Consider the following 72089-nt stretch of genomic DNA (forward strand, 5'->3'; position numbering starts at 1 on the left):
ACTTGATTGCATGTGACCGAGCGAGCCAACTGGCTGGCTGAATCAACATGTGATATCATAACATACTAAATGCGGAAGATAAACTAATGCATGCTAATATACTGAAAGTCTGAATGATAAAAGTCAAAGTGTGGAAACACTAATACAATTCTGAAATATATTTGTAGCCAACATGGCTTAATATGAAAAGCCTGGGATTTTGTCTAGCTGTTACTCTAGTCTATGAAGCCTCTAATGAAGTAATGAAAACACTTACTGTCTGACAATACTGAAGACTATAAGGTAATGATAATGCCCTGAAAGAACTAGGGATCACCAAATAGCTGATACGAGAATCCTAGCGCTCTGAATCATTAACCTGTAAATCATTACCTGCATCGTGAGATACAGGACCCTGGCAAAGGGACGTCAATACATTTGAATTACACTGGTATGTAAAGCAACTGAAAGAAAAAAATTATAAATGCTGAAACTGAAACTAAGCTGATAACTGAGAATTGATAATTGATAATTGATACTGAAATGATAACTATTGAAACAGAAACTGAAATGATAACTAATAATTGATAGCTGAAAATTAAAATGATAACTGATAACTAAAATGATAACTAATAGCTGAAATGATAGCTGATAACTGAACTGAACAAAGGAAGTAAGGCTGTGAATACTCCCTCTTCTGAATGACGAATAACCTATTTATCTGAATATTAAACTACGGCCTCAGGCCCAATATATGTATATGTGCACAACTGCGGCCTCAGGCCCAAGTATACGTATACATAACTGCGGCCTCAGGCCCAAAGATGCATAAAACATAAACTGCGGCCTCAGGCCCAAACATGTATAAAGCATTAACTGCGGCCTCAGGCCCAAATATAGGTGTTCAACATTAAGGGATTTAAAATCAGGAACTGAGAATCATACTATAATACATGATAGTGAAATACTGAATCACACTGAGTTACATGATACTGGAATACTGGATCACACTGAGTTACATAATACACAAATACTGAATAGTACTAGGCTGAGACATGCATTCTTGAACTGATTATGAAAACTGAAACTTCAACTGTTTATGGCATACTGAGTAATCTATACTAAGACTCGGGGGCATCAAACCCAAGTCTATATTGAATACGCACTGAGCTCACAACGTTCAAAATAAAAGTCATGAACGAGTTATGAAGCTAAAGAATATAACTTCTATAACTATTCAAGGAACTAGACTAAACTATATTTCTGAGGCAATTAGTAATGTGGTAAAAGAAACATAGTGTAGGGAGAATCATTAACATTCCCAAACATAGAGAGTTAGCCTCACATACCTCAATTTCACCCCTTAGTGCTACTACAATGATCCACAATACTAAGAACCTTCAATCTACAATAGCAATATCTAATGGAACCAATATTAGTAACAAATTCCATAACTTAAGCCATTTAGGTATATTATCAAACACCTTGTAGGCATAAATCTATAAATCTCATCACCATATAGTTAGTTCATCTAATTACCACCATTCATCAACAATTTATCCCACCTTCATGATTAACTAATTTATAACTTCCAACATCACATATATGACCATCCATCCACACCCAACCAATAAAATTCCATCAAATATTCATCTTTCAATCTTTACTATAGTTATGTAATTAAATTGGGAACTTATGGCTTCCAATAACCATAACAAGAGTTCTATTACTTATTCATACTCATATCCCCTTAATAAATCCATACATGTAAGTCTAAGGGTGTAGGATTACCTTTTTGGAAGAAATCTTGTAAAACCCTCCTTTGAGTTCTTGAAGAAATTTCTTGAAGATCTAAGCCCAAGATAATGGGTATTGCTTACCTTGAAGGTGGGAGGGGTTGGAGGTCTTGCGAGAGTGTAGGAAAACCCTAAAAGTCGTCCAAAAGAAATGGGGGAAAATGAATCCCGAAATTGTATTTATAAGCCTAGATTTCGGACGCAATCGTGGATGCTTTGCATCCGAGCAGTCCTCCGCTCAGGAGCTCGGATGCTACGCGGATTCTATGGCAGTACTTCACTGCCAGCCCCTCTTTTCGAGCTTCGCATCCGCGCAGTCCTCCGCCAGCCTTCGGTAATAACTTCTTGTACGAAAGTCCAAATGACAAACAGTTTGAAGCATTAGAAACTAGACTCGAAGATCTTTCATTTGATAGGTTGTGCATCACATAACACCTTATTTGTAGTTATGCTCGTCCAAAGTGTGGTCTTGTGCTGACCCATTTGGAATTTTAGTCTTTCATGTAGTTTTCAAACTTGGCTTAGACTTAGGTCTCTCCTTGGACCCCAAATCACTTATGATATACCTTGTACACTTTTATCATATACAATTGATAACCATCATATAAATAGTCCTCATTCGCACACAGCTGATTCATATTTACGGAGTGTTACATTACCCGTACTCATCCCGATAGGGCTTTAAATGTCTAAAAGATCACATTAATACTCATCTAACATATCCACAACTAATCTGGATTTACGAGGTGTTACATTATCTCCCCTTTGGGATCATTCATCCTCAAATGATTATTCTGGTTGTATCTTAAGCTAACTCCGGACCTTAAATTGGTCTGGTGGGAACATGAACTTTCATTAACACTTCCATACTAAACTGAATGAATAAACAATTACTGAACTAATGAGATACTGAACTGGATAGGTACTAGAGTGAATGACTACTAAACTGGCTAAACACTGAAAGACATGGAGATTGTATTATAAGGTCTGAATGAGAAGGTTAGATACCTTCGACATTTCTCCAAAATACCTACAGCTAACAAAGTATAACACTAGCTCCACAGGGCATAATAATACACATAATATGATACATATATGAATACTTGTTTGTTATGTGTACGTGAATTTTTAACAAACGTGGATATATGAATACTGAACTGGCACGAATAATCGAGTGTTGAACTGACGTGAATATCTGATCACTGAAATTACATCAATATCTGAGTATTAAGATTGCATGAATATCTTAGTACTAGAATGACATGAGTATTTGAGTATTGAACTGACTTGAATGTTCTAACATGATATCTGAATACTGGAAACACAAATGTCGTGACATGAGATTTGAATAGTGGAAACTTGAATGTTATAACATGACATGTGAAATACTGGTGTACAACCGCCAATTTTGGTAAAACCTCTAACTCGTAAGCTACTTGCCCGATCCTTCATAGGATCTTATATGGCCCGATGTATCTGTTACTGAGCTTTCCTTTCTACCCAAATCTTATAACACCTTTCATAGGCAAAACTTTCAAAAACACCCAATCATCAGCTTGAAACTCTAGGTCTCTATGTTGCATGTTCGAATAGGACTTTTGGCAACTCTGAGCTGTCTACAAATGCTCTTGAATCAACTTGATTTTCTCCATAGACTGATTGACCAAATCTGGTCCCAACAACTCTGTTTTGCCAACTTCGAACCAACTAATTGGAAATCTACACCTTCGCCCATAAAAACATGCTTTCAAAATGAGCGAAATAATCCTATTATAAGGTCCATATTTACCATCTCCCCTAAAGTATGTGTGTGTTCTGAGATAAACATTTGGTTTTCTGCTGCTCGACTTTCACTTGCTGACAATTCAAACATTTGGCCACAAAGTCTGCAACTTTCTTTTCATGTCGTTCCACTACTAAATCTCCTTAAGATCATGATACATCTTTGGGAAACCTAGGTGGATAGAATAATTGGAATTATGGGCTTATACCATTTTCCTCCCTCGCTAAATCTATCATTGTTGGAATACACAATCTATCCTAGTACCTCAAAGTATCATCATCTCCCCTTTGTTAAAAAGTCATCATCTTATGCATGTGAATCCCGTATTTCAACTACTACAAGTAGGGATCATCAAACCGTTTCCCCTTCATTTCGGCTACTAAGGAGGAACATGTCCTGTTCTAGACAACAACTCCACTATTTTGGTGTCCGAAAGTCAAAATCCTACCTTGGCTAAGCAGTGAACTTCTTTCAACATAGTTCTCTTGTCTACCTCATTCATGAGCTATACTTCCCACACTTGATTATCTTCTTAAGTACTACCTAAAAACACTTATAGTATTGTTGTGAGCTAAGTCACTGACCACTACTCGAAATAATAGAGTCTCGTGCAATGGCACTCCCCTCGTAATACATAAATGGGTATGATTTTATAGTGTTTCTGCCCCATGCTAACTATGTGGGTTTCAAAAATTTACTGATGATTTTCACACCTCTCCCTTAAAACAAAGGTTAGGATCTTGTACTTGCGGATCATTCTCTTTTGTTGAGATCTGAACAACTTTTCTTATCTTCTACAAAAAAAATTCACTTTATTTCAATGACGACTCATCTTTTAACTTACTCCTAAGAAATTTTTCTTACTAGGAAAAACTAAATTACTTATATAAGGGAAAGCTAATGTATTCACAACTATCATACACAATCTTAATAATTTAACTCTACTTACACTGTCAATCTTGGGAAAACCTATTTTCGATAATTATTAAAGGCTATTCTTTTGTTGTTGATCTCTTACTGCTAGTTGATTTTTTTTCCACTGTCACTGCACTTCGGGTTTAACTTAAACTCTTTGGGTTCTAACACATATTTGATCTTTCAAACTCTCACCCACTCACTAGAGTTAACCTGGCTAAATGAATCAAATCTTACCTCTACTAGCTCTGCTGAAATTGCTAATCCACTATATTTACTCAAAAATTATTTACTATTCTTTTAGTAACCACCTGCTAGCATCATGTTTTCTTGCTGTACTTTGAATAACTAAAATGAAGAATAAGGTTATTCCTAACTTCCCTCACCATTCGAACCTATTCAACGGTTGCACACTATTTTTCTTTTGTACTATGTACATGGATCACACTTAGGAAAATTTCATCTGTATTAAATAAAATTGGAATATCTAATTTCTATACACTTCAAAATCATGCCAAACTATAAACGTTTGGGGAAAACACTTAGTCACATACCTAAGGGGAACTGTCATATCTTTTATCTCACAATAATACCTACTTCTTATAGTAACTTACGAAGGTGGTACTTTCTAGTTCTAGTATAAATAAATCTGACAACTTAAAATAATTCCCTGAAATACAATATCGGCTGTTGTTGATTCTCACTACATACATCATGTCTTATTAGTCATATGCATGCGTCGTATGAAAAAAAATCTCTGGTAATATCAAACATTTCAGACTACTAGGAATTTTGCCCTTAGTCTTCTTTTCGTACAAAACTATAATGACCAATTCTAGGCCATTCGCGGTTAAATTCTTAACCCGCTACACTGTAGGGTGTGACATCTAAATTATCATCATCCAACTTTTGGCTCAATTGCTAAAAATTTAAAATAAAATTTGTTTTGTTGTAAAAAAAACATACGGATACACTACCACACACAAACATGTCCTTCAGAGTATATCATTATCGATAAATCACTTCCTGCGCCATCCGGTGAGTCTTGGTCTTAATCCTGACCTAAAATATACGAAGATTTTGCTACAATCAATGTTACTTACATTTTCTTTTAGCACCCATAGGCATCATTGTATACTTACCAGTTACCAGAATTTTGATACACCGAAAATTGGAGATCTGGTAACTGATAATTGGCATACTGAAGAACCATAAACTTGCTAACTGAAAGACTGTATAACTGGTAACTGAGGTAAACTGATAACCATAAGACATGATAACTGCTTTTGTACTTTCTAATAAGGTTATGCTCTAATCTGTACTACTATACGTTGCATCCCACTTTAAACATCCTCTAAAGTCTTATATTTACCAACCTGTACTCCATATTTATACCCCAATAGGAAATTATCCTCTCTAGGACCTTAGGTTTCTCTTGCGCATCGCTTAGGTATCCAATACATTTGGAATACGATAGGAAGAGAAGGTTAACTATTGATCTAAGCTTCATGGCACGATCTAGAGCAGAATGAAATGAGACAATCCTGGATGTCTTGGTAGTTAACCATTTATATGAGTGGCCGGCACACACATATAAAGGAAACTCTACTAGACACAGCTTCATAGACTCCCTAGGACTCTTGAACCTAGTGCTCTGATACCAAGCTTTGTCATGCCCTGAACATGGGCCTGGACGTAACACGACACTCGGTGCCTGACTACATATGACCGAGCGAACCAACTGGCTGGCTGAATCAACATGTGATATCATAACATACTAAATGCGGAAGATAAACTAATTCATGCTAATATACTGAAAGTCTGAATGATAAAAGTCAAAGTGTGGAAACAGTAATACAATTCTAAAATATATTTGTAGCCAACAAGGCTTAATATGAAAATCCTGCGACTCTGTCTAGCTGTTACTCTAGTCTATGAAGCCTCTAATGAAGTTCTGAAAACACTTACTGTCTAATATTACTGAAGACTATAAGGTAATGATAATGCCCCGAAAGAATTAGGGATCACCAAATGGCTGGTATGAGAATCCTAGCGCTCTGAATCATCAACATGTAAATCATTACCCTCATCATGAGATGCAAGCACAAGGCAAAAGGGACGTCAATGCATTTGAATTGCATTGGTATGTAAAGCAACTGAAAGAAAAAAATTATCAATGCTGAAACTGAAACTAAGCTGATAACTGAGAATTGATAATTGATACTGAAATGATAACTATTGAAACAGAAACTGAAATGATATCTAAAAACTGACAACTGTAACTAAAATGATAACTGATAGCTTATAACTGAAATGAACAAAGGAAGTAAGGATGTGAATACTCCCTCTTCTGAAAGATGAACAACCTATTTATCTGAATTTTAAACTGCAGCCTCAGACCCAATATATATATATATATATATATGTGTGTGTGTGTGTGTGTGTGTGTATGTGTATGTGTGTGTGTGTGTGCACACGCGCGCGCACAACTGCGGCCTCGAGCCCAAGTATACGTATACATAACTGCGGCCTCGGTCCCAAAGATGCATAAAGCATAAACTGGGGCCTCAGGCCCAAACATGCATAAAGCATTAACTTCGGCCTCAGGCCCAAATATAGGTGTTCAACATTCAGGGATTTAAAATCAGGAACTGAAAATCATACTACAATACATGACAGTGAAATACTGAATTACACTGAGTTACATGATACTAGAATACTGGATCACACTGAGTTACATAATACTAGAATACTGAATAGGACTAGGCTGAGACATGTATTCTTGAACTGATTATGAACACTGAAACTTCAACTGTTTATGGCATACTGAGTAATCTATACTAAGACTTGGGGGCATCAAACCCAAGTCTATATTAAATATGCACTGAGCTCACAACGTTCAGAATGAAAGTCATGAACGAGTTATGAAGCTAAAGAATAGAAGTTCTACAACAATTCAAGGAACTAGGCTGAACTATATTTCTGAGGCAATTAGTAACGTGGTAAAAGAAACATAGTGTAGGGAGAATCATTAACATTTCCAAACATAGAGAGTTAACCTCACATACCTCAATTTCACCCCTTAGTACTACTACTACAATGATCCACAATACTAAGAACCTTCAATCTACAATAGCAATATCCAATGGAACCAATATTAGTAAAAAATTCCATAACTTAAGTCATTTAGGCATATTATCAAACACCTTGTAGGCATAAATTTCTACATCTCATCACCATATAATTAGTTCATCTAATTACCACCATTCCGCAACAATTTATCCCACCATCATGATTAACCAATTTATAACTTTCAACATCACATATATGACCATCCATCCACACCGAACCAATAAAATTCCATCAAATATTCATCTTTCAATCTTTACTATAGTTATGTAATTAAATTGGGAACTTATGGCTTCCAATCACGATAACGAGAGTTCTATTACTTATTCATACTCATATTCCCTTAATAAATCCATACATGTAAGTCTAAGGGTTTAGGATTACCTTTTTGGAAGAAATCTTGTAAAACCCTCCTTTGAGTTCTTGAAGAAATTTCTTAAAGATCTAAGTATTTTATGTGTAGATTTCATCAATACTAGTGTAAAAATAATGGAATTCACACCAAGATAATGGGTATTTCTTACCTTGAAGATGGGAGGGGTTGGAGGTCTTGAGAGAGTGGAGGAAACCCCTAAAAGTCGTCCAAAAAAATAGGGGAAAATGAATCCCGAAATTGTGTTTATATGCCCAGATTTCGGACGCGAACGTGGATGCTTCGCATCCGAGCAGTCCTCCGCTCAAGGGCTCGGATGCTATGGCAACACTTCACTGCCAGCCCCTCTTTTCGGACGTGGCCTCGGATGCTTCGCATCTGCGCAGTCCTCCACCAACCTTGGGTAATTTGGTCATAACTTCTTGTAGGAAAGTCCAAATGATAAACAGTTTGAAGTGTTAGAAACTAAACTCGAAGATATTTCATTTGATATGTTGTGAATCACATAACACTTACATATCTGTAGTTATGCTTGTCCAAAATGTGGTCTTGTGCTGACCCATTTGGAATTTTAGTCTTTCATGTAGTTTTCAAACTTGGCTTAGACTTAGGTCTCTCCTTGGACCCCAAATCACTTATGATATACCTCGTACACTTTTATCATATACAATTGATAACCATCATATAAATAGTCTTTGTCCGCACACAGCTGATTCATATTTATGGAGTGTTACATTACTCATACTCATCCCGATAGGGCTTCACATGTCTAAAAGATCACATTAATACTCATCTAACATATCCACAACTAATCCGGATTTACAGGGTATTTTAGTGAGGTTGGTCGTTTCTTAGCCCAGTCGTGTTCTAGCTTGCACAGTCGCTTGTTCTTCATTATTTGAGCGTATCCGAGATCTGCAGTATGATGATCCTTATTTGCTTGTCCTTAGAGGCACAAGACGACATAGAGGTGCCAAGTAGGTTATAGTCAGAGATGACGGAGTTTTGAGGATGCAGGGTCTTGTTTGTGTGCCTAATGTAGATGGACTTCGTGAATTGATTTTAGAGGAGGCCCATAGTTCCCGGTATTCTATTCATCCGGGGGCCGCTAAGATGTATCAAGACTTGCAGCAACATTATTGGTGGAGGAGGATGAAGAAGGATATTATTGCGTATATAGCTCGGTGTTTGAATTGTCAGCAGGTAAAGTACGAGCATTAGAGACCTGGTGGTTTGTTTTAGAAGATTGAGATTACTAAGTGGAAGTGGGAGCGTATCACTATGGATTTCGTTGTTGGACTTCCACGGACTCAGAGGAAGTTTAATGCAGTATGAGTTATTGTGGATAGGCTGACCAAGTCATCACATTTCATTCCTGTGGTAGTTTCCTATTCTTCTAAGCGGTTGGCAGAGATTTATATTCGAGAGATTGTTCGTCTTTATGGTGTGCCCGTGTCTATCATTTCTGATCGGGGTACACAGTTTACCTTGCATTTATGGAGGGCAGTGCAACGTGAGTTGGGTACGCGGGTCAATTTGAGCACAATATTTCATCCTCAAACAGATGGGCAGTCCGCGCGTACCATTAAGATTTTGGAGGATATGATCCGGGCATGTGTTATTGACTTTGGAGGTTCTTGGGATCAGTTCTTGCCATTGGTAGAGTTTGCCTACAACAACAGTTACCAGTCGAGCATCCAGATGGCTCCCTACGAGGCATTATATGGTAGGTGGTGTTGGTCGCTGGTTGGGTGGTTTGAGCCGGAGAGAGGCTCGGTTGTTGGGTACAGATTTAGTCAGGATGCCTTGGAAAGGGTTAAGATCATTCAAGATAGGCTTCGTACGGCTCAGTCCAGGCAGAAAAGTTATGCCGACCGTAAGGTTCATGATGTGGCATTCATGGTCGGAGAGCGAGTGTTACTTCGGGTGTCGCCAATGAAGGGCGTAATGAGATTTAGTAAGAAGGGAAAGCTAAGGCCTAGGTTCATTGGTCCTTTTGAGATCCTTGATAGAGTGGGAGAGGTGGCTTATAGACTTGCATTACTGCCGAGTTTATTAGCTGTGCACCCAGTGTTTCATGTGTCCATGCTTCGGAAGTATCACGACGATCCATCCCACGTGTTAGACTTTAGCACTGTCTAGTTGGACAAAGACTTTACCTATGAGGAGGAGCCGGTGGCTATTCTAGGCCGGCAGGTTCATCAGTTGATATCGAAGAGTTATCCTTCTGTTCGTGTTCAGTATAGAGTTCAGCCTGCCGAGGCAGCTACCTGGGAGTCCGAGTCCGATATGTGGAGTCGATATCCCCATCTTTTCCATGACTCAGATACTTTTCTATGTCTGTTCGAGGACGAACGATTGTTTTAAAGGTGAAGAATGTGATGACCCAAAAGGTTTTAAAAGTCAATTCTGTGTTACGAGGCCTTAAAAATCCCCCGGAAAGCCCTTATGTGAAAAAATTGAGAAAATGCTAATTTTGCCTTTAAAATTGAATTTAAGTTGACTTCGGTTAATATTTTGGGTAAACGGACTCAGACCTATGATTTGACGGTCCTGGAGGGTCTGTAGAAAAATATGAAACTTGGGTGTATGCCCGAAATTGAATTCCGAGGTCCCAAACCCGAGAAATGAATTTTTGAAAGAAATTGTTTAACTGAAATTATAAGAGTTTTTGGAATTTAAAGGTGTTTGAATTTGAGGGTATCGGGCCCATATTTTGGTTCCGGAGCCCGGTACAGGTTTAGCATGATATTTAAGCTGTGCCTGTAAAATTTGGCAAGAAACGGAATTCACATGACGTAATCGGACCCTCGATTGTGAAAATGGAACTTTAAGAGTTCTTGAAATTTTTCTTTGATTTTGATGCTAACTAGTAGTTCTAGGTGTTATTTGGAGATTTGATCGCACGAGTAAGTTTGTATGATGTTTTTAGGTTAGTGTGCATGTTTGGTTTAGAGCCCCGAGGGCTCGGGTGAGTTTCGGATGGGGTTCGGGGTGTTTTGAGACTTAGAGATTCTGCTGTCTTAGCTATTGTAGGTGCACATGGGGTTTCTTCTTCGCGTTCGCGAAGGAACTTTCGCGAATGCGCAGAGTAAAGTTTGTCTGAAGGAAATTCCTTCTACGCGAACGCGAGGCACAGGTCGCGAACACGGAGCGTTGGGGGCGTTACCCTTCGCGAACACGACCTGGCTATCACGAACGCGAAGGCTATTATGGTAGGGACCTGGAGAAGGGGTGAAATACTCATCGCGAACGTGTCACTTGGATCGCAAATGTGGAGGCTGGGGGGAGAATGCCTTCACGAATGCGGTGGGTATCTCGCGAACGTGAAGGCTTTTGGCCGCCGCATCTCGCGAACGCGACAGACTTCTCGCTAACGCAAAGAAGGTTTGTCCAGCGATTTTAAAACAGAGGAAGAACGGGATTAAACCCAAAATTTCATATCTCCTTCCCTATAATCAGACCTTAGGCGATTTTTGAAGGGGGATTCATCACCACCATAGGTATGTGTTCTTAGACTCATTTCTTTCATTTTTCATCAACACCTATTAGATGTCTAGGCCTAAATCTTGTTCCTTAAGGGTAGAAATTAGGGATTTTAAGACAATTGAGGATTTTACAAATTTGGAGATTTAGACCTCGATTTGGGGTCGGATTCCGAAACTAATTACATATTTGGGCTCGTAGGTGAATAGGTATTCGGGTTTTGGTTTGAACCTCGAGTTTTGACCAAGCGGGCCCGAGGTCGATTTTTGGATTTTGGGGAAAATGATGGTAAAGCTATAATTAAGCATTGGGTATGAGTTCTTTCACATTTATTGATGTTAATAAGTTAATATTGTCTAGATACAATTGAATTGGAAGTGGAATCAAAAGGGAAAGCGATAGTTGAGACTTGATTCGTGGCTGTGGAATCGAGGTAAGTGTTTGGTCTAACCTTAGCTTGAGGGAATAGGTGTTGTGCCTTATTTGCTATTTGCTAGTGTAGTGTACGACATATAGGTGTAGTGACGAGTATCTATATGTTGGTGTCAAGCATGCCCGTGAGTCTTAAATTGTAATCGTTGTGATTTTTTATAAGTACTATAAATGCCTAAATTGTTGATTATCCATGTTGAGTAAGACCTATGATCATTTTTCGTAGTATTTGTCTATTGTTGAGCATTGGCTCCGGTTGAGGTTCATTTGTGAAGTTAATTGTTAGAACAAGATTGGTTATAGCTGATTCCCTTTCCAGGACGTATTTAATTCCTATTGTTGATTCCCTTTTCGGGATGTATTTATTCTTATTGTTGATTTCCTTGCCGGGATGTTGACTGTTACCATTGTTTGGGTGAGGAAAGAGTGATAAAGCACGAAGGGTGATGCCGTGAACATTCATACTTATGCATATGGTGAGGAAAGAGTGATAAAACATGAAGGGTGATGCCGTGCACATTTACATTCATACTTATGCATATGGTAAGGAAAGAGTGATAAAGCACGAAGGGTGATGTCGTGCACATTTACATTGATATTGATGCATATGGTGAGGAAGAGAGATAAAGCACGAAGGGTGATGCCGTGCACATTTCTAATATTTATATGATGAGGAAGAGAGATAAAGCACGAAGGGTGATGCCGTGTACATTTTCATTATTGATTGCATGGTGAGGATTGAGAGTAAAAGCACGAAGGGTGATGTCGTGCATTTATTGCCAGTTTGTTATGATTTCTTGTTGTTATCGGTTCAAGTGCCTTAATTGTTTCATTCTATTATTTCTTTGATTCTTTATGTTGGTATCTGTAATACCCCCAATATTTTAAATGGGGACATATGCGATATTTAGTAAATAATTTAAGTTTGAAGGAAAAAAAAACAACTAACTAAATAAAAAAAGGAATTTAAAATAAAGGGCCAAGCCCATTAGTGCAATTGAATAACAAAAGGGTTAGAGAGCTTTCAAAAGCTTTCTGAAGCAAAGACGCAGAAAGCAATGGCAACAAAAAAAAGAACAAATAAAGAAAAAGGGGGGAAAGAGAAGAAGAAGAAGAAGAAGAAGAAGAAGAAGAAGAAGAAGAAGAAGAAGAAGAAAGCTTTGGGAAAAGGCCTTAAGAAGAATTGGGAGTTGAAATTGAAAGTATTAAAGCTCTCCTTCGACTCAAGAGGTTAACCTTCTTCCCCTCATCTGTTGAATTATTTCACCGCATCTATGCAATTTTATGTAGTACAAAAGAATTCAATATCAACTTTCTCTTATATAAAAAGAAATATACAATTACTATAGAGATAATGAGGCTATAAAGGTTTAGTTTAAGCACTGATAGGTCTAATTTTAGAGGAATAAATTATACTAAATAGTTTGAAATTGATAGAATTATGGACTAGTTCTATGATTAAATATAAGTCCACAAACTAAGACTAAAACATGAACCCCGATGATTGGGTATTCTAAATTAGTGATGGATTTAGCCTAAATGAGGCAATTAACATGAGATCGATATTATGTAATTATAGATTGATTGGAGGAATTTGTATGAGATGCTTGAGGTGAAGCAGTTGGTATTTCGGCACAAGTACTGTGAGTAGTAACCTTACCTCAATTTGTATTTCTACAGCTAGCATGATTTACATATGATTTTAATATGAGCATGTTACCGACTGATTTGAATCTGCATGTGGGACAAGTCCTTTACTCGATATGATACTACTATATTTATTTTAGATGATTACAGTTATTCTGAATATTCTCATTGTTACTGAATACATTTTACTATTACTTGAGATAAGATTTACCGTTATTGAAACGAAATTACATGATTTGATAAAAACCGAAATGCCCTATATTGTTTTAAAATATTTTCTACGAGTATATACGGATTATAAAGACAAGTATAAATGGGAGTAGACATTGAAGGATCCCGTAGCTAACGGCGGGTTCGTTAGACCTGGTGCACCTTGTAATTACAGATTACCATTATAGCCCTCGCTAGTGAGAAGGTAGAACTAGCATACCGTTACCGACTTCCCTCGAGTAGGGACTACCGTTATATTTGACTTCTTGCGAAGAAGTCCATTGTTATACCGATTACATGATCCGTTTATTGAAACCTCCCAAATGTGAATATTGATATTATACAGTGGTTACCGAGCTTATTACTGAACTGTTAATTGTATTATACTACAAGAAAAACATGATGAGACTGAAAATTATTTATTGTTTCTGAAAGGGCATTTTGATGTTATTTCTGACTTGTCCCCCAATAAAAACGGTTTTGGATAAGTGTTATTGCTCACTGAGCTAGCGACTCATTCTCCGCTAATTTTTTTTTACAGAGACAACAGTTGACGCATGCGAGGATTTCGTTAATTAGAGCGCACAGGTTGATAGTTCTTGGTGAGCCTCGCTCTTGTTTGCGTGGGCGGAGATTTTATTTATTGTTATGGTCTATTATTTGAATTCTTAGAGTCGCTCCATAGTCATTCTTTTAGTGTCATGAGTATTATTTATTTATTATAGTCTTATGCTGAGTATCATTCTTTATTATCAAAGTTGGAGATAAATTAGTATTTCTAGTGGTTAGTTGGTGATTTAGTTATGGTGGAGACTTGTATTAGTTAATGGGCAAGTTGTCAATTGTTTGGTATGATATTAGGATGTTTGGTTGTTGATTTGAGACAGGAAATTTTTTTGCATGGTCCAAAAACAGGGGAAACTCTGCCCGATTTTCTGTAAAATTACCGATGAGGCTTACTTGGGAGCACTTGCTCCTAAGCATCGATCACAATCCTAAATTGGGTCATGACAAAGTTGGTATCAGAGCTTAGTCTTTAAGTCCCGAGTCATGGAGCAATGTTTAGTAGAGTCTTGTTCATGGGTATGTAGACGCCCATACTTATGATCTCGAGGATACTGAACATTTAGGAATGTTTTCCCTTCTTTCATTCTTTGATCGTGCGTTGAGATAACTTGAGATTGACTTTGGAATATTTCTTTTGCAGATGGCCAGGACACGCACACCCTCATCTGTTGGACGTGGTGCTGGACGTGGTACTACCCGGGGTGGAGGTCAAGTTGGGGTTCATCAAACTAGATGACACACTGCTCCTCAATCTCAAGTTGGGAACATGGGTTAAACCCAAGCTGTTATGCCAGATCAAGTGCAAGAGCAGGGAGTTCAGAACGCTCCACCACCAGTGCCAACTGTTGTACCTACTGTTGCCTTACCTGCAGATGCAGTGGCAAGGTTATTGAATGTGCTAGAGGTATTGGTGCCTACTCAGGGTGGAAGTTCAGCTCCTCAGGCTACTTTACAAACACAAGCACCTACAAAGACTCAGCCTTTTGGGAATAAGGAAGTATCCCTACATGAGTTCCTGAAATTGAAATCACCAAAATTCATAGGTTCCGATAACTCAGCAGATCCTCAAGGTTTCTTGGATGGGACACTCAAGGCATTACGTGCTCTTGGATGTTCTAGTGAGAGAGTCGTGGAACTCGCAGCATACAAACTAGAGGATATGGCCAACATATGGTATGAAACAGTATTGCTAGGAAGGCCAGCATGAGCACCACCAGTGACATGGGACGAGTTCACTAAGTTGTTAAAGAATCATTTTCTTCCAGACAGTCTGATGCAACAATATGCTAGAGACTTTGAGAGATTGGTTCAGACTCCAGATATGGATGTGCCAACATATAACACTAAGTTCTGTAAGCTGGCTATATATTCTCCTCACTTAGTGCCTACCGAAGAAGCTTGAGTTCAGAGGTTTGTTGATGGATTGGTTGGTCGTCTATACACTGCAGTAGCCCCACAGATGAAGACTTTATCCTACTCTGATGTAGTCGACCTTGCTAGAAAGATTGAAAACAAAGGATGTGAGGAGCGTGCAGCTAGTGATTTACATAAGAAGGCCAAGACAGGAGGGGCTTTCAGTGGTGGTTTTAGTGAAAATAGAAGAGCAGGAAATTAGGGACAACAACAACAACAACAAGGTTCTCAGACAGGGACACACATGTCTTCACAGTTCACATACAGACCACGTTATAGACAAGGTAATAGGGGACCATCATCTTCTAGACATCATAATTCTGGGCAGATATATGCCACCACTCCAGTCTGCCAGACTTGTGGTATATCACATTTGGCCCAATGTTGTGTTCTAACTGGAGAGTGCTTTCGATATGGCCAGTTGGGACATCACTTAAGGGATTTCCCTCAGCCTACGAGAAATTTCAACCAGGCTTCTATTCAATCAACTGCACCGACTCAGACTACTCGTAATACTTCAGGTGCTATAGGTACAGGAAATAGAGGTTGAGGTGCTAGAGACTGTGCTACTGTGAACCAAGGACAAGGCAATGTTAGTATAGGTCAGGCAAGAGTTTTTGCATTTACTAGACAGGATGCTCAGGCCTCGAATGTAGTGGTTACAGGTATTCTTTCTGTCTTTTCATTTGATGCACTTGCGTTGATTGATCCGGGATCTACTCACTCCTATGTGTCCTCGTACTTTGCTTTGAAATTTAGTAGACAACCCGAGCTATTGAATGATCCTTTTCTAGTTGCTACTCCTGTTGGAGAGTCTCTATTAGCTGAATACGTGTATCGTGCTTGTCAGATTCGGGTTGAGGGTAGAGATACTCTAGATGACCTTATTGTACTCGATATGATTGACTTTGACATGTTGATGGGAATGGATTGGTTATCTTCTTACTATGCTATAGTCGATTGTCATGCAAAGATAGTTAAGTTTGAGATACCAAATGAACCCAGTTTTATTCTAAGAGGGAGTCAGGTTCCAGAGACTTGCAAAATTGTATCTTTTATGAAGGCACAACGACTTCTAAAGAAAGGTTGTTTGGGTCTATTAGCTATTGTAAATGATACAAGAAAGGAAACAGTTAGTATAGAGAATGTACCAGTAGTGAGAGAACTTTCTAATGTATTTCCTGAGGATTTACCAGGATTGCCTCCAATACGAGAAATAGACTTTGGTATTGATTTGCTACCTGACACACAACCCATATCGATACCCCCATATCGAATGGCACCAGCAGAGTTGAGAGAGATAAAGCAGCAGTTACAAGATTTGTTAGATAAGGGTTTTATTAGACCTAGTGCATCACCATGGGGTGCACCAGTACTATTCGTAAATAAGAAAAACGGATCCCTGAGATTGTACATTGACTACAGGCAGTTGAACAAGATAACAATACGCAATAAATATCCTTTGCCTCGTATAGATGACATGTTTGATCAGTTACAAGGAGCTGCCCATTTTTCAAAGATTGACATTCGTTCTGGTTATCATCAACTTAGAATCAAAGATGAAAATATTTCTAAGACTGCTTTTAGAACTCGATACGGGCACTATGAGTTCCTTGTGATGCCTTTCGGACTGACAAATGCTCCAGCTGCATTCATGGATTTAATGAATAGGGTGTTCAAGCCATTTCTGGATAGATTTGTAATAGTATTTATTGATGATATCCTGATATATTCTCGTAGCCAAGGAGAACATGAGAATCATCTCAGGACTGTGTTGCAGACATTGCGAGAACATTGGCTTTATGCTAAGTTCTCGAAGTGTGAATTCTGGCTAAACTCAGTATCATTTCTGGGACATGTTGTATCTAAAGATGGAATTATGGTAGATCCTAAGAAGATCGAAGCTGTGCAGAAATGGCCCAGACCTACTTCTCCTATAGAGATTCGCAACTTTTTAGGCTTAGCAGGCTATTACAGGCATTTTGTGCAGGATTTCTCCGGAATAGCAACGCCACTGACAAAGCTAACACAGAAAAATGCAAAGTTTCAGTGGACAGAGGAATGTGAGCAAAGCTTTCAGAAACTCAAAACGTGTCTGACAACTGCACCAATATTAGCCTTACCATTAGGTTCTGAAGGATTTATAGTATTCTGTGACGCTTCGAGGGTGGAATTAGGATGTGTTCTCATGCAAAATGGTCATGTTATAGCTTATGCTTCGAGATAATTGAAAAAGCACGAGAAAATATCCTACACATGATTTGGAGATGGCTGCAGTGGTATTTGCTCTAAAAATTTAGGGGCACTATCTATACGGCGAAACTTGTGAGATTTATACCGACCATAAAAGTCTGAAGTATATCTTTCAGCGGAGAGATCTAAATCTTCGGCAGCGTCGGTGGATGGAACTACTGAAAGACTATGATTGTTCTATTTTATATCATCCTGGAAAAGCCAATGTGGTGGCTGATGCATTGAGCAGAAAATCTATGGGGAGTTTGGCATATTTAGCCCCTGCAAAGAGACTTTTGGCCAAAGATATTCAGAGACTAGAAGATACAGGTATCAGATTTAGTGTCGGAAATTCAGAGGCATTGTTGGCTTGTGTTCAGGATAAGTCTTCATTAGTTAAGCGTACTAAGGCCACCCAATACGAGGATGAACGATTATGCAAATACATGGATGAGGCCTTAGCTGGTAAAAGCAAGGATATGATTGTTGGAAGTGATGATGTTCTTCGAATGGGTGATAGGCTATGTGTAGCAGACGTAGATGGGTTGAGACATGCTATTCTTAAAGAAGCTCTATCCTGGATCCATAAAAATGTACCATGACCTGAAGCAAAATTTTTGGTGGGAAGGTATGAAGAAAGATGTTGCTAACTTTGTTTCTAGTTGTTTGATTTGTCAGCAGGTCAAGGCTGAGTATCAGCGACCCGCAGGACTACTACAACAAATTGAGATTCCAAAGTGGAAATGGGAAAGAATTACTATGGATTTTGTCATCGGGCTACCACGGACCCTTAGAGGTTATGACTCGGTATGAGTGATTGTAGATCGACTGACGAAATCAGCACACTTTTTGCCGGTGAAGACTACAAATGGTGGAGTCAGGTATGCACAGATATTTATGAACGAAATTGTCCGACTTCATGGAGTTCTAATATCCATCATCTCTGATAGAGGATCATAATTTACCTCACGTTTTTGGAAAATTTTCAAGAATTATTGGGTACACGAGTAGATCTTAGTACTACATTTCATCCACAGACAGACAGACAGGCAGTCTGAACGTACTATACAGATCTTGGAGGATATGTTGAGAGCTTGCATTCTTGAGTTTGGAGGTAGTTGCGATGCTTATATACCTTTAGCTGAATTTGCTTACAACAATAGCTTCCAGTCCAGTATTCAAATGGCACCATACGAAGCATTGTATGATAGAAGATGTCGCTCTCCTATCGGATGGTTTGAAGCTGGTGAGACTAACTTATTGGGACCCGACTTAGTACAAGAAGCTATGGACAAAGTCCAGTTGATCAGACAGAGATTGCTTACAGCTCAAAGTAGACAAAAGTCTTATGCTGATAAGAGAAGAAGAGATTTAGTGTTCACAATTGGAGGCAAAGTGTTCGTACGAGTCTCTCCCATGAAAGGTGTGATGCAATTTGGGAAAAGAGGCAAGTTGAGCCCCAGGTTTATAGGACCGTATGAGATACTAGACCGAGTGGGAGCTGTGGCTTATCGTTTGGCACTTCCTCTTGAGTTGTCCTTTATTCATCCAGTGTTTCATGCCTCAATGCTAAGGAAATGTGTATCAGACTCATCTCAGGTGATTGAAGCACCGACTATACTGCTCGATGAGAAGTTATCTTACGAGGAGGAGCCAATGGCTATTGTTGATAGACAAATAAGAAAACTACGGTCAAAAGAAATCGTGTTCGTGAAAGTCTTATGGAGAAATCATACAGTTGAAGAAGCTACTTAGGAACTAGAAAAAGATATGCAAGCGAAGTACCCCCATTTGTTTCAGTCTATAGGTACGTACTTGAGTTAAATTCGGGGACCGAATTTCATAAGGTGTGGAGGATGTAATACCCCCAATATTTTAAATGAGGACATATGGGATATTTAGTAAATAATTTAAGTTTGAAGAAAAAAAACAGCTAACTAAATAAAAAAAGGAATTTAAAATAAAGGGCCAAGCCCATTAGTGCAATTGAATAACAAAAGGGTTAGAAAGCTTTTGAAAGCTTTCTGAAGCAAAGACGCAGAAAGCAACGACAACAAAAAAAAAAGAACAGATAAAGAAAAAGGGGGAAAAGAAGAAGAAGAAGAAGAAGAAAGCTTTGGACAAAGGCCTTAAGAAGAATTGAGAGTTGAAATTGAAAGTATTAAAGCTCTCCTTCGACTCAAGAGGTTAACCTTCTTCCCCTCATCTGTTGAATTATTTCACCGCATCTATGCAATTTTATATAGTACAAAAGAATTCAATATCAACTTTCTCTTATATAAAAAGAAATATACAATTACTATGGAGATAATGAGGCTATAAAGGTTTAGTTTAAGCACTGATAGGTCTAATTTTAGAGGAATAAATTATACTAAATAGTTTGAAATTGATAGAATTATTGACTAGTTCTATGATTAAATATAAATCCACAAACTAAGACTAAAACATGAACCCCGATGATTGGGTATTCTAAATTAGTGATGGATTTAGCCTAAATGAGGCAATTAACATGAGCTCGATATTATGTAATTATAGATTAATTGGAGGAATTTGTATGAGTTGTTTGAGGTGAAGCAGTTGGTATTTCGACACGAGTACTATGAGTAGTAACCTTACCTCAATTTGTATTTCTACAACTAGCATGATTTACATATGATTTTAATATGAGCATGTTACCGACTGATTTGAATCTGCATGTGGGACAAGTCCTTTACTCGATATGATACTACTATATTTATTTTAGATGATTACAGTTATTCTGAATATTCTCATTGTTACTGAATATATTTTACTATTACTTGAGATAAGATTTACCATTATTGAAACGAAATTACATGATTTGATAAAAACCGAAATGCCCTATATTGTTTTAAAATATTTTCTACGAGTATATACGGATTACATAGACAAGTATAAATGGGAGTAGACATTGAAGGATCCCGTAGCTAACGGCGGGTTCGTTAGACCTGGTGCACCTTGTAATTACAGATTACCGTTATAGCTCTCGCTAGTGGGAAGGTAGAACTAGCATACCGTTACCGACTTCCCTCGAGTAGGGACTACCGTTATATTTGACTTCTTGCGAAGAAGTCCATTGTTATACTGATTACATGATCCGTTCATTGAAACCTCCCAAATGTGAATATTGATATTATACAGTGGTTACCGAGCTTATTACTGAACTGTTAATTGTATTATACTACAAGAAAAACATGATGAGACTGAAAATTATTTATTGTTTCTGAAAGGGCATTTTGATGTTATTTCTGACTTGTCCCCCAATAAAAACGGTTGTGGATAAGTGTTATTGCTCACTGAGCTAGCGACTCATTCTCCGCTAATTTTTTTTTACAGAGACAACAGTTGACGCATGCGAGGATTTCGTTAATTAGAGCGCACAGGTTGATAGTTCTTGGTGAGCCTCGCTCTTGTTTGCGTGGGCGGAGATTTTATTTATTGTTATGGTCTATTCTTTGAATTCTTAGAGTAGCTCCATAGTCATTCTTTTAGTGTCATGAGTATTATTTATTATTATAGTCTTATGCTGAGTATCATTCTTTATTATCAAAGTTGGAGATAAATTAGTATTTCTAGTGGTTAGTTGGTGATTTAGTTATGGTGGAGACTTGTATTAGTTAATGGGCAAGTTGTCAATTGTTTGGTATGATATTAGGATGTTTGGTTGTTGATTTGAGACAGAAATTTTTTTTGCATGGTCCAAAAACAGGGGAAACTCTGCCCGATTTTCTGTAAAATTACCGATGAGGCTTACTTGGGAGCACTTGCTCCTAAGCGCCGGTCACAATCCTAAATTGGGTCGTGACAGTATCCCCTATAGCATGCTACCCATCCCCGTTATTTTTGATTCACTTCTATTATTGTTATTCTGTTAGATATTGTTTAACTGCAGGTTATGTTATTTGTTGTGTCCTAACCTCATCACTACTTCGCCGAGGTTAGGCTCGAGACTTACTCAGTACATGGGGTTGCTGTAGTGATACTATACTCTGCACTTTTTTATGCAGATCCTGGTACTGGAGCATACGGACTATAGTAGAGGTTGCTGCCTTCAGTCCAGCACCCGAGGTAGTCCTGTAGGCGTCCGCAGGCCTTGGCATCCCCTTCTATTCTGTTTCTTTCTGTTCTTTTCTTTTTCAGAGATAGACATGTATTTTCTTTGTTCTGACCCTATTTGTAGTATTCGTAGATAGTCCATGAGATTGTGACACCAGTTCTGGGTGGAGTATTATTATGGATTTCGTATTGGTATTAGCTAAACTGTTAAATTATGTTCTTCCGCATTTCTAATTCCGTTGTATGCTTACATTAATTTGGTAAATTGTTAAAGATAAAGGCAAAAAGGTAGAATAATCAATAACATTGGTTTGCCTAGCGAGCTCAATGTTAGGCGCCATCACTGTCCCGACGGTGAGTAATTGAGGTCGTGACATATTCCATTGTAGTTCATCCCAAATCAATAAGAATTCTTTTTTTCTACTTTATGAAATACTCTTTTCTTCTTTTATTGTTTTATAACAATAGTATCTTTTTTTTCGGGAAGAATTACATAATAGATCACTCCATAAGGTGACATTGCAGTATTTTATCCCAATTACAAGTTTGCAAATGTGTATCCAAATATCAATAAACTCATATCCGAATTTTTTTTCTTTTCTTTTGATTCTCTAGATCTTCCGGCGTGAATGATCCTTGAGTTTCCATTCTCCTTTTTTCCTCAAGTTTATACATATCTATCCCATCTACAAAAATGCAAAAACAGACGCGAGAAACCTAAAATCTCTTCTTCTTCAATGCTAATCTTGTTAAACTTTAAATATAATTTTATGAGAAATTTGGAGTGGGTACTGTTTAAACTTATTAGAAATAGTCTAAGTAGGTTGTATACAAAGTTTGAAGTCATTTGATGGAGTTTTAAACTAGTTTTGAACAAGAATTGCAAGTGAAATCGTATAAGAAGTTCGTCAGAGATGTTTATACACTTTTATATGACATTGTACACTTTTATACAAAGAAATACATTATGTATATAGTTGTATAAAAGTGTATAAAGATGTATAAGCACTGTAAAAAAACGTTAGTGATACCTATGTATACACGTGTAGAAGAAGAAGAATATGTGAGAAATTTACCAAATACATGTAAATAATGTATTATTGTATATGAGAGTTGTTTATACACTATTATATACTATTTATACAATTTTATACATTATTATACAGATGAATCCTATCACTGGACCTTCACATTTTCTTCTTCTTTCTTGGGGATCTTTTGAAATTTAACTCAAATCTAGTTTAAATCTACTCCAAATCACTTCAAATTTAAGTTTTGAACTCCTCTTGATGATTCCAATGTAAAAAAAAAAAAAATCAATTGGAACAACACCCAATCCAAACAACTAATAAATTAAAAAACGCAATTTCTGAAATCGAAGCTTTGAAACACCTTTAATGGTGACTTATGTTTTCCAAGTTTTTAATCAACCACTGGAATTAGAATTACACATGGAATGAGGATAAGACCGAGACCATGTCAATGCCTTCTTTCTAGTTTGATGATCCAACAACCTACCAAGTGAACCTCTTTAGTGCAAACACAATTCTTTCCACTCCATTGAAGGAAGTGATCTTCATATGACTCCAAAAAACTAATTGTTTTATGTATTATTTTTTCTTCTTCATCTAAATAAATTGTGATTATCGGCTTTAAATCTGGAGGAGCATTGATGGAGAATAATAATGATGGAAAAAGTTTGGGATGCAAAGTTGGGACACGAGGAGAAGAAGAACAGAGAAAAGAAAAAAGAAATTAAAAGGAATGGGCTAATGGATGAAAAATAATTTTCACATTATATACAATCTTGATCACACTGGGTAAAGACTTCAAACGCGAACTATTTTTTAATGAGTTATTGAGCCAAGTGATAAGGAGTGTAATTCTCCCGTTCTTTCCGGGTTATTTTTGGAATAAATTCTAAAGAATCCGCTACAGCTAGTATGACAATAATTTTTCTGAAGAAACTCCTAGATCTCCGTATAACAATCTCATGGCCTGTATATGGTCCCGTTTAGAATGCCGTTAATAGTAGAAGATAGTAAAGAACCAATAAAGCTGGGAGAAATAACAGAATGACGGCTCCCATGTGTCACGAGAACAATACTCTTTATCATTAGCTAGTCACTCGCTATTTACTTTCTACTACTATTCTTTTTTCTTTTTTATTTCTCGTGACTCCGCTTCGTCGACACTTATATTAAGGTTAAACTAAATTTGAATTCAGGCAAAAACATTTCTGGAAGGTAATTAATTAAAAACAAAAAAATATTTACCACCACCATCTATACTTCAAATTAAAAGTCCCATATCGAGGCCCGACTCATCCTTGTTGGTTAGTTTCTACTATTCCACTACTGCACTTCACTGGCTGGGTAGTAGATGATGTCCTATATATAAAGTAAAACTCATCACTTTATTGAAATTATCACTTTTTTGTATCACATACTGCTAAAACTATTTTAAGGGTGAATGAAGTAATAAACTGATATAGTATTTCTTGAAAAAACATGTGTGTTTCTTAAATCATTATGTTCCAAATAAAAGAGACAGAAGAAAGAGCTCGTAGAATTATTAGAAACAAAACTAGTCCAGCATTTAATACGCATTCCAGTATTTCAATCTATTATAACTAATACTACAGAATAATTTGTAAAAATGAGGTTATTTGATTATATTATTAGTAACAAAATAATCATAGCATATAATTGAAGAAATTAAAAAAGATAATTCCCCCATAATTAATAAATCCTAGGTAGCACTCCGCAAAGACAGCCGCCTCCTCTCTAGCCTCCAATTCAGACTATTCGTACAACATCTTCTACCTGTTACTTTTTGTTTTCCAGCTTGCTTTTGATTCCTTCAACTATTTCCTAAAGACTACTTTGTTTTCATTTTTTTTATGACAAATTCTTTTTCTTTTATTTATTCCTCTTATTTTGAGAAAAAAAGAAAAAAGTTATTGTACTGTAAAGAAACAAAGCTGATAATGACAAGAGTAGTTACACTCAAAAGTTAGACGCCTTAATTAGGTTCCTATTCAAAGCTATCACGGTGCATAATTTATGTGGGGGACATGCACTAGCTAACCTTTCTAATTTTTTGGTGAATAACACTGTTAACCATAAAATGAATGAGTGCAGGATAAAATGAGGAGTGAGTGAAAGTAATACTAAATCTTAACAATTTGATTAAGAGCAAAGTATACTGTAACTAGAGGAGTCTTGGGAAAAGTAAATAATTCAAAAGGAGTCTCAGGAAAAGTAAAAAAATTCAAAAAGGAGTCATAATAAAAGTAAATAAATTAAATTAAAATTAAAATTGAGAGAAAAGAGAGAGATAGAGAGAGTTCGAATAGGATACTTAAATTAGAGCACTCTAGGACTTTTCCTTTTGCTTATTTTACGGGATTTAGACCAACCACCGTCGCAATTAGTCTTAATAAATCACTCTTTCTCTCTGTTATTAGTACATAAAAAGCAGTCCGGTGTATTAATCTCTTGTTATGTGCGGAATTTTGAAAAGGGACGAATCACAAAAGTATATTGTACGCAGCCTTATTCTTATTTCTCGAGGAGGCTATTTTCACGACTAGAATCCTGACCACGGGACAACAACTTTACTATCCCAAATTTTTTCAATCTTTTCATAGTTAAATAAATTGCACCCATTTGCTTTTACGGGGGAATTAGAAAACCAAAGTCGCAATTAGTCTTTAATACCTATTATTTAGGCCCCAACTTTTATTACCAAGTTAATATAGTAACATCAATCCTTATCATAATCAAATCTCAAAAAGCGTGGGGGCATATCAACCTCCGTAATTGAATATAAGAAGAGAATCACCTCCCATTCTCACAAATGCTTCAAATGAATCTCTAAATGCAGATTTTTTAATAGAGAGACGAGAGACGAGAGACGAGAGCACACAGAAACAGAAGGGGTTTTACATGTGTAGAAGAGATACCCTGCTTCTCCGGCCTTATCTCTCTCTACCGCTCTTCGTTTCGTCTACTGATCCTAATCTCTCTGTTTTTGCAAAACCAAAGTTGGATTACTATATATTATTATGACTACTAAAGAGAAAGAGCGGAAGATGTTCGTTGGCGTTGTTTGGAATTGTGCTGCTGAGCTCAAATTCCTCCTCACTGCTCTTCTCTTTCTCTGTTCCCTCATCACCCTTCTTCACTTCCTCCCTTCTCGCTTCTCTTTCTCTCCTTATTCCGATCTTACCACCAACTGTCTTTCTACTCCACTTCACTCCGTTTCCCATTTCAACGCTACTAATTATTCATCTGCTCTACCACCACCCCCTCCTCCGCCTTCCTTGGACAAAGACCGACTGCTTGAAAACGGCGTCGTTAAGAGAGCTTTCAACCCATTTGGCTCGGCTGCCTACAACTTCATTCTAATGTCCGCTTACAGAGGAGGTTATAACACTTTTGCCGTAATGGGTTTAGCTTCAAAGCCCCTCCACGTATACGGCAAACCCAGCTACTTATGCGAGTGGGTCCCATTTAACAAAAACCAAAACTCCATCTCTGTCGCTGGTCACAAAATCCTCCCTGACTGGGGCTACGGCAGGGTTTACACTGCCCTAGTCATCAACTGCACTTTCCCCGTCCCCGTCGGCGACGACGGCGGAAAACTCCTCATTCACGCCGCCACCAACGGCGGCGGCGACACTAAATTTAACACCACCGACACTTTTGAAGCCTTAACGGAAACGGGAGAGGGTTTTATTAACTTTACTTCAACATTCAAAAACCCACCTAAATATGATTTTCTATATTGTGGTTCGTCACTGTACGGGAACTTGAGCCCGCAGAGAGTACGAGAATGGTTAGCATTTCACGTGAGGCTGTTCGGTGAAAAATCTCATTTCGTAATCCACGATGCTGGGGGTATACACGAGGGGGTAATGGAGGTGTTAAAGCCATGGATGGATAAAGGATACGTGACATTACAGGATATTAGGGATCAAGAGAGATTTGATGGATACTATCATAATCAGTTCCTTATTGTGAATGACTGTTTACATAGGTATAAGTTTCAAGCTAAATGGATGTTCTTCTTTGATGTGGATGAGTTCATTTTTGTGCCTAAAAAGAGTACTATTAAGTCTGTGGTTGATTCGTTATCGGATTATACACAATTTACCATTGAGCAGATGCCTATGTCGAACAAGCTTTGTCTCTCTGAGGACCGCGGTAAATCCTACAGGTATAACTTGTTAATTTCTTAGATTTCCTTTTGGCGTTTTATGTTTAATAACATTAGAAACTCAAATTTGGTTAGCATATTTATCAGCAAACATTCGCAATGCTGACTTTCCATTGACCCATATTGGATTGTTTAAGTGAAAATAAGAAGTTTGGTGCTTAGAATAAATCAACCATCCCAATTTGGTGTTAAGTAAGAAATTTGGATATTAAACAATACCAAACATGTTATGTCTATTGCTTCCTCTCGATAGTACTTTATTTCCTCTGTTTCAGAGCATCTGAAATGTTCTGAGGGAAGGTTCTTTTTCCCCTCTATCCTCCCTTGTTGTGATATTTTTGTATTTGTGAGTATTGGATTAACACAGAAATTAATGGGGTTGGATTGTTTGTGATGTGATTTTTATGAGGCATAGTTCAATAAGCTTCATGCCGGATTGGACTATTCTGGCAGGAATAGTTACATGCTTTATAGCTTACATTCATACTAGGCATTTTCATTAACTTCTTCTGAGTTTGTTTCCAAATTTTGAAATGGAATGATTAGGGGGTGGTTAGATATTCTGATAATATTATGTTGTCTGGTGGTTTTGAACTCTACTTATTGATGTCTTGTAGTGGTGGATAATTGAGATGCTTTGATGAATTATTAGACTGTTCATAAGTAGGTATTTAGTCTTGTGATCAAAAATATTAACTCCTTATTGTAATGTCCTAGTGGATGCTAAGCTGTCTTAATTTGTCCATACTCTAATTCCCTTAATGAACCCGTTTTGGCTTGATCAGATGTGTATGTGCATGGTGTTTGGAATTGGAAGCTTGACCAAATTTGTTGCCCTGAAGAAATTTTAGATGCTCAGCGCTCATTACCAATTAGAGTTGGTTTTTCCTATAATAGGAGTCATTACCTGGTTGAACCTGAGCATTTTTCAACTAATGAATTGACTTTGAGGCTCCTCTGATAGTGATTGAAAGTTTAGACCACTGTTTCTTCTATGGTAAGCTACATTATCATGACCCGGGAGGTTGAACAAAAGAATATAATTTGCGAATTTTAACAGATTGTGTTTCTTGTTCGATGCTATTGCGTCCATTCTGATACTGTTCCAACATAGTCGACTCGAGATAGTCGTATGTGTATATATATATATATATATATATATATATATATTGCAGAAAGTCATCAATGTGTTGCAACATTTTGAGTCGAAACACTAAAATTGACGATTAAATGGTAATGTGACTGCAGAAAATGGGGGTTCGAGAAGCTAGTGTACAAGGACGTGAAGAGGGGAATTAGGAGGGATCGGAAATATGCAGTGCAACCTCGCAATGTAATAGCCACTGGTGTGCATATGTCCCAGAACACAGTAGGCAAGACGACACACAAGACAGAAGGGCGTATCAAGTATTTCCACTATCACGGGACCATTGCAGAGCGCCGGGAGCCATGCCGACAGCTGGTCAACGCCACTTCAATCACAGTTGAAGGTACCCCTTATATTGTGGATACCACAATGAGGGATATTGCTGCAACTGTAAAGAGATTCGAACTCAAGATGATTGGCTCTACATTACAAAGAACGCGGCAATGAGAGGTCAACATTGCCGCTGCTTTCTTTCATTTTACATGTGTTATTACTTTTAATTTTCTTTTGGTTAGAGCTATATATTCTTCTCTTGATCATTTCTGTATGATAAATATTCTTTTTATTTTGAAATAGAAAAAGGTGGTATAGAAACAACAGAGACAGGCATTAGCATATGATTTGGTATTATATTGTAGGATACAGGGTGTTTTGTATTCTTATGTCTCTAATTATAACACTGTTTTATTCTCCCTCATTCATTGGTATGGGTTCCTTTTGTTATAAAAATGGCTGGGATTCGATTATGTTGTCGGTGTCATGGGACCAGCCAACCTTTATCACCACACAAAGTAGCAAGTAGAAAAAGAAGAATGAATGGTATTAGAAAAGTGATAATCTTGATTTGGTGCTTTCCAGAGAGACATTACCTTCACTTTCTCAGTCTTTCTTTTGGGGTGTGTTTTTGATGATCATAATTCATGGATTGATGCTTTGTGTATGGAAAAGGCTTTTGTTTTTGCTTTCATGGCCCAACGCCTAAGGATTGGTATTTCCTCCGTAACAATCAAAGTTGTAACTTTGGTTCAACTTATAATATAAAAATTGCAGGTCAGATTTGGCATCCAGGACCGGCCAAAGTGTCAAACAGAGCATATGGATGACAGAAGGGTTCTTGAGAGTTTCCCTTGGCCATTTAACTAAACCTAATAATGATTAATGTAGTGGCTATGTTGCTTGGACTTAAATGTATCGCGTGCATATTGGATCCTCCAAAAGTAGTGTAATTTTGAAGTATTTGATAGATGCTGCAATATTTTTGTCCAAGTAATATATTGGATCCTTCAAAAGTAGTGTAATTTTGAAGAATGTGACAGATGCTGTAATATTTTTGAAGAGTCCGAGCAATATAGGTATTGAATATAAGGAAAAAAGAAGAAAAAATCAACCTTTTATTTTTAGCCTAAAGATGAACATTTTCTTGGCTTGGCATATAATAGTGTATCTCCCCACTTCGAGCAGTTGTTTTTTTCTTCATGCCGACTTTGTTTAAATCTTCGTGGACCCGTAATAGATTTAATTGGGAAACTCTATTTGTTCAAAGGCTTGGAGTGCATTTCAACTTCAATCATGTGTATGTTGAGAGGTGTCAACGCCATTAGTCAATTTTTGGCAATTTGTGTGAAACCAACGGCTCAAAATACAGTATCATAATCCATGATTAAGACGAGCTAGATACGCTACGAACTAAATACATTCAAAAACCTCCAGGCATGATGAGATGTGAAAAATACTTTGCATGTGTACAGCTATCCTTTGATTAAGCTCGACTCCAGACACACAAATTTGGTAAAATGTCTATTCATCTATTTTGTTTTTATTCCTTTATTTTTTTGGGGCCCTCCTTTTTGTTTTCCAATTTTATTGACTTTTCGTCCTATACCATAAATGGTTGCATGGTTGGAGATTATTTGCTTACTACATTTGAGTTATTTTAGATACATAATGCATATTTTGTTTCATTCTTAATGGTGAAGAAGACAAATAGAGATTATAATTGAAATAATAAACAGCTAGGAAGAAGGGTGAATAGTAATTCCGTCACTATTCATCGACGATAATTCCGGAATCCGGCGGTGGATTGACGCAAATTTGGTGTCAAAAGAAGCATCTTCTCTTTGCGCACAATCCCCAATTGGTTTCATCATCAAATCCATAGCCATTTGGGACATATCTTCAAATTTTCTTCACTGTTACTGTAGTTCCGAGAATTATTTCTATCTTCGCGATGTAGTGTTGCAATTTACTGTAACGTCATAGAAGCTGCCATGGCTGCCATCGTCTCTCCCCAGCTTCATGCTGTGGGAGAGTCCAGTCAAATTCCAAAGGAAACAAACTTTAATAATAATCCAAAACAAACATATGCTGAACGATTTGCTGGTAACAAATCTGCCGCGTCGAACTCGAAAATTGAGTTATGTCCAGTTACTGTTATTCATGGAGAGCCAACTGTTGAATTCACCATTGAAGAGGTTAATGCTTTCACCATTGAAGAAGGGCTACACCAAGCAGTAATCCTGAAATTTTCGTACGGGAAACCAGACCTTCAGGAATTGCGACAAGTTATTCCAAAGCAATTTGACGTCAAAGGATTTTATAATGTTGGGCAACTGGAATATCGACATATTTTGGTAAGATTTGATCTATTTGTTGATTTTGTCCAGGTTCTGTCGAGAACCACTGGATATATTACAACAAAAGGTGAAGAATTCTTTTTTAGAACTTTCCCATGGTCGATAGGATTCAATCCTCGTGAAGAAACGTCAAAAGCAGTGGTATGGATCTCGTTACCAGATTTACCTGCAAATTTCTTTGCAAAAAAATCGTTATTATCAATAACTTCAGCAGTGGGAAGGCCATTAGTAGTGGACAAAGCGACTCAAGATAGAACGCGACCAAGTACGACGAAAGTTAAGGTGTTACTTGATCTACTGGACAAACATCCTAAGCGAGTTAGGATAAATATTGTGGATACAATTTCTGGAAGGTTAGTTGAACATTTCCAGCAGATAGTGTATGATAATCTCCCTAAATTTTGTACTTGTTGTAAATATCAAGGACATGATGTAAAATCATGTCGTTGGAAGATTGAGAAAGTTAACGAAGAAGCTACTCCAGTAGTTGAAGTTGAAGGGCTGGGTAGTCTAGAAAAATTAGAAGGTGATGCTAGAGACTATATTAATGCAAAAAGGGCTGAACAAATGGTAGATGATGTCACACCTCCTTTTTGCGCGCCCCGCCCCGAAGGGTTAAATGCGCGGGTGGAGTTTTTCCAATTTAAGTGACAATATTCGAAATGGGATTATTTATTCAATTCAGAGTCGCCACTTGGGAAAGGTTTGGTTTTTGGTGTCCCAAGTCACCGGTTTTATCTTGGATCCCAAATCGAGGAAATTTTCGACTTTTCCAAATGAAGTCTGCGAACCAGAAATTCTAAGTAAGGAATTCTGTTGACCCGAAGGAAGGTGTTAGGCACCCTCGAATCCCGTGGTTCTAGCACGGTCGCTTAAATTGTTATAATGGCTAAATATCTGATTTAAATACATGTTATGACTTACGTGCTTTCATTAAGTTTAAACCGCTTTTATTATTATCATTTATTTTTATAGAATTGCAACGTCGTGAAAATGTATCTTGAACTACGTCGCAATCAATGCACCCGTAAATGTTAAACACATTTCGACTCCGTTGGGATTTGGATTCGGGTCACATCAATGCGCACCCAAGTTTAAGAATGTAATTTATTAAAAGCGCGCCTAAAGCAACTAGCGTATTGTTATTTTGGAAAGGCCGTAAAATTCGCTAAAACGACCTATCCTGAATTCGAAATATTATGATTATTTATTGAGGGCCCCGCAATTTGCATTTTTATTTGGCGAGGCTCGTCTCTATTTTAGAAAGGATATCCTAAAGTGGCTACATTTCTAATGCATTCGTCCCTAAAACTAAAAGAAAAGGGACATGCTAATTTAACTATATGCTTTTGCCTAATCCGGATTCTTATCAATTTTTGATTAATTATTTACAAAGTGGAGGGATGTCATAACTTGTGAAACATACTTTAATTGGACAAAGAAATTACATTCGAGATTGACCCAATGTTATACTTGCGTCCAAACTTTTCTTGAATTGAATTTAACTAGGCTTATTGAGGCTGAATTTAAGGGAATTAACTACTATGTCTCATTACCTGCGGGGATTCGAACGCGCTTCTATATGCTGCCCAGCGGGTTATGATAAAGGAAAACTAAAAATAAACAAGGAACATTTGTGTAAGGTGGAAATATTCTATTCTATGCATGTCATTAGTTAAACGGGAATCCAGTCAAAAATCTATACCAATTCTCCATGCCTTCTATGTATTGTACCATTACATCTTGTACTGACAGACAACTATAAACTAAGATGCAAGAGGCTAAACTTGATTAAGTATTATCTAACTAATCTTTCATTACTGTATCACACTAATCAATTTATACAACAGAAGTCAATATACCACAAGCATTACAAAACAGACATCTAAATTTTCTTCAAGAACTCCTTTCATTTCATGCTTTTGAACTGTTACAGTTAACACCAAAGTGGGATTTGAAATGTGTACCTGGAAACACTGAAAATGCAAAGGAGAAGAGGAAGAAGATGAGGAAATCAGCAGCAGCAGGAAACAGAATTAAAAGTAGCAGCAGGACATAGAATAGCAGCAGCAACAGGAAACAGAATAGCAGCAACAACAACTCACAAAAACAATTGGAGTGGGATCAACACCCCAACTAGACCAAATTCTCGAGTAGAACAAACAACAACCAAGCAGACTCAGCTGGGAGGAATCAGTGTTGCACAAACAGGTCCAGATTTAGTGAAATCAAAACAACATGAAAGAATGCAATTTCTAATTTTGTCTGTCTGAGTTATCAAACAAAAATTCTTTTCCAGTTTCTGTTTCCAGAACTTCACTCTCCTGAAAGTGTCTCCTCTCAAATTACTCTGTTCTTGTCAATGTCTGTCTCTATGTGTGTGTGTATATCTCTCAGTGTGTCTCCTTCTCTCTCTTTTCAATTCTCCTGTATGCTCTGTGTGTATCTATTTGTATATATTTCAGCTCTCTCTTTCAAAAATTCCTCACAGTGTGCCTCACTCTCTCCCTCTCCATCTCCTTTTTCTTATATCCTCACAGTCTGTGTATTCCCTCTGTCTGTATCTCCCTGTATGTATTTCCAACTCCCCTTTTATAAGCCTAAACCTCAGCCCTTTAACAGCCTGTTAGACCCCAAAAGAACATCCCTCCCATGTGCCCTCTTCTTTTCAGTTCCACTTAGTTATTTAAGTATTAACCCCATCAACATTCCCTGGCAGATTTAACCTTTAAAAGGTTTAATACTTCTTAAACTAAAGCAAAGTATGGGCAGTAGAATATATCTGACAGCATATGCTGTCAAACCATTTTTAAATCCAAAGCCCTTTTATGCAGGAAACAGGCTGTGCACAATGCACATGCTGTGCACAAGTGCACATGCCATCAACTCAGATTTCAATTAACAATCTACCCTCAGATTCAAATATAGCAACTATAAGTGAACCTACTTGATCCTTACTTTGATTCAAACAAAGTTGCAGCAAGCAACAGGTGCAATCGTTAACATTTGAACTACTGAAATTAATTGACGACATTTGTCGACTCGACTATACTAGTTATAACTCATACAGTCGTAACCAAAAATCAGACATTTAACAGTATCGACACATGATTCGAATTATACTGACTGAGCAAAGTGGTATTCGAGGAACCAATTGCTCAGTCAACATTTGAAGCTCAATTATTGCACAACAAATACATACATACACGCTTATCAGAACAAGTAGAAGAAGATACTCAATCAAACGACAAAGGTTCAGGCAAAGTGGACAGGGCATAGTTGATAAAATTCGGGGACAACCATTACACAACAACAATAACAGCCTTTCAAACAAACATGGACTAAAGAATAAAGAAAAAAGAACAGAACTCACCTTAAATCTCGAAAAATCAAAACCTTAAACTCGGACTCGGTCAGGCCTTTCTTAAGGCTGAACGGACTTTAATCGAAGTGTTTCTCAGATGAGAAACACCTCGATTAAGGTCCATTAGACCTTAATTTCTTTGGCTCGAACAAGACACGGACCAGTGATGAGGAACCCTAAGGTTCGAAAACTAGATCCGGGATTCATGCTTCCCTGGTCAGATTCGGACCAAACCAAACCAAGTATGGTTTGGTCACGAGGGGGGTCTGGGGAGTGTCTGGTATGAATTTAGGGCAGATCGGTGTAGATTAGGTTCCGACTCGAATCTTCAAATGAAGATTCGAGAAGGTGGGATAGGATTCGAGGTGTGTGGTTGATAGATTTGGGTTCAGGACGACAAAGGGGTTCTATGGTGTTAAGGGCGAGGTCACCGGCGTTCATGCCGCCGGCTTTCATGGCGAAGGTATGTAGGGGCGTCTAGGGTTTAGAGTATTGGGGTCTTGGTGAAGACGACCTAAAGCAGGGGGGGGGGTTTGGATTAGGGCGCGGGGTAAAGGGGGAAGGGTTTATATACGGGGTGGATGCATTGATCTCAACCGTTAGATCAATCTAGATCTACGATCTGGATCCGAGGGCTTAAGTGGAACGGTGTCATTTCGAGGGTAAAGGGTTTGGGTTGGTCCAGGTGGCAACGGGTCGGGTTCCTCAGTGGGTTATGGGGAATCGATCTTGACCGTTGATCAATTTGAGATCAACGGCCTAGATCGACCTGGATTAACACGACGTCGTTTGGAAGCTCTGGTGTTTAGCTGGGACTGGACCGGGTAGGCCTGGTTTTTGTGCATTGTTTGTTTGGGCCAATTTTAATAAATTGGCCCAATCCGGAAGAAGAAGGGATCTTTTTATTATTTTTATTTCTTTTTCTTATTTATTTTAAAAACAAAACTAAGCAAAAATCAAATTAAAATTAAATACACACTCAATACAATTATTTGCACACACACTAAAATATTTCAAAACAGGTAAAATCAAACAAAATAAAATCACGGACGAAGATGCCTATTTATGATTTTCTATTTAACGACCGGATTACGGTTCGAATTATGCATGACACACACATTTTTTGTATTTTGTTTTAATAAAGTAAAAATGGGCAAAAATCGTAAATAACCAACAAAGTGCCATGTAAAAATCCAAAATTTGTACAACAGGGCCAATTATTATTATTTTTTATTTCTTTTGGAGCGATTGTCGTGCGAAACAAAAATCACGTGCTCACAGCTGCCCCTCTTTGTTCGGAAACACGAAGAGTTTTCGTGCAAAGATAAAGTGAGCGTGTATGAGCGATTTTTGCCTATGGACCACTCCGTATGAAGCATGTTTTTGAAAGATCTGACCGAATCTTGCTTCAAAGATTTCCTACATATCCTGGGCTAAACAGGAATCAGGTCAATGTAGTTCGAGAAGTTTTGGTAGCTGGGACTACCATGGGATTGCAATGCTTGCTGCTACTGCTGTTGCTGTTGTCACTGCTGCGTCACTGACCGCCTTATTACAACCAAACGAAAATTGGAAACTGAACTAACTACTTATATGCATGTCAACTGCTAGTTACAAGATTCCTATCTATGATTCTTTTACGACTTGATCTTGGGTCTTAGCTGATTCTGCTTGTAGACTCCGATCTGAATCTTGATGCTTGCGAGTTGCGGCGACTTGTTTAATCTCTGGGATACTGAGTGAGACGCGATTGGCAGGGTTCAGGACCTTAACCAAATGTTGGAGTCAATTTGCCTTCCATTTACTCCGATATCTCGGGACATCTTCTCTCTTTTTCTTCTTTTTCTTCGTTGATTCCGCACCAGGACTCATCTTGTGGGTCATTTCGATCCATGTGGCTCGAGGTTAGACCTACGGGAGAAAACAAACAAACGAACGAAATTTTCTGCCCCAGTTTCACTAGGAAAATTTCGTTAATTATTCGCCAGGAAGTTCATAAAATTGATGAAGGAAGATAGAAATGTTCAGTTCAGGGTTGGAGCCCCAATACCGACTAGCTGGGGAAAGGTTCAGCTTAGGGTTTTAAAACCCTAATGCCGAACAAAGGAAAAATTCAGTTTAGGGTTTTAAAACCCTAATGCTGATTGCATGGAAAAGCTCAGTTTAGGGTTTAAAACTCTAATGCTGGCTGAATGGAAAAAAATTCAGTTTAGGGTTTAAAAACCCTAATGCTGACTAAAGGAAAAAGTTTAGTTTAGGGTTTAAAACCCTAATGCTGACTAAAGGAAAATTCAGTTTAGGGTTTAAAACCCTAATGCTGATAGCATGGAAAAGCTCAGTTTAGGGTTTAAAACCCTAATGCTGACTAAAGGAAAATTCAGTTTAGGGTTTAAAACCCTAATGCTGATAGCATGGAAAAGCTCAGTTTAGGGTTTAAAACCCTAATGCTGGCTGAAAGGAAAAAGTTCAGTTTAGGGTTTAAAACCCTAATGCTGACTAAAAGGAAAATTCAGTTTATGGTTTAAAACCCTAATGCTGATTGCATAGAAAAGCTCAGTTTAGGGTTTAAAACCCTAATGCTGGCTGAAAGGAAAAAGTTCAGTTTAGGGTTTAAAACCCTAATGCTGACTAAAAGGAAAATTCAGTTTAGGGTTTAAAACCCTAATGCTGATTGCATGAAAAAGCTCAGTTTAGGGTTTAAAACCCTAATGCTGGCTGAATGGAAAAGGTTCAGTTTAGGGTTTAAAACCCTAATGCTGACTAAAAGGAAAATTCAGTTTAGGGTTTAAAACCCTAATGCTGATTGCATGAAAAAGCTCAGTTTAGGGTTTTAAAACCCTAATGCTGGCTGAATGGAAAAAGTTCAGTTTAGGGTTTAAAACCCTAATGCTGACTAAAGGAAAATTCAGTTTAGGGTTTAAAACCCTAATGCTGATTGCATGGAAAAGCTCAGTTTAGGGTTTAAAACCCTAATGCTGGCTGAATGGAAAAAGTTCAGTTTAGGGTTTAAAACCCTAATGCTGACTAAAGGAAAATTCAGTTTAGGGTTTAAAACCCTAATGCTGACTAAATGGAAAAAGTTCAGTTTAGGGTTTAAAACCCTAATGCTGACTGGCTGGGGACAAAATTCGAGAACAACCACTGACTTCTTTTTTTTTTTTGAATTTTCTTACTTTAGTACAAGAAATAAAAGGGAGTTTCGTGGAAACTTACCTTTCGATTGAATTCCTTATTGCCAAAATGTTTCTTGCACCCATGTACCTTCTTCTTTGGGCGACACCTGCTTCTTGCACGGTTGTCTTGGATTAAACCTGTTTGAACTTTTCAGACAAAGAACAATTGTTAGTTCGGAAATGACGGTCGGTTTGGTGACCTTGATCGTTCCCAGTTGCTTTCGTGCGTCTTTATTTCTGTTGTGAAATTCCGCTATTCATTTGATTCGAATGGCGAAACCCTTTAGACTGCTCAGGCTTGTATTTCCAGATTCTGCGATGATTTGCCTCGTAAGACCTCCTTTTCTTTTCTCTCTTTTTGTCCCGTTTTGATTGAAGGTTCTCAACGGGGATTTTATTGGAGGTATTCTTGTGGGAATTTGTACAAAAGGAAGCTTTGTGGGGGGATATTTACAAAGTGGATTCTTTGTGTGGAGTTTGTACAATGGGGGATGCTGGGTATTTATTTCAAAACGAGTTTCCCAGGGTTTGTTAGGGTAAGTTTGCTGGGGATGTGCTGAGGAAATTCCAACGGGGATTTTTTTTTTATATTGGGGAGACTCTGTGGGAGATTGTACAAAGGGAGACTCTGTGGGGATTTGTACAGAGGGAGACTCTGTGGGGATTTGTCCGAAGCGGACTCGCTGGGGAAGATTTCTCTCTTTCCTCTTTACCATCAAACGTCATGATTCATCAGGCTTGGGCAATCGTACCAACGAAATGAGGCGTTTTCCCTCATGAGACGGGATTCCGTGCAAACAAACCTGTCACTTGCCCTTTCCGGTGTATCCTGAACTTGGGGTTAAAACACAAAAGGGATTCGAAGAGAAATAAAGAAAGGAGAAAACGAATTTTAGAAAAGGAGTGCCCCCTTCGGGACGAGGAAGACTTATCTGAGGAAGATAATGCTGGCTTTAAATGACATGACACACTCTTTGGACTGGACGCCTGACTTTCCCTGAGCCTGCGTTTCCCTCAAACAGAACGGATCTGTGATTCCAAATCTGGTGGAACTTTGCCGAAACCTCCTTGGGGTGGAGTCATTCTTTTTCGGCCAACAGCGCCCTTTGCGGGTTTTCGCTGGCTGACCTCTCTCATATCTCTTCCTGTCATCGCTTGATAGCACTCTTTGTGAGTTTTTACTAAACAAGCTCTCTCATTTTGGTTTCTCTTCTCCCGTCGCCTCGTGGTGCCCAAAGGTTTTCACCGCCGAGACTCTCTCATTTTATTTCTCTCAACTCAGAGTGTGCCGGTTTCCATTTGTGATGTTTATTGGTTTCCCACTATCTTTGGTAATTGATTTGAAGGCTTGTACTTGGTGAAGCGAGGTAGCTGATACTAACTTCTAAACTGCTCGACGTGCCCCGGTTTCAATTTCAGGGTGAATGAGATTTTATTGTTGGTGTGACTGAACCTCAAGGAAAGGCTGCCTACGTATCCTTTCGGAATCAAGTCAAACGTAGTTCAGGCCTCAATCAAATTTTGTTTTGTTTTGTTTTTTTTGTTTTTTCTTTTTCTTCTTTTTTCTTCTTTTTGTAGAGAGGATTGGGTAGTGTTTGGGAGTAGTGGGGGATAAAACCTTCGCCATTTTCAAATGTGTCAGGACCACTTGGAGTATGATCTAGACGTAGTATCTCTTGACTGCATCTGCATTCACTGCTGTGTCGGGGTCATTTCCTTCGATATCACCTAAATACAGTGCTCCTCTCGGCAATATCTTCCTTACGATGTATGGGCCTTTCCAATTTGGGGCAAACTTTCCTTTTGCTTCTTCATGATGCGGCAGAATACGCCTCAGTACCAGCTGACCTACTTCGAAATTCCGGGGTCGGACTTTCTTGTTGTAAGCACGGGCCATCCTTCGTTGGTATAACTGTCCGTGACAAACTGCGGCCATTCGCTTTTCATCAATCAACGTCAATTGCTCTAACCGAGTCTTGACCCACTCGCTGTCCTCGATTTCTGCTTCGACAATGATTCGAAGCGAAGGAATTTCTACCTCTGCCGGTATTACAGCCTCGATCCCATAAACCAAAAGATAAGGAGTCGCTCCTACTGATGTGCGTACTGTAGTGCGATACCCCAATAATGCAAATGGTAACTGCTCATGCCACTGTCGGGAACTTTGGATGGTCTTCCTCAAAATCTTCTTGATGTTTTTGTTTGCCGCTTCCACGGCACCATTGGCCTTTGGCCGATAAGGCGTGGAATTCCTATGCGTTATCTTGAATTGCTCGCATACATCTCCCATCAAGTGACTGTTCAAGTTTGCTGCATTATCTGTAATGATAGTCGCAGGAATACCGAAGCGACAGATAAGATTTGAGTGTACAAAATCCACCACAGCTTTCTTAGTGACCGACTTGAGAGTGACAGCCTCTACCCATTTTGTGAAGTAGTCTATGGCAACCAGTATAAACCTGTGTCCGTTCGAGGCCTTTGGTTCAATTGGTCCAATGACGTCCATGCCCCAAGCGACAAATGGCCAAGGTGCGGACATGGGATGCAGTTCCGTGGGAGGTGCATGAATCAAATCACCGTGCACCTGACACTGATGACATTTCCGAACGAAGCTAAAGCAATCCTTTTCCATGGTCATCCAGTAATAACTTGCTCTAAGGATTTTCTTCGCTAAGACATACCCGTTCATGTGAGGTCCGCACACACCTGCGTGTACTTCGTGCATGATCTTTCTCGCTTCCTCGATATCGACACATCTTAGGAGACTGAGGTCCGGGGTCCTCTTATATAACAATTCACCGCTAAAAAAGAAACCACTTGCATGTCGCCTAATGGTCCTCTTTTGATCTCCAGTAGCATGCTCGGGGTATTCTTGCGTCTTCAGGAACCTCTTGATGTCATGGTACCAAGGCTGCGTACTTGATCCTGCCTCGATTACACTGCAGTAACCGTGTCTTTCCTTGATTTGGATTTCCAAAGGATCGACGTGGGCGTTGCCCGGGTAGGGTAGCATTGAAGCCAAAGTAGCAAGTGCATCTGCCAGTTCATTGTGACACCTCGGAATGTACCTGAATTCTATTGATGTAAAGCGCTTGCTGAGGTCCTCCACATGTTGTCGGTATGGGATAAGTTTGACATCCCGAGTTTCCCATTCGCCTTGAGCTTGCCGGATGATCAGGTCAGAATCTCCCATAATCAGTAAGTCTTCGACATCCTGATCGATTGCCATATGCATGCCCATAATGCAGGCTTCATACTCAGCTGTATTATTTGTGCAAAAGAAACGCAGTCTAGCTGTGGCGGGATAATGCTGACCGGAAGGCGAGATCAATATTGCCCCAATCCCTACACCCTTGGCGTTCACGGCTCCGTCAAAGAACATCTTCCAAACATGAGCTTCCTCCGAGATCACTTCTACGGTGTTTACCTCTTCATCTGGAAAGTAGGTATCCAATGGCTGGTATTCCTCATCGACCGGATTTTCGGCCAAATGATCTGCTAACGCCTGGGCTTTCATTGCCGTGCGAGTGACATAAACTATGTCGAATTCCGTAAGCAAGATTTGCCATTTAGCCAGTCTCCCAGTAGGCATTGGTTTCTGAAATATATACTTCAAAGGATCCAACCTGCTTATGAGGAATGTAGTGTGGGCTTGGAGATAATGTCTCAGCTTTTGAGCAACCCATGTGAGAGCGCAGCATGTCCTTTCCAGCAGAGTGTATTTGGCCTCGTAGCCGGTGAATTTCTTGCTCAAGTAGTAGATTGCTTGCTCCTTCTTTCCGCTTACGTCGTGTTGCCCGAGGACGCAACCAAAAGAGTTCTCCAAGACTGTCAGATATAAGAAAAGTGGCCTTCCCGGTTCTGGAGGGACCAAGACTGGGGGATTCGAAAGGTATTCTTTGACTTTATCAAAGGCTTCTTGACACTCAGTTGTCCATTTGATCGCCGCGTCTTTCCTTAACAGCTTGAATATGGGCTCACACGTGCTTGTCAGCTGGGCAATAAACCGACTGATGTAGTTCAACCTGCCCAACAGACTCATCACATCTTTCTTTGTTCTCGGGGGAGGCAAATCTCTGATAGATTTTATCTTAGTTGGATCTAGCTCGATTCCTCTCCTGCTTACGATGAAACCCTAAAGTTTGCCTGACGGAACTCCGAAAGCGCATTTGGCTGGGTTCAGCTTCAAGTCATACTTCCTTAATCTCTCGAAGAATTTCCTCAAGTCTTGGATGTGATTATCCTGCGTCCTGGACTTGACTATCACGTCGTCCACGTACACCTCTATTTCCTGATGCATCATGTCATGGAAAATGGCAGTCATGGCCCTCATGTAAGTAGCCCCAGCATTCTTCAAACCAAATGGCATGACCCGGTAACAGTAGGTGCCCCAAGGCGTGGTGAAGGCAGTTTTCTCGGCGTCCTCTTCATCCATCAATACCTGATGATACCCAGCATAACAATCTACAAAAGACTGTATCTCGTGTTTGGCGCAATTATCAACGAGGATGTGGATGTTGGGCAGCGGGAAATTATCTTTAGGACTTGCTCTGTTCAAATCTCGGTAATCTACACATACTCGAGTTTTCCCGTCCTTTTTTGGTACTGGAACCACATTCGCCAACCATGTTGTATATTGGACTACCCGAATCACTCCCGTTTTCAGTTGCTTGGTGATCTCCTTCTTAATCTTGTCACTAACCTCAGTTTTGAACTTTCGTTGCTTCTGTTGAACTGGAGGACAATCAGGATGAATCGGCAATTTATGAACCACTAGATCAACACCTAGTCCCGGCATGTCATCATATGACCAAGCAAACACGTCTTTAAATTCAAAAAGAAGTTGAATTATCGCCTCTCGCGTTTTCTTGTCCGTGTGAATGCTTATCTTGGTCTCCCGGATTTCTTCCGGGGTTCCTAAATTTACCGGTTCAGTGTCATTCAGATTTGGCTTAGGTTTATTCTCGAAATATTCCAACTCTCGGTTTATCTCCCTAAAAGCCTCTTCCGCATCATATTCTGGTTCTGGGTTCATTAATTCGCAGTTAAATAACTCATTGTGATCTGGGCGTGAAGTCCGCAAGCATGTCATATTTAAAGCCGCATTATTAGGACTGAAAAGAAAGATAAAGGAAAAATAACAAAAAATTAGAACAAAAGAAAGAATGGGAAAGCAATGACGATTTTTTTTTATTTTCTTTGGAAAGTTGGAAGACAACAATGTTTACAATTAGGGATTCAAAACAACAACAAAAAAAGAAGAAAACGTTCAAGTTATGTCCTGGAGATAACTTGTGACACAGGAAAGGTGGCAGGACAGGTCTACCCGGACTTCCGTCTAGTCGGGAATGGCGTGGCCTCCCAGTTTTGAAGTTGGGCGCTCGGCCCCATGTACAACATCTCAGCAGTGCTTGCGCCTTCACCTGGTTGAACCATGTGGACCTCGTAGAGCATCTCTCTCATCGCCCCACATATCTCCTCGATTTCCTCAGCTGTGAAGACCTCATCATCTTCTTCTTCAGCGTACCTTGGCCTGATGAAAGTTGCATATAAATCCGGCAGTGGTCGAGGTAACTTCCAACCCTCATTTTTCCTTTTCTTTGCCCACTCTTCGTCTGCTGGAGTAGGTTTGAAACCTAGTCCAAAAGGTTTCTTGGTGACTGGCAAGGTAATGGGTTCTGTTATTCCCTGAAGGGTTCGTCCAAGCCCCTTCCCTGGCCTAAATCCGTGCCGGATCATCTCTTTGGCCACCATAAACGAGGCGTTAGACAAGAAAGGCTGGGGGCAGGGTATTCCCTCTTCGTGCTGCTCTGCCAGTACAATCTCGAAAGCTTGATAGACCGTATGTTCACTTCCTTCTCTCGGTTCAAGGTACGGGATGGATGGGTCCCGATAAATGGCATGCTCATCTTCCCCGTGGACCACGATCTCTCGGTCTTCATACTCGAACTTTACCATCTGGTGAAGAGTGGAAGGCACGGCTCCTGCCGCATGGATCCAAGGTCTGCCAAGGAGAAAATTGTAGGATGTGTCCATGTCGATCACCTGGAAGGTTACTCGAAATTCGACTGGTCCTATGACCAACAACAGGTCTATTTCTCCCATGGTATCTCTCTTGATGCCGTCGAAAGCTCTTACGCAGACATTGTTGGGTCGGATTCTTCCGGTCCCAATTTCCATTCTTTGTAGCGTGGAGAGCGGGCAAATGTCAACGCCTGAGCCTCCATCCAACATTACCCGCTTGACATAATAGTCTTCGCATTTAACTGTTAGATGCAAAGCCTTGTTGTGTGCTGCTCCTTCCGGGGGTAAATCATTCTTGCTGAAAGAGATTTGGTTGACGGCGAAGAATCTTTCTGTCATCCGCTCTAGTTGCTCCACCGAGGTTTCAACTGGTACATATGCTTCATTCAGGGTTTTCAGCAGGATCTTTTGATGCTCGGTTGACCTCATCAATAATGACAGCATGGATACTTGCTCAGGGTACTTGCGCAGCTGATCTATCACTTCGTAATCCGGCATTTTCATTTGTTGGAAGAACACTTCCGCTTCCTCAACACTCACGGGCTTCTTTGGCGGGAAGCGCCTTTGTGTGGCGTTGTTCAGTTCTTGGGTATTTGAATACCTTCCAATGAAAGTATTTTCTGGAAGTTCTCCCATGACCTCTTTACCTTTGTACATTACCAAAGTCTTTTGATAATTCCACGGCACTGTGGACGGGTTGGTCATTGGCTTTTGTGGCACGCGTCCGATAACCACTGGCTCATTCAGCCGAGGTGGTTGAATCGTCCCCCGGACCACATAGGCCCCTTTTGGCACGTACATAGGTTTTGTCTTTTTGATCCCGAAGTTCTGCGTCTTCTTGGCTTGACCCCGCGGTATGTAAAGAACTCCACCCTTTGCTGGTACCACTTTCTTCTCCACCTTCTTTTCAGGCTTGCTTTCTGCAGCCTTGACCTCCTCCCCCCTTTCTGATTTCTGGTCTATTTCAGGCCTCTTCCCCGTGTCGATAATGGCAATTATGGCTTTCAGAGCAGAGTCGAACTCTTTGTCTTCACAAATCATTCCGATCAGCGGCCCATTATTGTGAGCGGGCAATGGATTGTTAGTCACATTTGGGATCTCTTCGCCCCTTAGCACTATTTTCCCCTGCTCTATCAAATTTTCGACCACTCTTTTCAATGACCAGCAGTCGTTTGTATCATGTCCCTCGGCCCCTGAATGATAGGCGCATCTGACCCCGGCTTTGTAAGAAGGCGATGTTGGGTTTTGCCTCGTTTGGGGGATTGGTTGCAAGAAACCCAACTGGACTAGCTTAGGGAACAAAGTAGAGTATTGTTCACCGATGGGCGTGAAAGTCCGCCGTCGAGGTGGCTCCTGGGGGCGGAAGTTATTCTGCGGGGGTTGTGGGTTATAGTGGTTGCGGTAAGGAGGCTGATTTCTGGGAGGTGGAGCTGGGCCTCGGTTGGCTTGTTGTGGTGGATGGTTATAAGGTTGGGCATTCATGACCATATAAGGTTGATGAGCATATGCCAAATTTGAGTGGGGGTAGTAGTGTTGTGGGGCTCTTTCCGGAAAATGGGGCCTGGGATGACGATACTCCCTTGCTTCAGAGGCTGCCATAGTCGTTTCTTCCTTCTTCTTCCCCCTCGTCGTTCCTCCAGACCCGCTTTGGACGGCCTGGGAAGTTGCCCTTATGGCTGCTTGACTCAGAATCCTACCTGTTTTCAAACCATTTTCCACCATCTCTCCAATCTTGATTGCTTCCGCGAATGGCTTACCCATGGCTGACATCATGTTTTGGAAATAGTCAGACTCTTGAGCCTGGAGAAAGGTAGTGACCATTTCCACTTCATCCATGGGAGGCTTCACTCTCGACGCCTGTTCACGCCACTTAATAGCATACTCTCTAAAGCTTTCCGAAGGCTTCTTCTTCAAATTCGACAGAGAGTTTCGGTCTGGCGCAATGTCGATGTTATACTGGAATTGTTTTACAAAATCTCTGGCGAGATCATCCCATATATGCCATCGGGACATTTCCTGATCCATATACCATTCCGAAGCTATCCCTACTAGACTTTCCCCAAAATATGCCATTAGCAGTTCTTCTTTTCCGCCGGCTCCCCGCAATTGGTTGCAGTATTTCTTAAGATGTGCAATGGGGTCACCGTGCCCATCGTATTTCTCGAACTTGGGGGTCTTGAAACCCGTTGGCAGGTGCACGTGAGGGAACATGCACAGGTCGGCGTAAGAGACGCTCTTTTGTCCGCTCAATCCTTGCATATTCTTCAAACTTTGTTCAAGGCTTCTCATTCTCTTGGCAATCTCATTTTGTTCTGCAATTCTGGGGTTCTGATCCTGCCCCGGTGCAAGCTCGCACTGAGGCGGTAGAGGATTAGTACTGGTAGCGAACCTAGTTGGTTCCATTGAGAACGATGGTGCTTGGAATGTAAAAGAGGATGAGTCAAAGCTTGGTTTGTACGTGGTAGGCTGTGCCGTAATCGGGCAAGGCGATGCAGTAAAGATGTTCATGCTTGCATCAGTGGATGACATTCGGGGATGAGGCTCAGAAGGCGATCCAGCAGAGAAGGCTGAGGTGGCTGGGTACCCGAATGGGGTAGCAGGATAATTTATGGGGACATTAGAAGTCCCACTTGACCTGGAGAATAATTCAGGGAATCCGGGGACGACACTTGGCGGCTCTTTCCCATTATTCCAGTCGTCCAGCATTTCCAACATGCGGAGCCGTAGGATTCTATTTTCCTCCGCAGTTGCGGATTCAGGTGTGAGGACGGCTGAGATTGAGCTCTCCTCAGAAACAGGGATCGTTTGCAATGGAATTTCTGAAGACATTTCCACACTTCCTTTTGACCTGGTGAAGTAAGTGTGAGTACTGCTTCTGGCCCTAACAACAGGTAGTTGAACACTTCTCCTTGACCTCGTGAAATATGAGTGCGAGGCCAGACTTTCACCAAACCAACCGTCCTTTCAAAAACCCTGGAAATGCTCAACGACAAACGCACGGTTAATTTGTAGCAAATAACAGATAGTTAATCTCACGTTGGGCATGATGCACCTATACAGTTAAGTAGATTACTATATGTTTGCTACGAGAGCATGCGTCGTTCCGGTATTTTCCTCTTATTAGTATTTCCCTTTTTTTTTATCTTTTTCTTTTCTTTCTTTCTCTTTTTTTTTTTTTCTTTTATGTTTTTTTTATTTTTGCAGTAAAAGAAATGCGACCGGATCCGATGAGGATTGCCTACGTATCACGATGCCTACGTGAATCAGATCATTACGTAGTTCGAAAAACACAAATGATCGTAAAAGAAACAACCTCTTTATTGTTGAAAAATGTTCTATTACAAACTACATTTTGCAAAAGAAAAAGCGAACTTTGAAAAATAAACCTAGATTCAAAATAGACTAAAAATCAACTTGATGGGAAAAACAAGCAGAAGATGCTAAGATACAGACTTGACCTATGAATGCATTATGGCTTTGAAAATTGGTGTCCGCGGGGCATCGTTCGGCCTCACCGCGGTCTTAGGCGTGAGATCCCTCTCAAGTTGCTCCAGCTCATGCATAGTCTGCTTGACATAACCCATCACTGCCGAGAGGATGGTAATGCTGGACATGTTCTCACATCGTAGACATCGTCTGGTGATGGCATGGGCAATGGCCTTGATCCTATCTCTGGTTTGCTTCTTCTCTACGAGTAGGCATTTTATCTGATCGCTGCATATCTCGAAAACTTGAACATCTTGTACATGCTGATGCTTCAATCGCTGTACTTCCAACTTCATCAGGGCTATTGAGTTGTACCAGTATCTGCTCTCTATTTGGAAATTCTTAGCCTAATTAGCTGCTTTGATCTTGAGTGTAGCCAGCTCTCTCTTTATTTCAACAACAGTCTTCTCGTGGTCGCCTTCCAATTGATTCAGGTATTGGCGATGCTTATCTGCTCTTGTATCCCACTGTGCCCTGAGCTCTGCTATGATGTTTTCAGATTTCTCCAAACCATCTCGCCATTCCCTGATTTCACCTTTTAGCCTTTTTATCAGATGCTCGTCTGGTCGATGCCTTGGCTGTTTATCCGCATCCACCCTTATCTGTTTGATCTGGGATCTGAGTCTTTCGTTGTCCTGAATTAACCTGTTCCGCTCTCCCAGACTGGTAGCATCTTGCACGTTGTGCTCATATTTCAAACTTTCCACTTGTTGCTTTAACCTGTTGATTTCGGCGCAATAGCCTCTTTCCTTTTCTAACCAATCCCACTGCTTCTGCGATGATTCGGTGAAATTCCGGATGTGGGGCCTCTTAGCTGGCCTTTCATGCTCAAGTTCCCTTCTGTACCATGCAAGGTAACCTGGCGCCGTTTCTCCTTTGGCTCGATCCCGCACGCAAGTATCTGATTTCAAATATTGACACTCACTCCAGTTTTGACGAATCTTTGCTTCTGGGAATTGTCCGTTAGGACTTATCTCAATTGCTTGAGTGCTAAGATCTTCCTCATGAGGTACTGTTTGGCATCTTCCGAACTGTCTCAAAACTTGGCAGGGTGCGTAAGGTTGAATGCTCTTAAGCCCCATTAGTAAGAAATGAGTTTTAGCTGCAGACATATATAGGATCTCATCAACAGGCAACCATCCCAACGTCCATTGTATTTGGCTGGCAGTAAGAGCTTGAAAGAACGAGGTCCATGCCAGGACTCCTTTGGGCAAACTGATCTCTTTGGTTCTCGTGTAAGATTCTTCTATGCAGGTCTTTTCCGGGGAACCATGGCTCAAAATCTCGGAATGATGGCAGAGGTGCTCGGTCATCCATATCTGTAGGAGCAAGTTACAACCTTCGAAGAAATTTCCCCCAGCTTTACAAGCTGTAAGAGCTCGAAAGATGTCGGATACCACCATAGGCGCGAGAGTACTGTCACTTTGCGTGAGTAAAGTGCTGACGACCCCGGATATCTTCAGATCAATGTTTCCGTCTTTCCTTGGAAATACCAGAAGGCCTAGGAACATCACCATGAAAGCTACCCGTCTGTGCTTGTCCCACTTCTGACGAGCTCCTTTGCTGCACAGTTTGTTGATTGGATTATTGAATCCCCCCTCATGACCGTACCTATCATATATGAAGCATGGAGTACAAAATCCGGCTGCCAGATCCGGGTTGTGGACTGTTCTAGGTATCTTCAATGAATCTAGGAACCGATGTACCGTGACGACTCTTGGGGCGACCAAGTATTTTTCCCTCAAGGGAAGTTCAGTATTCCCGATGTATCCGGCCATTTCTTCCAAAGTTGGGGTGAGTTCAAAATCAGAGAAATGGAAAACATTGTGCGCCGGGTCCCAATAGGTAACCAAAGCTCTTATGATATCCCCCCGAGGCTGGATTTCCAATAAACCCACAAGACCTTTCAGGTATTTCTTAACCTCATTTTGTCCTTCAACACCTAGATCATTCCACCATAGCCGTAACTTGACAGGGATTTTGGTCATTATTGAAAAATGTTCATTTCGCATCGTGCTCATCCTGCACATTTATTAAGGTGATTTTAACAAAACGAACTGACTCAAATTTTTTTTTTTTTACAGAGGGGGTCGAGTTTTAAACACGACCTTTAAACATTTTGGGGACGAAGATTTTAAGGCTATGTGGGTCTACTGGATAAAAATGCTAAACAAGACCCAAAGGTGGCTATTTATGCAAAGTCAGCCTTCCGGCGTCCCTTTCGGGAACATTCGGCTATTTATGACAAAATAGCGTCACCCGATTTATTTACGACATTTTTTTTAAATTTTTTATTTATTTAATGATTTTGGCTATTTTAGCAAAAATGGGGTTGAACCCGACGAGGGTTGCCTACGTATCTCACATCCGGTGAGAATCAAACCGGCGTAGTTCGGGCATATCATGAATAGAGAAAATCAAATAAACCTAGAAATCAAGAATAAGTATTTTTTTATTATTTTTGAAAAAAAGATAAAGACTAAAGAAAATATTTTTTTTAGGCAATATTTGGACTATTAGTCTGAATTTATAAAAGGGGTACTACAAAAGAAACAACACATTTTTTGAATTATGAATTTTCCATTTTTTTTTTACTTTTAAACAAATACCTTCTTTTTTTTTGATTTTGGACATGAAAGAAATTTTTTTTTTGTATTTTTTTTAATAATTCAAACTAAGAAGACAAGTTTTGTTTTTATTCTTTTTTTAGAAAAATTCCGGCGAGGTTTTGACAATACTTGAACATTGGTTTTATTTTTCCAAAATAAGTAATTATCTCCCTACGCTGCTATTTTCCCTTTTTTAGAAACCGGTCAGCATGCGGAACCGAAGCAAATAAATGCACAAAACAAATAGGATGCAGCAGGGTGGTCTTTTTCATTTCAGGTTGCCTGTCCTAGACGGACCCAACCCCTGTGTTGAGTCCCCTAAGTCAAATGCAACATGATGCAAATAAGCGTTCCTACTAGGGATCCGGCATGAAGTCAAGTTATTCTAGGTTCGTAACCTGGGTATTTGTTCTAGACTGTGTACCCGAGCGGACAACTCGAGTCGAGGAGGGGGCTACGTACCGGGGACCCGCGAGATCGTCCGGCTTTGTAACTTGTCCGACCTCTTTCTTATTTCAGGTATTGACACTAACAGAATAGGGAGTCTCGACCAGCGAGCTTCTCCCCGGAGGTAAGAAGAGAAGGGTTTCGGCACAGTTTATATACAGTTCAGATAATATCAAAGCGGTAAAAGACAACATTTAGCACGTTATGCAAAAACATGTAATAAAGATCAGATAATAAAGCCAAATATAACAATTATTCTAAGCTCGAATTCTTGAACCCTGAACCAGTGGTTCTGGGTTAAATCCCCAGCAGAGTCGCCAGAGCTGTCACACCTCCTTTTTGCGCGCCCCGCCCCGAAGGGTTAAATGCGCAGGTGGAGTTTTTCCAATTTAAGTGACAATATTCGAAATGGGATTATTTATTCAATTCAGAGTCGCCACTTAGGAAAGGTTTGGTTTTTGGTGTCCCAAGTCACCGGTTTTATCTTGAATCCCAAATCGAGGAAATTTTCGACTTTTCCAAATGAAGTCTGCGAACCAGAAATTCTAAGTAAGGAATTCTGTTGACCCGAGGGAAGGTGTTAGGCACCCTCGAATCCCGTGGTTCTAGCACGGTCGCTTAAATTGTTATAATGGCTAAATATCTGATTTAAATACATGTTATGACTTACGTGCTTTCATTAAGTTTAAACCGCTTTTATTATTATCATTTATTTTTATAGAATTGCAACGTCGTGAAAATGTATCTTGAACTACGTCGCAATCAATGCACCCGTAATTGTTAAACACATTTCGACTCCGTTGGGATTTGGATTCGGGTCACATCAATGCGCACCCAAGTTTAAGAATGTAATTTATTAAAAGCGCGCCTAAAGCAACTAGCGTATTGTTATTTTGGGAAGGCCGTAAAATTCGCTAAAACGGCCTATCCTGAATTCGAAATATTATGATTATTTTTTGAGGGCCCCGCAATTTGCATTTTTATTTGGCGAGGCTCGTCTCTATTTTAGAAAGGATATCCTAAAGTGGCTACATTTCTAATGCATTCGTCCCTAAAACTAAAAGAAAAGGGACATGCTAATTTAACTATATGCTTTTGCCTAATCCGGATTCTTATCAATTTCTGATTAATTATTTACAAAGTGGAGGGATGTCATAACTTGTGAAACATATTTTAATTGGACAAAGAAATTACATTCGAGATTGACACAATGTTATACTTGCGTCCAAACTTTTCTTGAATTGAATTTAACTAGGCTTATTGAGGCTGAATTTAAGGGAATTAACTACTATGTCTCATTACCTGCGGGGATTCGAACGCGCTTCTATATGCTGCCCAGCGGGTTATGATAAAGGAAAACTAAAAATAAACAATAAACATTTGTGTAAGGTGGAAATATTCTATTCTATGCATGTCATTAGTTAAACGGGAATCCAGTCAAAAATCTATACCAATTCTCCATGCCTTCTATGTATTGTACCATTACATCTTGTACTGACAGACAACTATAAACTAAGATGCAAGAGGCTAAACTTGATTAAGTATTATCTAACTAATCTTTCATTACTGTATCACACTAATCAATTTATACAACAAAAGTCAATATACCACAAGCATTACAAAACAGACATCTAAATTTTCTTCAAGAACTCCTTTCATTTCATGCTTTTGAACTGTTACAGTTAACACCAAAGTGGGATTTGAAATGTGTACCTGGAAACACTGAAAATGCAAAGGAGAAGAGGAAGAAGATGGGGAAATCAGCAGCAGCAGGAAACAGAATTAAAAGTAGCAGCAGGACATAGAATAGCAGCAGCAACAGGAAACAGAATAGCAACAGCAACAACTCACAAAAACAATTGGAGTGGGATCAACACCCCAACTAGACCAAATTCTCGAGTAGAACAAACAACAACCAAGCAGACTCAGCTGGGAGGAATCAGTGTTGCACAAACAGGTCCAGATTTAGTGAAATCAAAACAACAGGAAAGAATGCAATTTCTAATTTTGTCTGTCTGAGTTATCAAACAAAAATTCTTTTCCAGTTTCTGTTTCCAGAACTTCACTCTCCTGAAAGTGTCTCCTCTCAAATTACTCTGTTCTTGTCAATGTCTGTCTCTATGTGTGTGTGTATATCTCTTAGTGTGTCTCCTTCTCTCTCTTTTCAATTCTCCTGTATGCTCTGTGTGTATCTATTTGTATGTATTTCAGCTCTCTCTTTCAAAAATTCCTCACAGTGTGCCTCACTCTCTCCCTCCCCATCTCCTTTTTCTTATATCCTCACAGTCTGTGTATTCACTCTGTCTGTATCTCCCTGTATGTATTTCCAACTCCCCTTTTATAAGCCTAAACCTCAGCCCTTTAACAGCCTGTTAGACCCCAAAAGAACATCCCTCCCATGTGCCCTCTTCTTTTCAGTTCCACTTAGTTATTTAAGTATTAACCCCCATCAACATTCCCTGGCATATTTAACCTTTAAAAGGTTTAATACTTCTTAAACTAAAGCAAAGTATGGGCAGTAGAATATATCTGACAGCATATGCTGTCAAACCATTTTTAAATCCAAAGCCCTTTTATGCAGGAAACAGGCTGTGCACAATGCACATGCTGTGCACAAGTGCACATGCCATCAACTCAGATTTCAATTAACAATCTACCCTCAGATTCAAATATAGCAACTATAAGTGAACCTACTTGATCCTTACTTTGATTCAAACAAAGTTGCAGCAAGCAACAGGTGCAATCGTTAACATTTGAACTACTGAAATTAATTGACGACATTTGTCGACTCGACTATACTAGTTATAACTCATACAGTCGTAACCAAAAATCAGACATTTAACAGTATCGACACATGATTCGAATTATACTGACTGAGCAAAGTGGTATTCGAGGAACCAATTGCTCAGTCAACATTTGAAGCTCAATTATTGCACGACAAATACATACATATACGCTTATCAGAACAAGTAGAAGAAGATACTCAATCAAACGACAAAGGTTCAGGCAAAGTGGACAGGGCATAGTTGATAAAATTCGGGGACAACCATTACACAACAACAATAACAGCCTTTCAAACAAACATGGACTAAAGAACAAAGAAAAGAGAACAGAACTCACCTCAAATCCCGAAAAATCAAAACCTTAACTCGGACTCGGTCAGGCCTTTCTTAAGGCTGAACGGACTTTAATCGAAGTGTTTCTCAGATGAGAAACACCTCGATTAAGGTCCATTAGACCTTAATTTCTTTGGCTCGAACAAGACATGGACCAGTGATGAGGAACCCTAAGGTTCGAAAACTAGATCCGGGATTCATGCTTCCCTGGTCAGATTCGGACCAAACCAAGTATGGTTTGGTCACGAGGGGGGTCTGGGGAGTGTCTGGTATGAATTTAGGGCAGATCGGTGTAGATTAGGTTCCGACTCGAATCTTCAAATGAAGATTCGAGAAGGTGGGATAGGATTCGAGGTGTGTGGTTGATAGATTTGGGTTCAGTACGGCAAGGGGGTTCTATGGTGTTAAGGGCGAGGTCACCGGCATTCATGCCGCCGGCTTTCATGGCGAAGGTATGCAGGGGCAGCTAGGGTTTAGAGGATTGGGGTCTTGGTGAAGACGACCTAAAGCAGGGGGGGGGGTTTGGATTAGGGCGCGGGGTAAAGGGGGAAGGGTTTATTTATGGGGTGGATGCATTGATCTCAACCGTTAGATCAATCTAGATCTACGGTCTGGATCCGAGGGCTTAAGTGGAACGGTGTCGTTTCGAGGGTAAAGGGTTTGGGTTGGTCCGGGTGGCAACGGGTCGGGTTCCTCAGTGGGTTATGGGGAATCGATCTTGACCGTTGATCAATTTGAGATCAACAGCCCAGATCGACCTGGATTAACACGACGTCGTTTGGACGCTCTGGTGTTTAGCTGGGACTGGACCGGGTAGGCCTGGTTTTTGTGCATTGTTTGTTTGGGCCAATTTTAATAAATTGGCCCAATCCGGAAGAAGAAGGGATCTTTTTATTATTTTTATTTCTTTTTCTTATTTATTTTAAAAACAAAACTAAGAAAAAATCAAATTAAAATTAAATACACACTCAATACAATTATTTGCACACACACTAAAATATTTCAAAACAGGTAAAATCAAACAAAATAAAATCACGGACGAAGATGCCTATTTATGATTTTCTATTTAACGACCGGATTACGGTTCGAATTATGCATGACACACACATTTTTTGTATTTTGTTTTAATAAAGTAAAAATGGGCAAAAATCGTAAATAACCAACAAAGTGCCATGTAAAAATCCAAAATTTGTACAGCAGGGCTAATTATTATTATTTTTATTTCTTTTGGAGCGATTGTCGTGCGAAACAAAAATCACGTGCTCACAGATGACATAGCTAAAAAAAGTGTAGTCGGACAGCAGGAAATGCAAACAGCAGGGGAAAAACAAATTGCTAATTTGACTATTGTTGATGGGATCAATCGAGTAGTGAATATGGTTTATCATACTAATCTTCGTGATGGTATTCATGCAGCTAATGAATTGGATGGTGTTTCACAGTTTGGGAACCCAAATTTGGATACTAATGCTGTAAATGCAACTGGTGTGAATGGTCTTGTTAATGAAAAACCAGTAGTATATTTTGGTGATACTGATGGTGGGATTAAGGATGTTCAGATTGAGAGGAAGGCAACAACTCTAATAGCTGCTACTGTAGTTGCTAAACATCATGCTGCACTATTTGAGAATTCCAAACGTGATGTGAATAGAGATGGGAGTTCAGCTGAATGGAATGGGAAATCAACTGGTGGTGTTGAACGACAGGAAGGTCAAGGTACAATTGATCGACACGATGGGCAATCTCTAGAAAATGCTGGGGCATCAGATAGAAATCATACACTAGCTGGCCGAGCTACAGTAATGAATGGAGCAACTAATTTTGGTTCATCAGCTGTGCAAGCTGCTGGTTTTGGATAAGATGTTGCAGGTTCTCCACAAATTCGCAAGGGAGATACTCATGCATTTGGTGAAGTATCTGGTAATATCATAGCTGCGGACTATGTCGAATCAGTGGTACAAGCAACCAGTTTTGAAGTAGGTGGAACATCTGCCAACAAGAACACTACTGCTATGGTGGAGACAGGATCTCAACATGGACAACAATCAATTGCTAAGGGCCGCTCTATAGCGCAGCAATCACACAGCAAGAAGGCATCGTCAGATGAAAAACAACTGGAGGCAGCAACAGAGTTTAAATGTTCTAACTCTTTTGATGCCTTAGTGTGTGCACATGAACATGGTGAGAAAGATCTGTAGCACCAGGAGGTGAGTGCAAAATCAAAAAATATTCAAGAGAGGTCTTCACACAGAACAAAATCCAAACAGAATTCAGGTGTACCTTTGGACATTGTTCTAGTTGTGAGGGACCTAACGTGTAATGTGGTATCCAAGGAGTTAGTATTATGTGCCAACAATGACAAAGAAGGTCAATACACGGACAATTTAGCTAAGGTTGATGATGTTCGAAATCTGGGCAACCAAGCACACAACTCAAATATTCCAACTTTACACTTTTCAAGCCCTCATGTAGAACAAATCATTAGAGAAGCCCAGAATGCTATGATGGTTAATAACATAGTTAACTATCCATTGGTTACATTGAACACAACCGTCTTTGAAGTACCATCACAATCGTTTGAGTTTTGTGTTGAACATGGTGGTGATCAAGGACAGATGGTGGTATCCACTGGAAACAACATTGAGGTTATTAAAGCAAATGTGGGGGAGAAGGCTCTTAATGCTAATTCATGGGTTGAGCAACGCGAATACGATTACGAAGAAGACTGGGGGGTAGATTTTGTGGATGACTCTTCTGTTAATGAGGAGAGATATAGTGGCGATGAAGAACTGGTATCAGTAGTGTCTCCAACCTTTCCAAAAGCTGAGCAGAAGTCAAATGGGTAGCAACATACTCCAGTTGTCCGTAAGGATAAGCAGCAACATGTTACTGGGAAGCAGCAGATTTTGTCGAGCAGTCCATCTGCTACTCTCTCAAAACAGCCTGCGCATCAGCATACTCCAGTAGCTACTATAGGTGATGATCAACAGTTCACCACTTCAAATCCTGGACAGCAGCAACAGATTGCAACAATGCCAAATTTAGTTAATGCAACAACAAGTCCTGGGCAACAACAACAGGATCTACACAGTTCAAAGGGAGCAGTCACAGGTTCAATTTGTGAACAACAGCAGCAGCAGAATGCAAGCATTGTAGGACCTGCTGTAACACATTCAATTACTGGACAACAACAACAGTCGAATGTAACAACTAAGCAGCAGTCGCATGGGCATCAGCTGGTTGCAAAGAAGTCTGGAGCGAAGTCACCTGCACAGGAGCAGAATTTTATGACCAATTCAAATGCTATTTGTATGGCTGATCAATATGCAGTAACAGTTTCAAAGCAGGAACATCAGAAGTATGAATTGGCGTCGACCTCAAAGACAACACCAGGGAAGAAGAAGAAGAAGGTGAAGCAGAAGCAGATTGCAGCAACTGCTGTGCATTGTGAGCAGTTCATTGAGGATCCCATAATCAATCAACCTTTGAGCTCTTTTTCAAATAAATTCAACTGCTCAAATTTGAAAAGGGAGCAGGAATATGGTCTTAAACTAAAGTTTCAATTTGTGAGCCATCGAGTGGAAAGAGTTATCAAGGATGAACTTCAAACGCTAAAAGTTGAAAGTATTATGACTGGCAAGTTAAAGGGCAAGTTGGATGCTCCAGATTTCATTCCAAGCAAGCCTTCCTGTGGCACATGCCTTCACCACCTAGATACCCCACCAAATACTATGGAGGAACATATTGGAACAAGCAAAACAGGTGCTATCTGGATGAAAATTGCAACAAGGTCCAACAAGGAAGCAATTGTTAGGCGACTTCCAATGAGAGTTGCCAAACAAAAGCAGGCTGCCCCAACTACATCAATGAGGTCAAACCGGTCAAAAAAGAAATCATGATTTTTGAATAATTTTTGAACAAAGTTGTTGAAAACGACAAAGAATTACAAAGTGAAGATTTTATAACTTTGGAAAAGAAGGGACAAGAATCAAATTGGTACTACATTTTATTCTACCATTTTCTTAGTATTATCATCTGTAATATCATCACAGAGTATGTTATAAACTCTGTGATGATCATACAATACTTATTCCTTTCAAGTTCATATTTTTTACATGCTTGTTAGTAGGCGAGGTTTGCAAACCTCAATAGGATTAGTAAGGTAAGGTTAGACCGGTTTGTATTATATGGGTAACAAGACCGGTGCTATTGTCCCCCTTATTTTTACTTTTCCTAATTGTTGTATTTTTACTTTTTGTTATAAATAAAAACTAGCCCTAGGCGCTTGCCTAGAGGATTGCCAAAAAAAAAGAAAAAGAAAAAAAAGAAGACAAATAGAAAATAGAACTGAATTTGACGAGCTGGGAATGAAAGGGAAAAGATGAAACTGTCAGTCAAAATTTTTGACGTGTTTAATACACCTGTAGATTCAATTAAAGCTCCATGTTCAAGTTTGGGAAGGTTAGCAGTTTAGTCTGTTCTCAGTTTTCCTTAGGCCATCTTAATCAATTGAGTAAAATATACTTGAGTAAAACCAGTTATAATCCATCTTAATTGGTTGGCCTTTTTATCAGTGAAGTACTTATGTATAGGATAAAATATGTTCATATTAAATGCTCACATAATAAAACGACACATGGAGCCGGAGGCAGTAGGCAACCAGGTCTGAAGGCGACAATCTCGTTTATCCCCGAAGGGAATGATGTTCATAAAGGCGAGATAAATGTCTGTCACCTGGTGACATTTAATGGAGAATATTCTATAGCATTAAGTACGTAGTCCGTTACAGAGAATATGATATTTACTATCTACCATTACACATTCTTGACCCCTATAATTGTCATTTAAGAGGGGCTTGATCCTCAGACCTTGTTCCCTAGGTACTACTATAAATAGGGATTCCAACAACCACTGTGGGGAGAATTTTCTGACAAGCTTATTCTATATACTGTTCAAAGCTCAATAATACTTTATCTTGTTGCTTATTAATATCGTTACTACTGCCTCCGAAAGCTCTGCTCCTGGAACCAAGATTTCTGCTGTCTTATCTCGATTTCAATGCTAAATCTTATATTCTTGTTTAATTTTTTTATAATTTTGGGATCAAATTGATTCACTTGTCTATAAACCACGTACAAATTCAATTGTACCGTTTTACAGGTAAAGAGTTTGCCGCCCACCGTGGGGCTTAGAGTTGTGTAATTGAGTTGATCATTGCATCTATTGCTAACCTATTTGATTCTTTATTTTTAGTAAAAATTATAGAAAATAGCAGATAACGATGTCAACATCGCACACAGCGTCGAGGCCTAAGGAAATTAGCCTCAGCACGAAGATTCAATCAGTGAGTTCGATTCAATCAGTGATACCCGCAACGAGAGGAATGAAGCTACGCCGGTCCACGACGGGCAATATCCATAGCATGTTCGAGAGGCAACCCCTGATGATGTCGAAGACAAACACGTCATTGAAACATTAAGGATCCTAAGGGAGCAACAAAAAGCCATTATTGGCTACCTCTCCCCACAGGATCAGGTCATGACGGAGTTGAAGCAGGCATTGTGGGGTACTTCCCAATAATGCGAATGGACAAGGTCCAGTTCCTCCTGGTTGCAAACCAAACAACGTAGAGAGTCGACAACAACACCCCGAGGGGCAAAGTTGGCTTCGACAGGGCCAGGGGAATAGTAGCAGATTCGGTAACAACAGCGAGAATGATCCCTTCAAAACCGAACTCATGCGGTTTATTAGGGAAATAAATACCTAAATAGATCAAATTCCAGGCACACCACCAGTGTTGAAAGTACCAGACTCAAATAAGTACACCCAGCTATCGTTCAAACAAAGCATGGCACCAGAATTGATCCTGAAGCGGTTCAAAATGCTCGATGTGCCGAAGTACGATGGGACTTCAGACCCTTAGGAGCACATCACCACTTATACAACAGTGGTGAAGGGGAACAATTTAGCTCCCCACTAGATTAAGACAGTCTTACTGAAGAAATTCGGGGAGACCCTCACGAAGGGGTCCCTGACATGGTATTCACTCTTGCCCGAGCACTCAATATATTCCTTCGAGATGCTCTTGGATTCTTTTATCAAGGCCCAAGCTGGGGCCAAAAAGGTACAGGCCCGAAAAGCCGACATATTTAAGATTGCACAAGGAGAAGCCTAATTGTTGCGGGAGTTTTAAACCAGATTTCTGAAGGAAAGGATGCTGCTACCGACTATATTGGATGAATGGGCAGCTAAAGCATTCACTAAAGGTCTGAATCCAAAAAGTTCTAACACTTTCAGAAATTGAAAGGAAGTCTGCTAGAGTTTCAGGCAATAACATGGGCAGATGTTCACAATCGGTACGAGTCAAAGATAAGAATTGAGGATGACCAGCTCGATTTCCTGGCATTAACCAAGGGTCGGGATCGGGATAAGAATAAGGAGAAGTCAAAGGATGATTTCGACATAGATCAATGGTTTTTAAGAGGTCCGTTTTTGCCCTATGAAAGGGACGAAAGACGTGGTAGAGATTTCTGTTCGGGGGATAAATTCACATCTGATAGGAGAGTTGATCACGGACGGAATAGCAGATCATTGCAGGACAAAAAAATATCGGGTTCCTGGGACTCTTCCTACCCCAGGCTTTCCGAATATAACTTCAACATCAGCATAATGGAGCTAGTATCGGCTATGAAGAGTAGTAAGGAAGCACGGTTCCCGAAGCCAATGAGATCCGATCTTAGTCAAAGGGCTCCTAATTTGTGGTGCAAATACCATGGGACCAATGGCAACCGAACAGGGGACTGCCGGCGTTTGTGCGAGGAGGTGGCGATATTGCTGAAAAATAGAAATCTCAGAGAATTCTTAAGTGATCGAGCTAAAAATAACTATGATCGTAATCGTGATAACGCGAAACCTTCAAAATCAAGAGAAGATCATCCACGTTTGGCGATCAACATGTTTTTTGGAGGGAACGAGATTAATGCTGTGACATTTTTGGTGGCAAAAAGACGAAGTGACCCACAGTAAAATACTCCGGGAAGTCGCTGAGGACGACATTACTTTTACGGAGGAAGACGCAGATGGACTATTGTTGCCACACAATGATGCTTTGGTAATCTCTTTAAATGTCTTAGATTTTAAAATTAAACGTGTTTTGGTGGACCCAAGAAGCTCGACAAATATTATCCAATGGAGAGTGCTGGAGAAACCCAAGCTCACTAGAAGTATCATTCCGGCCACAAAACTCATCGTCGGGTTCAATCTAGCATACGTGACAACCCGAAGAGAGATCTTGCTGCCCACAAATGTCGATGGGGTAATGAAGATGACCCTTTTCGATGTAATAGATAGCGATATGGGCTATAATATTATCCTGTGGATACCGTGGTTGCACGAGATGAACGTTGTGCCGTCAACATATCATAAATTTATGAAATTTTCAAATACCGAGGGAATTAAACAAGTAAGAAGTGACCAACCGACGGCAAGGGAGATAAGCGCAATCTCAATTTTCAATAGAAAAGGAAAGGAGCATGCAACATAGCCATTATAGGAACTGACTCCTGCTCCCATGCCGAGCGAAGTCAACCGGTATAGGAGTCATCGGAATCCTAATAGGTACCAAGATATTTTCAGGTACCAGAAGAAACAGACGCAACACAGTCCACAACGGAAGAACTTGAGCAAGTTGCATTGTTCGAAATTTTTTGGAGAGGAAGTTCCACTTGGGGACGGGTCTAACCCCAAGCTCAGGTAAGGATTTATAGAATTTCTTAAATTTGACATTGACTATTCTGCATGGTCGCATGCAGATATATATGACAAATATCCCGCCAAAAGTGGATGTGCACAAATTGAGCCTAGATCCTAACATCCCCCCGATAAGACAGAAAAAAAGTCCTAGTGCCGAGGTTAGAAACAAATTCATCAAAGAAGAGGTAACTCGTTTGCTCGATATCGGTTCAATTCAAGAGGTAGAATATATTGACTGGCTAGCTAACGTAGTAGTAGTTCCAAAGAAGAATAATAAATTTCGCATGTGTGTAGACTATAAGGATCTAAATAAGGCGTGTTCAAAAGACTCGTTCCCATTGCCGAACATTGATCAAATGATTGATGCAATGACTGGGCACGAGTTAATGAGTTTCCTCGATGCCTACATCAGGTAGAACCAAATCGATATGAACCCGGAGGACCAGTAAAAAACTTCGTTCATAATGAACTTCGACACATATTACTATAATGTATTGCTTTTCGGGCTAAAAAATGCCTGAGCCACTTATCAACAACTCGTAAAAAAAGGTTTGAAAAGCAAATAGGGAAGACCATGGAAGTTTACATAGATAATATGCAGATCAAGTTTTTGAATGCAAGAAACCTTTGGCATCTTAAGGAAGCACAACATGAAGCTTAACCCCGAGAAATGTGCATTCAGAGTAAGCTCCGGTAAATTTTTGGGATTCCTGATGTCGCAAAAGGGGAACGAAGTTAACCCCGATAAAATTAAAGCCATCAAAGATATCCCTGATCAACTATCAAGCGTGAAAGAGATTCAAAGGTTGATAGGAAGACTGGCTGCTTTAAGCAGATTCATTTCCCAGTATTCGAAAAAATGCCATCACTTCTCACTCCTCAAAAAGAAGAACAACTTCGAATGGTCTCCAGAATGTCAGCAAGATTTGAAGGATTTGAAAATGTATTTGTCAAGTCCTCCACTACTGTCAAAATCAGAGGAAGGCAAACAACTGCCGATCTACTTAGTGGTCTCGAATAGCGGTGAGTGTCGTTTTAGCCCATGAGGATGAAGGTACACAATCTCCTATCTATTATGTTAGTAAACTTTTAACGGGAGCAGAAACTCGCTACCCATATCTGAAAAAATTGGCCTTAGATCTCGTAGTCACCGCTCAAAAGCTTAGGCCTTATTTCTAATGTCATCCGATAGCCATGGTGACCACTTTTACCCTACGGAATATCCTTCATAAACATGAACTTTCAAGTAGGCTGGCCAAGTGGGCAGTCGAAATGAGTGAATTTTACATAGGGTATAAACCTAGGACTGTGATTAAGCCACAATTTTGGCCGACTTTGTGGCTGATTTTAGCCTGGGACTGTTGCCTTTGGTACCAAAGCAGCAGGAATGGTGTTAGAGCCAACATCAAGAGTTTTGAGGCTGTTCATGAACGGGGTTTCCAATATGAACGGGTCCGGGCTCAGCTTAGTGCTGGTCACGCCCTCGGTGGAAACCCTAAAGCAGGCTATAAGAACCGTTCCTCTCACTAACAATGAAACAGAGTATGAAGCTTTAATTGTAGGACTCGAGCTGGCCCGGGGACTAGACTCCGAGGTCATAGAAATTAATTACGACTCCCAATTGGTAGTCAATCAAGTCTACAGGATATTCGAAGCCAAAGAGGAACGCGTGCAACAATATATAGTGCAAGTCCAGGCTCTGCTCGCACGGTTTAGGGAATGGCCAATTACTCACATCCTGAGAGAAGAAAATGCAGAGGCAGATGCACTAGCTGTCACGACCCAAATCGATGGGCCGCGACGAGTACCTAGTACTTTACTCAACCGAGTACCAACATAATGTATCTTTTCATGTCATACTATCATAGGTAAATGGGCCAGAGAGGCTATATTGAGATAAGTAGAATAAAATATGGTGAGATACTCGACATTGGACGATCCAACATTTAATCCAAGCTTATACATATGACGTACGGGCCTATAAGGACGATATGATCCTTTATATACTCAAAATATAGGCCGAAAAGGCCATACAATAATCCGTATACATGACATCTGTCTACAAGCCTCTAAGAATACATAATATCGTAAAGGTCGGGACAGAGCCCCGCCATACCAAACAATACACATCTAAATCATACTAACCAAACAAGCAACTCCGGAGCAAATAGAGTGCACTAACATCTTCCGCTGAGCTAATCGCCTACTTGGAGGACTCTCGACCTGTCTATCGGGGCCTGCGGGTATGAAACATAGTGTCCCCAAGCAAAAGAAATGTCAGTACAAATAATGTACCGAGTATGTAAGGAATAAAAATCAGTAAACAATAGACATAAGAGAAACATGGAGTAAAAGACTTGACATATAAATCTGAATAGCTCCGTGAAATCCTTTAATATTTAAAATGTCATGCATATACGTATAAATGTCATGTCATGCATAGGTACATATGTTCATAACATTATCAAGCCTCTGAGGGCATCCCATCATATCATCTCGGCCACTGTGGGCAAAATCATCAACGTATACCAGCTGATCAGGTGGTGGTGTGTATATAACACCATAACCTTTCCTACATCCCATACACACACACACACATATATACGCGTATATAATGCCATCTGGTCATGGGTCAATGTGCATATGTAAATGCATGAAATGCATATGAAAATATGTTAATAAAATCTCTCGGTTTGTCATAAGACCATTATGCCTTTGATTAATATCTTGAAATAAATTTTACCAACTTACGTATTTTTGAGACCCATGAACAGATGATAGAATAATATGACACATAAGGAATCAAGAATATCGACATCTCTAGTATTTCTATGAATAGAGTCATTTATGGAATTTGTGCATTTTCTCGTTTCGTTCGTGTTGTATAGATCATGCCAAAAAGAAAGAAGGGATAGCCTTAACATACCTGAGCCAATTCTCTTGACAATCCCTCTAACATACATCACTTGCGACAACACGTAACAGCGGATTGAAGTAGGAGAAAATCCGTATGATATTCTTGAGAAATATTGCACCGTACTCACTTAGAATCGCAAAATCTTGTCCCTATTATGCATTATAATTTCGTATGAAATTATTTTGCTTAAGATCGTTACTTTCTTTGCTGGTCAAGAAATTCTCAAGAATCATCTCCCTTTTCAATTAGATAAGTTATTAATATTCTAGTAGTAATAGAGAAAAAGAACTAATTTCACTTTGTCTTAAACAAATAGTATGAATACGTGGAATCTATTGATCACACAAGGTGTTACATTTTAGATAAAATGAGTTCACAAGCCTCCACCTAGCTAATGATAAGATAACCCATGCAATTAGCTAGCTACTTACACGTAGATAAATGCCCATGCAATTAAGAATCATCTCAAATTACTTAAAATACTTCTCGCTTTTAATACACTTTTTTACCCTATTATCATAGTCATGTGGTACATTGTATGGTACTAGTCCATAAATACCAGATATTTTAGCTCGGGCCGTATTTCATCCCAAAATGTCAAACTTCGACGAAATTCATTTTCTTCTATTTGCTTACCCTCTAAACTTCACGAATTTACTCATCACTTGTTTGAAATAGAATAATGCTTATAATCTCAAAATAATCTCATTCCCGAACTTACGTTGATTAACTTACAACAAAACTTTAACGTACGAAAATGCGGGAGGTAATATCTCATTTCCAAGATTTTATCAATTCGCTTATGACATTCTTTTATGTACGAAAACATGGGGTGTAACACTAGCCAATCTAGGATCATCCACAGAATGAAGGGATCAGACTCAAGTATGGTCGTGCAACTTATGAATTCAGTATTGGATGCAGACAACTACGACGAAGTAAACGCGACCAGTTTGGTCTGGGATTGGAGAAATGAGATAATTGACTATCTCGAGCACGACAAACTTCCTAAAGATCCCAAGACATCTCGGGTGCTGCGCACTAAAGCAGCTCGATACAGCTTCAAGGGAGATCAATTGTATAGAAGATCTTTCCAAGGCCCATTGGCCCTATGTTTGGGGGCTTCTGAAGCTAACTTTGTCAAGAAAGCAAAAGCCCTGATAATGTAAGATTTCTTTTGATTTTAACTGACTCTTTTTCTGAGTGGGTTGAAGTAGGTCCTTACTAGAAAATTGGCAGCGCAAAGTGGTAGATTTTTTGTGGGAGAATATAATTTGCAGATTCGAGATACCAAAAAAGATAGACCGCAACAACGAGCCATAATTTATAGGCGTAAAGGTCACATAATTCCTCGAAGACTTGAAAATCAATAGAATCACATCATCACCCTATCACCCGAGTGCAAACAGTCAAGCAGAATCAACAAACAAGGTGATTATCCAAAATCTCAAAAAGAGAGTGGAAGCAGCCAAAGGCAAATAGCTCAAAGAACTACCAGGAGTACTATAGACATACCGAACAACGGTTAAATCAAGCATGGGGGAGACTCCTTTTTCTCTTGTATACGTGGTGGAAGCCTTAATCCCGATAGAAGTAAGGGAACCTACATTGAGATATTTTCGGGAGGACGAAGAAACAAATAACAAAGCATTATTGGTCAAGTTGGAGTTGCTTGACGAACACAGGGACTTGTCACATATAAGGATGGCAGCCCAAAACAGAGAATCGAAAGATATTACAATTAAAGAGCCAATCTCTGTTATTTCAAAGTAGGAGACTTGATCTTAAGGAAAGTAACCCATAATACACGGGAGCTCAAGGTAGAAAAGTTAGGTCCGACGTGGGAAGACCCTTATTGATTTCAGCTGTCACCGAGAAAGGATCATACAAATTGGAAAATCAAGACAGAGTAAAATTGTCGAGCAACTGGAATGTGGCACACCTCAAAAGGTACTAGTGTTGATGAGCATCACCTATACTAAAAGTATGTGCTGCACCTTTTTTGCATTCGTCCATTTTTTGTCCCAATTGAATTTTTCTAGCAAGGTTTTTAACGAGGCAGCAAAGGAAAGCATACTACAAAGGAAACTTCGTTAGCAAAAATAAGAACTTAAAATGACAAGGCACATAAACAATGGATTACTAAGGAGAGGTTAGATAATCTTTTGCTCGGTATCAAAGTTCCTACTGGAAGTAAAATTCGCTATCGGGCCAAAGATTACCCAACCGTTCACGAGTACAAACCATTGGGGATAGATAGTCTTTGGCTCAGTAGCAAAGTTCCTAAGGGGAAGTGAAGCTTTCTATCAAACTAAAGAATATCTAACCATTCACTAGTGGAATCCTCAATGGAGCAAGACTTCCAGTGTTCCAATTTGCATTCTTCACATTCAAACACTGGGGGGAATGATTTGAGATTACGGCAAACTGCCATATCGACCAGGACTACGAAATTTGGGAGCAAAGTTTTATTATCGGGACTAGGGACCGCGTGGCCAGCCATGTAGAAACAAGTTGTACAAGTAAGCCACAGGTAATAGCAATTTCCTTTTAGCACTACGAATGCTTATGTACTTTTGAAACTGGAAGGAATAAAATAAAGTCCTATTATTTTTATCTTGTTTTTTTTCTTAACGATGAATTAATTTTATCATTTGAAAGTCAAACAAGTAATTCAAATGCTAGTGACATAATGAACAGGAGACGTCCTCTTCAAGAGCAGCATAAACATAAGAGGGACATCTCTTATGAAACCCTCATGGCAAAAGGGTTGTTCCGGAAGAACTTATGCCTGGAATCCAAATGCTATCAGGGAAAAATGCACCTGAAGCCTCGCATAACTCGACGCAAAAAGAAAAACTTGCGCAATACTTAAATAAGAAAATACTTCTATATATAACAAATGTGCTAAGAAGCATGAGTAAACGAGTATGAAAAACAAAAGAAAGTGGAAAGAAAGCAAAAGCTAAGCTACTGCATCCCCGGATTCCGGAGGAAGAGAACCCCGGGAGAAGTAGGCGGATCCACCGCCAGCTCAAAAGCTTGGCCTTCACCATCTTGGCCTTCTCCATCATCCCTTTCGGGTTCTTCTTCAATTCCCGAGAACTCAGAACCGAAACCTGAAGGGTCAGAGGTATCAAGTCGGATCGGGAGACCCTTTCGAGCACTTGACTACAGCTCACGGGCCTTGGCGATTTTGGCATCAAAATCAATGATGCCCGCTTTGGCTTATTCCAAGGTTTTTCTCCTCATGCTATATATAGAATATGTTTTTTCAACAATGAGGGAAGCCGCTCGGTGCTGAGTTCTTCATTAATACGATGAACCTCAGTCAAAAGGTTATCCCGCTCGGATCTAATGGCCCGGAGGATGACATTAAGGTCATGGACAATGGAGTTAAAAACTCTATTATGCTCTATAACTCTCTTATGCCTCTCTTCTAACAGGGCATACTTCTCCTCAACAGCAACAACCTTTTCAGCTTTGGAGTTCAAGGATACCTCCAAATTATTTAGTCGTTTAGTAGAGGCAACCTCAAGATTGGCAGCAGCGAGAATGGCATTTTGGACCTCAACCCAATTTGTCTTAGCTTCTTCAAATTGTACCCTTAACAGGGCGGCCTCTTGGCTAAGTGTCACTATCTCTTACTCATTTGCTGCAACTGAGCCTCCAATTCAGCAGCCTTAGCAGCTCGTGCTTCTAGTTCGGGGATACGGCCAGCAATCTGATCCTGCTCAACCAACAGTTGATCCCGTGTAGAGGTAAATTTTTCTTTTTCAAGGATCAATCTTTGAAGGCCCTCGAAAGCAAGGAAGTTAGCCTGCAAAATAGAAGTACAATTTAAAAATTCTACCATAACAAAGTTAGAAGGAACAAAGATTGTACCACCGTAGCATTATTCATAGCATTGTTCATCAAACATTTTCCCAAGAGAGACTATATTTTATTCCTGTCCTTTTCTGAAGCTAGAGGCTTCAGATAATGAGCAAGTTCCACTGAACGGGACAACAAATGGCATCCGGTATAAACTGAGAGGGAAACACTCATCCTTCTTTGGGGATCATCGGATAGGGACCGAATAATTATGTCCCAAATTCCCATGAACTAGGGACTGGGGAAGGGGGATCATCCTCCCCTCGGACGACTGCGGCCGGTGGAGATGACGTAGAAGTTGCTGGCGGCAAAGGCAATGTTGCGAAGAAGGTGATGAAGTTGATGGCTTTGTAGGTTGAGAAGTAGCTACGGCAAAAGTAGTGTCGGTTATTGGTTGCTCATAAACCAAAGACGGTGAAAGACCCGGTACCCAGCCTCAAGGTACCGGGAATATCGACTGGACTCGAAAGCGAGAGTTAGCATTTTCCACTACATCATATTCCCCCAGAGCATTGGGATGTCATCTTCAGTTGGCGTATCTAGCTTAATAGATTGAGCACTATGTTGAGCTGATAAAGGTTGTCGTCTTTTATGTAGAGAAGCCCCCTCATCTCTGGCCTCTCTTCTTCGTCGATTACCATGGTGTCTATGACAGGCTCGGGTTCAACGCTCGTCACCATAATCCCCACGGTTGGCTCAGGTTTGATGCTCTTTGCCTTCTTATTTTTGCCCTCGTCTGTAGAGGAACGTCGTCTTTTTGGTTGCTTGTTCTCCAGCCGGTGACTCTGAGAGGAAGAACTTGCAGTTGCATCAACAGGATTAGCCAAAATGTCCTCTTCGGGGATGACAACAGAGCCCTGTGGAAGACCTGAATTCAACGGGAAAGAAGAGTCAGCCAATTTTCCTATACAAACCTTCCAACCGTATTTGAGATCCAGTTCTTTCCACTTGCGAGTCTCAGGCGTAGTAACATCCAAAATCTTTTAGACCCACTGGTCCAAGTCTTCAACCCTTGGTGGTGTCCATCGAGTTGCTGAAATAGTTAAAGAAGAAAGATTAGTAATAGCATAGGACAATCTTTAACTAGAAGGAAGGATATATGATGAACTTACGCGTACGGTTCCATGATTCAGGAAAAAATGGAGTCATGGCTGGGATAATGTCCCTGGTGGAAAGTGCAACGAATCACTCCATCCATCCACGGTCGTTGTTATCATACATGTTGGTTAGCAAAGCATGATGACCACATTTGTTAAAATTTATCATTCCCCTATGGAAAATCTTGGGGGAATAAAGGTTCATCAACTGATTTAGGGATAACTCTTTTCCGGTATCCTAGCATAGACTCCAAAGACAAATAACTATCCGCCACACAGAAGGACTTAACTGTGCCAAGAATACTTGGTAAGGGATGCATAATGGATGCAAAAATCCATGATAACAGAGTCAAGCTCCCCGCTCAATGAGAACGGACCCAAAGTGAAGGGATACGTGTAAACTTACATAAAATCCTGTTTGGGTAAGGTTACTCGCTCTGCCAGGTCATGAGCGATGATGTTCAAATCATGACAATGACAGTCTTCCTTCACCATAGGGATACTAGAAGGACGGATGTAAGAAGGATATACACCAACATCTCATGTGCGAGGGTTAGCAGAAGGGTACTTCTCTTCGAAGTTGATAAATGACTAAAAATGCACATTTTCTAGTGTAGTTTCATATCATTTTGTATGTGAGTTGTGGGAAATCACATGTTTATAAATGTGAAATATATTCATTATGTGTGTATCATGTGTAGGAGTGAATTTGGATGGAAGTTGGCAAAAATTTGATGATTTGATGCAAAAAAATAGAGTTGCAAGAGCTGGAAGCGTGCCACAATTGGTGCATTGCGTGAAAGTAGGCGCGAAATGGATAAGAAAATAAATAAATAAAATAGCAAAGTATGGAGGTCAGTACTAGACCTGGCACCCGAAAGAACAAAGAAAAAGAAGAAATAACTGGGAGCGTTCAAGAAGTCGCACGTTGCACCAACTTTGGCACGTAACTCAGTGTGTCCTTTTTGAATTAAGGGAGATCAAGGACGCCCCAAATCAACCCTATTTGGTATAAATACAACTTCAAGCCATATTTGAATGGTTAGACAATACTTTGGGAGGCAAGAACATACAAGGAGCAAGATGGATAATTCTTCTACGAGTTTTTCATCTTCTTCTTCTTATTTGCATTGTTGGTTATGACTTTCTATATTGTAATCTTGAGTAGTATTATGAGTTGCTAAACCTGTTATGCCCCGCAATATTATGATGATGTTATGCCCGGTATTATTATATTTTGATGATGTTACACCCTGTAGTATTGTACATTGAATTTGTCGTAAGATAACTGACATCAGTTCAAGGACAAGATTATTTGGAGATTATAAGTATTATGCTATTTCAAATAAGTGATAAGCAAATTCATGAAGGTGAGAGGGTAAGCGAATAAAAAAAATAAGTTTCGTCGAAGTTTGACAATTTGGGATAAAATACGATCCGAGCTATAATACCCGATATTTATTGACTAGTACCCTGTAGACATGTAAAATTTATTGAATTTAAATTCAATAAATAATTTGGACTATATTTTAAGTATACTAGTCCAAATAAATATTATGAGCTAATATAATTAGATTAATTATATAAGTCCAATATAATTGGGCTAAAATGATGAGCCCACTTCATTAGCCCCAAGATATCATCTTCCTAGAGGCCCAGTTTAGTGCCACAAGTGAACTGACGTGGCATGCCAAGTCAAATGGGAGAGCCAATAGGATCATGCCATGTGTCAAAATGACAAGGCATGCCAAGTCACATTAAAAGGCTAATGGAACCGCGCCACGTGTGCAAGTGACATGTTCTGGCCAATCAAAGCCTTGTCATACTTCAATTTGATTGGTCGGAAAGAGTTTGTTCTTATCATAACTCTTCCCTCCCCCAACTATAAATAGGGACTTCATAACCCAGAAAAGACACCAGAAGTCATAACAAGAAGCAAGAGAGAGCTCGTGGATCAAATGTCGCAAATTTCTCTACAAGTTTCAAGCTTCAAGCAATCAAGTTCAAGTACAAGATCAAGAACGAAGAACAAATCAACATTCAATGACTACGAGTTCAAATCAAAGTTCGTGCTAATTGAATTCAAGATCATCTTTCGTGGCAACAACTACATATTCAAGATCAAGATCAAAGGCCCTTGAATTTATTTACTATTAAGAAGAAGAATTAGAGAATTCATTGATATTTTACACTCATATTATTTGAAATCAAATACTACAATTGTTGCAATATTTTTGGTTTTGATTTTATTTTCTCGATGCAAATTTATTGTCTACAAATTTTGGCACGCCCAGTGGGACAATCTCTACCTCTCATCTCAACTTTTCAATCACCGAAATTCAAGAACATTGAAATGGCCTCAAATAAAATCAACTCCAGTTCAACTTCCACCAAGGCTACTAATTCTAGGTTCTATGTTGATATGAAAAATATACTCGAAGTTAAATTTGGAATCTTTGGACTAGTTACGAGGAGCAAACCAAGCTAGTTAGGACAACAAGCACCCCAAGTGCCATCCGTATCTACCTCTATTTTCAGATCTTCATCCTCAAAAGGAGCAAGATCCTTCACAAACGCATCCGAAGGAGGAAGCGATGTTGCTGAAAAGATCAAGAAAACTCTTGCTCTGCTTGACCTCTCCGGATCCAAGCACTCTGCTGTGAAGGAAGATTATGATGCTTCAAGTGATGGATCCTCCCCACTACCACCACATAGCATGAGCCAATCAAGGATCAATCTGTGTGACAATCCATGCTACTCTCTATCGTCCACAACAATCATGCAAGCCATGGTGACAAACACTTCATCTATGGAGGAGCTGTTGGAAAACTTGATGGAAACAATCGCTGGTTTGACCAAATAAATGCAAAATCAAGATGCTAGAATTGAAGATCTAACAGACAGGGTGAGAATCTTGATGGAAGAAGAATCCACCCATGCACCTGGCAAACTCCCAGAAATTCAAGAGATTGATCCTCCCCCACGACAAGTTGCATCCACTAAGGAAATTCCAGTCTCTTCGGAAGGATTCCAATTAATCAACTAAAGGAGTTCATTGAAGGGACTATAAAAAACAAATATGAAGTCACTTCCAAGTCCTCCTTTACCTACGCAAAGTCGTACACTTCAAGGATCGATATCTTGAAGATGCCTGCTGGCTATCAACCTCCAAAATTTCATCAGTTTGATGGC

At 39.7% G+C, this 72089-nt stretch overlaps 1 protein-coding gene across 1 annotated transcript; it reads left to right on the plus strand.

Annotated features, from left to right (window-relative positions):
* The first annotated feature begins 25893 nt into the window (after positions 1–25893).
* On the plus strand, positions 25894–29103 carry LOC104210124 (galactan beta-1,4-galactosyltransferase GALS3-like). Its single transcript, XM_009758932.2, has 2 exons — positions 25894–27259; positions 28508–29103. The coding sequence occupies exons 1-2, from the start codon at positions 26106–26108 to the stop codon at positions 28851–28853; spliced, it is 1500 nt and encodes a 499-aa protein (XP_009757234.1). The 5' UTR covers positions 25894–26105; the 3' UTR covers positions 28854–29103.
* The last annotated feature ends 42986 nt before the right edge of the window (positions 29104–72089 follow it).

Source organism: Nicotiana sylvestris, chromosome 2, assembly GCF_000393655.2.
Source record: "Nicotiana sylvestris chromosome 2, ASM39365v2, whole genome shotgun sequence".
NCBI classification, from domain to species: Eukaryota; Viridiplantae; Streptophyta; class Magnoliopsida; order Solanales; family Solanaceae; genus Nicotiana; species Nicotiana sylvestris.

What these genes read in the sequence shown, in the direction of transcription:
- LOC104210124 (XM_009758932.2), top strand. Translation starts at nt 26,106, where the DNA reads ATGACTACTAAAGAGAAAGAGCGGAAGATGTTCGTTGGCGTTGTTTGG. An exon ending in GACCGCGGTAAATCCTACAG is followed by an intron (nt 27,260 to 28,507) that starts GTATAACTTGTT and finishes ATGTGACTGCAG; the next exon opens with AAAATGGGGGTTCGAGAAGC.